This window comes from Homarus americanus, unplaced genomic scaffold (genome assembly GCF_018991925.1).
Source record: "Homarus americanus isolate GMGI-L3 unplaced genomic scaffold, GMGI_Hamer_2.0 scaffold56009, whole genome shotgun sequence".
Taxonomy (NCBI): domain Eukaryota; kingdom Metazoa; phylum Arthropoda; class Malacostraca; order Decapoda; family Nephropidae; genus Homarus; species Homarus americanus.
In genome coordinates, this window is record NW_024739542.1 from 665,335 (window position 1) to 737,423 (window position 72,089).

At 38.3% G+C, this 72,089-nt stretch overlaps 3 protein-coding genes across 3 annotated transcripts in view; 2 read left to right on the forward strand and 1 right to left on the reverse strand.

Annotated features, from left to right (window-relative positions):
- The first annotated feature begins 11,090 nt into the window (after positions 1-11,090).
- Positions 11,091-38,680, forward strand: LOC121874838 (kin of IRRE-like protein 1). Its single transcript, XM_042379122.1, has 8 exons — positions 11,091-12,426; positions 22,828-22,955; positions 25,972-26,049; positions 30,386-30,518; positions 33,268-33,333; positions 35,188-35,360; positions 35,810-35,939; positions 37,013-38,680. Exons 1-8 carry the CDS (start codon positions 12,369-12,371, stop codon positions 37,306-37,308), a joined length of 1,062 nt encoding a protein of 353 aa, XP_042235056.1. The 5' UTR covers positions 11,091-12,368; the 3' UTR covers positions 37,309-38,680.
- A 10,202-nt stretch (positions 38,681-48,882) lies between these two features.
- LOC121874839 (heme-binding protein 2-like) lies at positions 48,883-55,791 on the reverse strand. The gene is made up of 7 exons (XM_042379123.1): positions 55,730-55,791; positions 53,801-53,860; positions 52,885-52,956; positions 51,527-51,659; positions 50,061-50,235; positions 49,362-49,478; positions 48,883-49,235 (listed from the first exon to the last, which is right to left on the reverse strand). The coding sequence occupies exons 2-7, from the start codon at positions 53,858-53,860 to the stop codon at positions 49,166-49,168; spliced, it is 627 nt and encodes a 208-aa protein (XP_042235057.1). The 5' UTR covers positions 55,730-55,791; the 3' UTR covers positions 48,883-49,165.
- Positions 55,792-69,099: 13,308 nt separating this feature from the next.
- Positions 69,100-72,089, forward strand: part of LOC121874840 (glutamate receptor ionotropic, kainate 3-like) — a 9,400-nt gene continuing 6,410 nt past the window's right edge. The window contains exons 1-4 of the mRNA XM_042379124.1: positions 69,100-69,414; positions 70,870-70,920; positions 71,190-71,278; positions 72,052-72,089. The exon at positions 72,052-72,089 is cut by the window's right edge and continues 53 nt beyond it. Of these exons, the coding sequence (XP_042235058.1) occupies positions 70,882-70,920; positions 71,190-71,278; positions 72,052-72,089 (166 nt within the window). The 5' untranslated portion in view covers positions 69,100-69,414; positions 70,870-70,881. The remainder of the gene's footprint in view (positions 69,415-70,869; positions 70,921-71,189; positions 71,279-72,051) is intronic.

Below are 72,089 nucleotides of genomic sequence, written 5' to 3' on the forward strand. Positions count from 1 at the left end.
ACTTTCTTCTAACTGGGGTGAGAGGGGGAGAGGGTGTGGGGGGAAGGGGTTCAAGGTAGAGAAGGTAAAGGAAAAAATTAAGGAACATTGATAGGTGTGTATGTTGATGTTTGAGATTTGTAAGTGACTGGTCGAGTATATTTTTTTCTGTGTCTTATCTACAGTGCAATTCCTATAAATATCTCTCTAATATATTATGGCAGTGTGTACAGTAGGCTACACCCGATAGTATAAGCACACACACACACACGCTGCTAAACTATGTGTAAGCTCTTGATATGGTGTTCCGAGTATAAGCTTTCCCTGATATAGCCTACAACAGTTCGATATACTAATAGTCTGATAATAATTCAGGTTTGAAGATGTACAAACTTTTTATTTCACAAGTCTTACTTTTTTTTATCAATGACAGGTCGTGTACTGATATATAAAGTAAACTGTACAAGTGAGAGAGGAAAGTGGGACACAGTCGTATATTACTGCACACAAGTTAACTGTATTTTTACCTTTTTTTTTTACTTTAGTTCTCAGGCAATTCTCCCCTCCGCTTTGCTCGGTACAACTATCCTCAAAAAACAAAGAAATACACACGCACACGTATATCGAGTCACTTTTGCAGTGTTTACCTTTAACTATATATCTAACCTGTTCACTTTACAAACACGTTAATAATGACTTGGCACTTGTGTTTCTGTGATCTGTCTGTTGTATTACCTGTGTCAGATGCTTATGTCTCTAACAGTGTATTAATAAACCACGCAGGAAGTGATCAAACATAATTACCAAATATATTCCTTAAACACATAACATTGTATTTCATTTTAGGTTGGTGATATAATTTAAAGTATAAATAAGTAGTTAACAGGTCACTATCGTTATGCTGAATTATTAGATATATGTTTATAGAGAATAAATCCATCCTAGTTGTAAAAAGTCATAATTACGCTTATTTTTATTGTTATTATCAGAGCGGGACTAAATATTATTAAGTTCTACAATTATTATCAGTCAAGCTATTATCCTGACGTTGATATGTACCTTATTATTGTTATTATTAATGATACACGTAGTTTATTAAGTGAACATAAATGAAAAGGATTGACAATAAGACTAAAACTAAAGACTAAGGCTAAAGGGAACGCTGACCCAAAAAAAAGGTTCAGACTGAGTGATTTACAATGTTATGGAAGAGTCTGGTCTGGTCACTATCGGTTTATTTAGTCAATTTAGTTTTATTTACTAGGACCCTTTCTTTTTGGTTTCTTCTATTCTTCCAATTTTCTTTCATCTTAGAGTTATCATTTCAACTCTTTTATATTTCTTTCGTCTCCGCCTTTTTCTCATTAACCCTTCTTTCATCTTTATCTTTCTTCTTAAGTTTCTATCTTCCCTTCTTCTTTCATCATGTTTCTTCTTTCTTCTTTCCTTCATTTTCTTCTTACGGTTACTTCTCCTCTTTACCTTCACTCTTTGTCTTCATTCGGTTGATGTTTTAGTCTCGCCTTTCTTCATTGTCTTGTGATTCAATATATATATATATATATATATATATATATATATATATATATATATATATATATATATATATATATATATATATATATATATATATATATATATATATATATATATATATATATATATATATGTCCCGATTTCGTATTATTAAATTGATTTCTTAAACTTTTGGTTTATACTGTATGGTTTAAGGATGATACGGCAGTGGATGATTGATGAAGAGAGAGCGATGTCAATACGGATGATATGTGCTGTCAGGTAATAGTGCATGTGCGTTTTAATGTAATATAAGTCTTGTTATTGGGCAGCTAGAGGATTCAACTTAATCCTGATCCCCAACTCTTCCGAAGTAAAGAGAGTTGTTATTTGACCTCTATGATGGGAGAATAGTGCTGATGGGGTCCCTGTCATGGGGCTGGATGTAGAGGAGCTAAATGGCTACAATCTCCCTTGGGAAACTCAAGGTCTGCAGATGATTTAATCACAGTGTATGAAATAACTAGCAGTCGGTGACTCCAAAGGATTTCTCAAAAAAACGAGAGAAAAAAGATGTCTATTGGATTAACCTAACTAGTAACTCACTCTATTAGGTCTCTTGTCAGGGAGGAGGAGAGACCACTCCAAACTTTAGCTCGCCTTTCCTCTCAATAGAGGCTCCAGCGTGCCAATATCCTTGGGGTTCAATTTGAGTTAATGGAATTTAGAAAACACTAAGGTGCTGCGAATGCCCAAGGGTTCTGCAAAAGGTAAGGAGGGAGGGAGGAAAAGTAGTAAAAGATCAGGAGACGAAATTCTTATCTAAAATCAGGTTGCTTTCTTTTGATGTCTGTTCGGATTGGCAGTTGGCGCCGAATATGTGTTTACAGTATACTCACCTAAGAAGGTTCGTATCTTGATTCTGAATGTCTAATATGTTTAAGAATAATACTATACACATGAACATAGTTTAACGAGCTGTAGTAATATAATAATGAATTAGTGAATAGATTTAACGATTGAGGCAAATTTTACTTTTTAAAAAACGTCCTTTATGGCGTTATTAATTTACTTAAAAAGTTTCGTATTAAATTAATGTGTCTTTAAAGAACGTAAACACGTATAAAGATAATAACTAAAAGCGCAACACTGACCATCCGTGACTAATGATGTGCATTTGATTGCTGTATTTAAAATTCCACATCACTGAAAATGTAATAGTCTGTGGTTTACATTATAGCCATTTAAAAGCGGAGGCCGAAATGTGCAGACAGGCCTCAGCACAGCCATTGTTTTATGTTCATTTTTTGAATAATTTACGTAGATCATAGCAGTGTTTGTTGTTTGTCAGCCATGGGGCAACTCATGAAGGGTGCATATGCATTCAGCTAGCGTAAACAATAGCTCTATTTTGCTAATTGGCCGCATTGGGAATAGTATTATATATAAAGGAGGTGTACACACACACTGATTCACCAATGACTCTCCTGTCCCTTAGACTAATGTTTTGATTTTGGTTAATATCATGTTGACGATATCTGTGGCAACTGTTGTTATAGAAGCAGCGTATTGACATATTAAGAAGCTAATAGAATAAAGTGCACCCAATCTAATGATATGCTTAGGCAGGTTGACTTCACCCTACACTATCAAAGGTTGACTTCACCCTACACTATCAAAGGTTGACTTCACCCTACACTATCAAAGGTTGACTTCACCCTACACTATCAAAGGTTGACTTCACCCTACACTATCAAAGGTTGACTTCACCCTACACTATCAAATGTTGACTTTACCCTAGACTATCAAAGGTTGACTTCACCCTACACTATCAAAGGTTGACTTCACCCTACACTATCAAAGAATAACTAGCTCATATTCATTTGAAAGTGGAAATATATTTGTATTGTTTATGTCCAGTCCGAGTGTCACAGATGGATAAATGTAAACCTAATATAATAATATTTGCCCCGTGAGGTTTAGTATATACGGTTTCTTATCTACCGGAAAATAGCTCACTGTTATGACGAAATATAATTTTAAAAAATTTCGGTGATTAAAAAAAAAGAATCATTACAAACCAGTTATTAAAATTGAACAACGCGACTAGAAAGTTACAAAGAAGAAAATTATGTGGTTTTGTATCGTAAAAATATTTTGTTTTGACAAATTCATGCATCAACGAATTTATTAATTTATTTGGTTCTGAATTGTTTGTGAACTAGAGGAGGTACACATGACACGGTCCTCTGAAGGGCAACATACTGTACCTAACAAGTGATGTACAATTATGCCGTGTTGGCCTCGTAGATGATACTGTAGACAATAATGATAATGTACCGGTTATATCTTAGTTGTGTTATACGGTGATGAATGACGTACAATCGCTCAAACAAGTATCTGAAAAGTGGGGTCCGATGAATGTCAAAACAAACAATGCAACCCCTAGGGGCGCCGGTGGGTAGAGATGTACCGCTCTTGCCTCGCAAGCGAGATGTCACGGGTTCGATTCCCGGGCTGGTGGAAAGTTACTCGGACACACTTCCCAGCCTCCCTTGGTCCCTGTTCACCAAAGAGCAAAGTAGGTACCTGCTGTAAATCGAAAGTTGCGAATTCGTATTCAGGGACAAGTTGTTGGAGCTTCCAATAACTTGCTTTGACATAAACCATTGACCCTTCAGGCTTCTACGCCATTGACTCTTCAGGCTTCTACGCCCTTAACTCATGAGACATAAAGGCAAGCATGAACTTAGCATGCTTCCCTGTTGGGCACTGTAAACGCTTCTGTGCTTCGTCTTACACAGGGATGTAGGGGAGTGCCCAATAAAAAAAAATACAACCCCTGCTGTCTGGGCTCTGTTGCCTCGGTAGGGTTGGTAAGCGTGAATAGGCGTAGGTGCCACAACTGCTTATAACCAGTGTAATGGCCCCTGTTTCATCAACAGAAAGTTTATATAAATGGGTTAATTACATACTGATTTATATACATAATCATCCCCTGTAACTTTCCACTAGCTATGAGGAGTCATCTTGATGGCATCTGGTTGGCACCCTTCTTTATAAGGTGTGGCCAGAGACAGCTTAGGTCAGCATTTGAAAGGGCCGGGCGATCGGGGCACTGATGCCCTGAGGCGTCACTCTCCCTCCACGCCTCACATAGAAAGGACGTCTTTAAGCAGGTCTATTTACATAGCCTCCGTCCTTCTCTTAACACTCATAGTTACAGTGATAAGTTACGGATGATTTACACTTTGGAATTGTCTTAGTTGTTCCTGAATAAATGGATAACAGACAACTAGGGTTTTGCTACTAATACCCAATAAAATATAAACATTCCAGCCTAGTTAACTTCGACAGAACCTTACAGTTGAACCCAAACTATGTTAGCATATACTATATAGTGATCGAACAGCGTGTAGTAATGTTATAGTATGTAATATAACAGACACCCAGGATCATGAAACAAAACAGGCTATATTTCAATAATATCGTGTTTGCAACAATGCCACTGATTATTAAATGTGATAACCTTTACAACCTGAATCCAGTATGTCTCAGTATCGGAAAATACGCCCTTATCATTATGAATGTTTTGAGGTGTCTCAGGTAAGGTGTCCGGTGCTTCGCTAGGCGTATAGAACTTCTTCAGAGTTGATTTCGAGACTAATATGTCATGTTCGATCATGTCATGTTCGATCATGTCATTCATCATGGAGACGACACAGAGTTGGAGGCATCCATGCCTCGACGCTTGAATAGCAGGAGGTGGTTACACCATATATTAATTCAGTAAACGTGAGATGCCATTATTGTTTACCTTACCTAATTATATAACCTACCCTGATATCTAATACATGTACAGTATGCATACCAAATGCTACGCATGGATACAGTCAACATATGCATTTAGTTGTTGTTGTTGTTACTGTTGCGCAGAGGAACATCTAAGCATTTCCACGCACATATTATTTACTGTATGTGTGTAACATGGATAATGTCTTTTTATACTGTCATTCCCTGTTAATATAACCATATTAATTATATTCATATGAAACACGTTAATGACAAACGGCAGGAACCGTCTTATGTATTACATGGCAACCATTGTGGCAGGCAGGGCTACCACCTTTACGCCTGGTCTTCTATCATTTCCCCAAAACATACGTCCGATGTGTCATATTGTCATGAACAATATTTTTCATATACTTTTTTGAGCGACTGGACATCTAAATAATAGCAGTTTCTTATAGTTAGGTGTGGGAAGGCTGGGACGTACACTAACTGGGAGTGTTAAGAGAGAAGGTGAGATACATCATCAACCTTGAGTATCACCAGCACACGTCGGAGATGGAAGGTCGTGTTTGAAGTCGTTGGGTTCATCAGTTCACTTGTGATTATCTCGTTTTTTGTGTTGTGTGGGGACGAAGGTGAGGCTGATGTAAAATATATTTTGATTTATCTGTACATTACGCTTCAGTAGTTGATTGAACCCTATTGATGAAGAAGGAATTTTTTTCATGTAGGAACCAGGATAAACGATTTTAAATCCAGACACTGAAGAGAGGATTTACTTCTCCTTCACTAAAATACTTTGGAGTGAAATATGCTAAAAAAGAATTTACTGATGAATGTAAGAAGATTCATTAACAACTGATTAATTCTATATATAATTGATTTTTATGTTAAGAACTGCCAAAGCGGCGCGCTGCAAAGAGAAAAATTAGTGATGGTAAAATAAACTCGACAAATCTCATTGATCGACTGAAGACTGTATCTCTCCTTCCAAAATATGATTTTCTGAATTTCTTGACATATCCTTCAGGCAACCAACCCTTTCTCCCCATCTCTCAAGAGAAAACTGCTTAAAGAAATATATTTCCTGGGATAATACTTCAGGGTGATTCGTGAAAGAGGCTTAGTCGTAATGCTGAATAGATTGCACTCCAGGGAGAGTGCTTTACTGATAAGGGGAGGCGACTAAAAGAGCTGATGGGAGAGATGAATAAAGACATGGTGATGAGTGTGGTCCTCAGATAATTAACTCCAACAGTGAGCGGTGTGGGACCCAAGTGGCTTCAACATATATGAAGGATAGAAAGTCCCCCCAAAATGTCCAACGGCAATTTGTGAGTGAAGTGGGGGAGGGAAGAGAGGTGAGGAGGTGGGGGGGGGGGGGGGGGGGGCAGATGGAATCACCATCACTCACATGTGTACTCATGTTGAAAGGAAGGGAGGGCATGTGATCTGAGGTGTTCCAAGATCAAGCAATTAGGGAGATATCTCAGTTGTGTGCGTGTGCATGCGCGTGCGTGCGTGTGTGTGTGTGTGTGTGTGTGTGTGTGTGTGCGTGTTAAAACTGGAACTTGAAGTAACTCCCTCTACATTCTTAGCAAATATAAGATTTTATTAAGATACGAAAGTAACACACAAGATTGCACGTTACAATCGAGTTGTCGGAACATCAGTGGTAATGAGATAATGAACAACTTGAGCTTAATAATACGAGGAAAAAATTATTTGGTGAATGTGTCGCTATTATTAGAACGAGAACATCAGAACATAAGGAAAACAACGATAAGTATATGACCTGACCTCATGACCTTATTCTTATCAGTCAAAAGGTTTATTACCACAGAGACATGACAAGCTTAGGGTAGTTCTCAATTTACGCGATGGTAATGGAAAAAATACTGTTACTGTGAGAAGTTCGTCTACTATCCTCAAGTCTATCCGCATTTATTTACTGCTGGAGGGGTCAGTGGATGTCCCCAACCTTGGATGCTAAGACTAAGTAAACAAGAACACCATGTGGCTGGCTCTGTACTCCACCACCTTCACTTCCCCCAATCAAAAACAGGTGTTTATTCACAGCTAGGAACCTAACTTAACCTAACTCAAGGTTACCTGACAACACATCATAAACTAACTTTATCTTGGTAAACCTAACCTAATTTAACGTAGGGAAACCTAAACTTATATGACTTGACCTAACCTAACCTAACTTGACCTAATTTAACTATCATAACTTCCCATATTTATCTAATCCAACTATCCAGTTTAGCGTCGTAATTATCTGAATATGATCGTAACATACCGAACGATTTTGGTCACATTACTCTAGGTGATGTTTTAATGCTGCAATTATGTTATGTTGTCATGGAATAATAATCAGAAGTGAAAACGGAGAAGGAAAATGTAAATAAAGTCACAGTAAGAGTGATAATGATAGATCACTGCGGAATGAAATGATAAAGAACATGGTACAAACTATACCGCGAGTATCACAGGTATGAGAGATGTGTCGAGCAGACCCATCTGTTGTAGAAGATCGTCCTGTGGTCATTTTACTCGGGAGTCTGGCTCTCCTGTTGCTGCACCCTTAGTGGCACGCCTGATGACTCACTATGCGCCGACACAGCAGGTGCCCCACGTTAGTCGAATGTTTACAACTGGGTTTTCCAAATTTCCAGACACAGAATTTCGAAATACGGAACGTCATTAGCCCTATTTCAAGGCGGATATTGTCTGTATCAACCAAATGAATGTCATTTGCATTTTGAAGTGAATTTCGGAATTCCAAGGAAAATTTATTTTTTTCTTGTGTGTGATACTACCATCATCTATATAACGATCAAGCAATATGCGTTCAGTTTTTAACGAAGAATTCAGAATGTTAAAAGAAAATATAAGGATCCTTAGAAAAATCTATATATGCAGTAATTGTTTTATCTGCCAGGTATGTTCTTCCCACAGTACAGTCTCTCTCCCCGAGATAAAAGAGTCATTAAAATCAAAGGGGTCCGTCTCCACCACTAATACCCACTCAGAGGGATGGAGGCTTACCGCTGATGAGGGCAACACTCCAGTACTCCTCTTGTATAAATATCAGTCCTCTCTACTTTCATTATCTCCCACCGTCAGGATGCACACTGCCTCATCATGAAACACACTTCGTCATTCGATCACTGAACGATCTTCATCTTGTTGGAAGTTCAGTTTAACACATATGAGGTAGACATTCAGGTATTGAATATCTCAATCGGACTGGCGCGTTTATTGCCCAATTCACTTTCTGCACGACTCTCTCTCGCTGTGAACCTCCAACCATTCTGTTTCATTATCCATTCGGTTGTAATTCAATATTTTGTGTGTTGTCAAGAAAAAAGTTCCTTTTTTTTCTTTAAGGCAACCCGATATTATGCATATCAGGGTGTGTAGCCCCACACAGCACCCCTACACAGCACCTCACACACCCCTACACAGCACCCCACACAGCACCCCTACACAGCACCCTACACAGTACCCCACAAAGCACCCCACACAGCACCCCCACATAACACCCCCACACAGCACCCCACACAGTATCCCACACACCACCCCACACAGCACCCTACACAGCACCCCTACACAGGACCCCGCACAGCACCCCACACAGCACCTCACACACCCCTACACAGCAACCCACAAAGCACCCACACAGCACCCCTACAGCATCCCTACGGCATCCCTACACGGCACCCCACACAGCATCCATAACACCCCTACACAGTACCCCACACAGTACCCACACACCACCCACACCACCCCACATAACACCCCTACAGAGCACCCCCCACACAGCACCCCACACAGCACCCCACTACCCCACACACAGCACCCTACACAGCACCCACACGGCACCCACACAGCACCCCACATCTAGTTATTAAATGTCTTATTTGTGTCACTTATGTTACTTGTATATTATTTGTAATTCGAAACCCATTCCCCAAATATGTAACTGTATATTTTCAGCCTTCTGGCTGCCAAGCTCTTTCAATAAACCGTTAATTATTATTATTATTATTACATAACACCCCACACAGCACCCTACACGGCACCCCACACAGTACCCTACACAGCACTCACACACCACACACACAGCACCCCACATAGCACTTCTCACACCTCATACAGCACCCCCACATAGCACCCCACAACACCCCACACAGCACCCCCACACACCCCACACAGCACCCCACACACTATCCCACACACCACCCCACCACCCCACACAGCACCACACACACACCCCACACAACACCCCACACAGTATCCCACACAGCACCCCCACACAGCACCCACACACACCCCACACAGCACCCCACACAGTATCCCACACAGCACCCCACATACACACACCTCACACACAGCACCCCACACAGCTACACAGCACCCCCACACAGCACCCCACACAGTATCCCACACACCACCCCACACAGCACCCTACACAGCACAATTGGAAGAGAAAGAGCGAGAGATCGATCCCTCGACAACAACTACCATGGATCGGTTTTCAAGGAAGCTAGAGATTAGAAAACAAAGTGGGGGAGAGAAACCATAAGAGGGAAGTTTAGACAGCAAAGACTTGTGCCATACCATGTCAAATGCTTTGGAGATGTCGGGGGCCACGACGAAAGTTTCCCCATAATCCCTAAGAAAGGATGACCAAAGATGGGTGCAGTAGGAGAGCAGATCACCAGCAGATCTCGCCCGACAAAAGAGAATGGCGTTCAAGGTGACGGAGAAATGAGAATTTAAGATAATTTCGAAAATTTTGGAGAGGGATGAAGTTAGGGCAATGGGCGACAGTTAATGGTCACCCTTCTTCGAGAAGGGTTGAACCAAGGCATGCTAACAAGAAGAAGGATAAGTTTGGGTTTTAAGGCAGAGGCGAAAAAGGCGAGCAAGCACAGGGGCCAGAGCTTCAGTACACTCCATCAGAACACGAGGGGGTATTCCGTCCGGTCCATGCACCTTACTCACATCCAACCTGGATAACACACCGGCAACCCTGCGAGTGGAGATTATAGGAAAGTGCATAGGTTCAGTAGGAGGAGCAGGGGTAGGAGGGATAGAGTGGGAATCGTCTAAGGTGGAATTAGAGGAGAAAAAGGTGCCAAAGAGATTGGCTTTGTCAGGGGGAGAGTTGGCTATAGAGTTATCAGGTCGGAAATGAGGAGGAGAAGAAGGGATGCAGAAGTTATTATAGATGCTTTTAGTTAAGGACCAGAAGGATTTACTAGAGGAAGAATTCGTCAGGACAGCGGTCTTTCTTTTTATAGAATTCCGCTTGGGCCTACGAAGAATAGCCTTACAACGATTCCTAGAAGTGATGAAAGAGGAGTGGGTAATAGGAGAAGGAGATAGTTTCATAGCTTGATATGCCCTATCTCTCTCCCTGCATGCAAGAGAGCAGGAGCGATCAAACCATCATTGTAAAGTGAAATTTTTGGTAGAAGATGGGATAAATGCCCTCATACCGCCCTGTATAACCCTAGCAAAGCTGTCAGCACATACCGAGGCGTCCCGAGTGGAAAAGCAACATTCATCCCAAGGAAAGTCGGTGAAGAATTCTCGCAAGGATTGCCAGCTTGCCCTCCGATAGTGCCATAGTTGACGTTTGGAGGTGGGTGGGGGAGGTGGTCGTGCCCAGTTTGATTTAATAGAAATAAGATTGTGATCAGAAGATCCTAAGGGGGCAGAAAATGAGTATGAATAGTGTGAGGGGTTAGAGGTAAAACAAAGATCAAGAATATTAACAAGTTGATCGAGTCGATCAGGAACACGTGTAGGGTTCATCTATTTCTCATGTTAACTTTCGTGTTAAACTGAACGATGCTGTATTTTGAACGATCTTTGTCACATGCAACTGCACATCTATCAATACTTTAGCTTAAGTTACTCTTTGATGTTTACGAAAAGTCATGAAAAATAGTCAGAAATGATATGCTTAAAATTTTTTTACAAAACGACACATTCATCCTTCACCTTCTAAGTTATAATGTTTTTGTTTTTTCATCACCCGAATATTTAAGTCCTGACGTTTTGTACCTTGATACTGTGTACAGTCTCTCATCTTGTCAAAACATGAAGACCTGAGGCAAGATTTCCCTTGTGATAGCTGACGTTCCATCCCGTCGCACTCTTTTCACATATATTTTCCTTTATAACAACTTTCCTAGATCTTAACTCAATTATTATTATTTTTCGGTGAGAATTACATTTTAAAGCATGTTAATATATATAATATATAGCTATATATTTTTTTCTTGGTGGTACGAATATTGTTGCACTAGAGGACAGTCAAAGATATTAACTGTACGTGAAACTAGACATTAAAATAAAACTAAAAATGTGAATAGATTTTAGTGGAATTCTTCGAAATTGGAGAGCCAGGACGGTGTTTGGAATACCTGTGTATCTTCCGCTTCTGAGGAAGAAGAATCAACAATTCCTCAGGGAAAGGGCTAGAAGACGACTGTATCCTCGACATATTTCTACAACACAGGATTTGTATTCGTCACTGGCAAGAAAAACAACAAAGAAAAACTAAAAAGTTTTTCATCTGCGCCAGAAGACAAAAATAAAAGAATAAGTTAAAGATTTTCTTCCTTGCCATCAAAGGGGAAACGTAGAAGGCGGGAAGGAGGCTTCAACAGGAGGAAAAAGAATTCCACAGCAGAGGAGCATCAGCGACAACAGTAACTGTATCAACAACAGCAGCAGCAGCAACAAGAGCAACACAGCAACAACAGCATTAGTAGGTATTGCAGCAGCAGCAATAACAAGAGCAGCAGCAGAGGCAGTAGCAGCGTCAATACTCAGTATCATTAACAACAATAGTATCAGTAATTACTACATCAACACCAGTAACAACACCAGCAACAGCAGCAACAACAACAACAAAACCAGAAGCAGCAACAACAACCACCCCAGCAGTGTCAACAACAGTGACTGCAAAAACACCATCAATAATAACTGTAATATCGTCAACAGCAACAGAAGCAGAAGCAACAAGCGGAACATAAGCGGCCTCAGCTAGGAGCAGCAGGATGACCCCCGCCAGCAGCTACTACTGCCTCACCTGCTGGGTCTTCTGGTCCTACTTCGGTAAGTATATTTCCTTGTCTGTTTACAAAATTATAGGATTTTCTTTAATCTCTATGACATACGTACAGCTTCAGGTATACTTGTGCTAAAATTTTATTCACATCTTTTGACGTTGAACTTCAGGTTTGGTACAAAGTCACTGACTCGAACACGTAGATAAGGCATATGAATAAATGAAGTCAAACGCAGTCATGATAAAAGTATCGAAGAAGGAGAGTAATAGATAACACTTTAATTTACATGGGAAAAGAACGCTTCAAGATCAAGTAGAAAACGATAATTTGTGGGGGTTACAGAGATCCCCATCACGCCATGAAAGAGGATAAAAAGATAAATCTTGAAAGATATGTTTGAAAAGTTTTCTGGTAAGATCTAAAATGGGTTCTAAATTAGACTTGAGGAGTTAGGAGACGGAAACGATAAGGGACAATTATTTAGGTATTGGAAAGTCATTAACATGTTGAAAAAAAAATGACTCGTATAAAATAAATATTTTGGTAAAGGAACTATCCTAAGATTTATACCTCAGAGGAATAAAGAAATGCATGTATAAGTTGAGTAGAAGTCTTATAGGTGGATGGTAGAGAATGATAGGTGTTCAAGGTTGGGCTCCTAACAATGTTTAGGTTCACTGATGGAGTTTAATAAAAATATCTAACGTGAAAGCATCTGACGCTGGTCGAACAACTGCAATCTGTCTATTCTGTGTGGATTTTTTCTAAGTTCGTTGAGCAAAATTCATCGATAAATGTATTGAAAACATTGTAACCCTAGAATTGTAAAATGAATCCACTTTCTCTTCATTTAGAATTCTTCTGTTAAAAAAAAGATTTAAACTAATATTTTTTGTCACAAAGGAAAAATTAATAATGGAACGAGTATTTTTTTTCTTAAAATTTTCACTCTTTCTTTCTTACCCGATAGCTTTATCCAATAAATTGGTACGAAGAAGACGCCAAGATCATATTAATTATCCCTTCCACTACGTTCAAGTACAAAGAGCCGCTCTGAAATGTTTTTATAATCTCAATCTTATTTATTGTATAGAGTGGCTGGTAGCTACAGTATCTCCTCCACCACTTTCACCATCTTCGGCACATTCCTCTTTTCTTATCCTTCTTAGTTACTCTGAATTGATTGATTGATTGTGGTAATTACTTCCCTGGTGACACAACCATCTCCCTCATCAATAATCCTTCCTTCTTCTTGACTATTTCTACTTAATGATAAGAGGATATTGTTTGGCATATTTACTTAAATTATCCTAATCTATACCTACCAATTCTTCCTCAGGGGAAACATGATACTGTTCTTCACAGTGATACAATAACCTTCAAAGCTAAGTCGTAAAATTGTGTCCCCCTAAATGTACACGTTCTCCTTCTGCCAGGTTAATATTTCATAAGAGCTGTGTGTGTGTGTGTGTGTGTGTGTGTACCTCACCTGTCCTCAACCTTTACGTAAATCTCTAATGAGACTGACTGTTCCTCCCCTTGTTCAGTCTGTACCTTTGCAGACTAACGTCACACACACACACACACACACACACACACACACACACACACACACACACACACACACACACACACACACACACACACACAAACATACAGAATGATGCAATTTGTGGCAAAAGAAACATTTGTTATTTTATATAATGTTGATATACAGTCATTAATCTTTCACCTCTCCTTCCCTCATTTTTTGCTCATACTCTTATAAAAAAATACTAATATTACCCACAGGTTTATGCTGTTAATAGTAACTTCATCTATGCCCCAAGATAGAGTTTATTTACTGTTTGTGATTTTTTTTTACAAAGAATGAATAAAAATTCTTTGGAACGTCACACTCATCTAACTCTGAGAAAACCAACTTATGTCATGCCACTCACATAAATTTGTTCTCTCACCAAGCTCAATCTCGTTCGAAATCTACCTCACGTGTCTTAGTCATTCTCACAAAAGCCTTAAAGAGGATATCTTGGCTTCACCCGCATCTTCAGTACCAGTAATAGGACAAATTTTGGTGTTCAATACGATTCTGGGGGTCATATTCTACTAGCATTTCGGGAGTAAGATTTCATGTATTATGGCTAAGGATAAACAGATATTTCTATTTTCTGCCTATAATGTGTTCTATAATAAAATATATATATACCTTAATAGATTTACAAATGTTAATTATAGCGCGCGCGTGTGTGTGTTTATTTCTTTGGGATATTGCCAACATTAACTTCTTATTTCTTGCTCTTGTATGGGATGGGAGTAGAGTGAAATACCAGGCTGAAGGATGAAATAAGTACAATATGTTTGCCCGGATGCCTCATAGATATTAAACTTCTCAGTAAGTGCACACACACACACACACACACACACACACACACACATACACACACACACACCCTGTTGGCTATTAAGTTGTATTTCCAGTACATGAATTCAATCTCATACCATTATTAGGCTTCAATAACAGCCGATGTCTTCTGTCTGTTCCTTTGGCAATATATTCTATCTTTTCAACTCTTTTTTTCTCTATTTCATCCCAGTTCGCTGACACACACATTTTCATCTTCTTGGTCCTCCTGCTATTCCTGCTTCTTCCATCGTTTATTTCTCTATCGATATCGCTTTATATATCTTCTTTCCTTCGTATCTTATACATCTAGTGCTAACACATAATTCCTATTCCTAAAGAAAATGCTATAATATCAATTTTGTATTCAGTGTTAGAACCCAACAGCCTGCCTTTCCTTGTTGAGCATAACCCTCACGCCTGGCCCGCCTACCAACCACACTATACTCTCGCTGTTCCAATTCTTCACCCCTTGCATGTATCATCAAATCAACCCAGAGATTCTTTTCATCTGCAGAATATCAAAGAAGTCACCTCATGTATTTCTAGTCGTCTGTTGATGTTTTACTCCCAATAATTCCATCTTTAAATGTTACTCCAGGCATTGTTTTCATTTAGCCCTACACGCCTGACCACGCCTATATACATGTTATCCTAATTCCATTTATTAACCCTAAATTCTTCTATTCGATTATCGTTTTTTTTTTCATCTCCTTGCCCTCTCCTCGCCTTGATGCAGGGAAGCTGGACACATTCTAATCTAATGCTTGATTCTTAACATTCAAAACACCCCCACACACACCCACACACACACACACACACACTAAAAACCCATCTCCAATGATGTGCTTCTCATCTCAATACCATGTACACATTTCCCACCTTTTCCCTTCACTCTTCACCCAGCCTTTTCCACTTTCCTTTCACACGCGTCACATTTTGTCCCTATAGCCCAATGTCCTCCCCTTCCATCCATCATTTTCCCTCTCGTGTGTCCTACATGCTGTTTCTTTTTGAGTCACGTCGCTTCCATCACTTTCATTCCCTTGTCTTTCTTTCCCCTTCTCTTGTCTTTTAACCTCTTCTTCTTCTTCTTGTGTTCCAATGACTTACACTTTCTCTACACAAGTCTTCTCTATTATTGTTGGTTTAGTTTTTTATTGTGATTGTTATCGTTTTATTATTGTTGTCTCATTTACTTCGTTATAATTATCTCTCACTTCATTCACTCTCGCTGTTCTTTTTACTCGTTTATGTCTCATCCTTAACTTACTCTTGTATCTCACCTGATTCACTCATCTCGTGTTTCAACTCATTCACTTAAACGTCTCTCACTTCAATCACTCAAAAGTCTCTCACTTCATTCACTCAAAAGTCTCTCACTTCACTCACTGAAACGTCTCTTACCTCACTCAATTAAACGTCTCTCACCTCATTCACTCAAATGTCTCTAACTTCACTCACTCAACCGTCTCTTACCTCACTCACTTCTCTCACTTCACTCACTTCTCTCTTCCCTCGTTAACTATCCTCACTTGCGTCTTAGTCTCTCCCCTCACTCACATCTCTGTATTAACTCGTAGTTTTCTTCTTCCTACACATTAAGGTTCCTATTGTTTTCTCCCTCTTTCTCTCTTTATCTCTCTTTACGTATATTTAGATTAGACCGAGGGATGGGTGTGATGAAAGGAGGGAAGGGAGGGAGGGAAGAGGAAAAAAGAGATGAGGAAAGTGGAAAGAAGAGATAGAAAGGAAGAGTAAAGATGTAGAAAGAAGAAAGGAAGAGGAGAGAGGGAAAGGAAGAAGCGAAAGAGGAGAAGTGGGATAGAGGTGTTAATAAGTTATAAAGACCACTGTATAAATAGTTCACTGTGACGTAACACCTGTAAACAAACACGAGACGCAGTGCAATGTCGGATCTTCCAGTGTGTGTGTGTGTGTGTGTGTGTGTGTGTGTGTGTGTGTGTGTGTGTGTGTGTGTGTGTGTGTGTGAAATGTATAACTTTTCTCACTCACAAGCGTCAATAAAATCGATCTTATTAACATTTCAATCTGTCTCTATCCACCTTTAAATGTATTCCCTCATCCGAAACACAATACATCAATTATACAGAGAAAGAAAATTAAAACTGAGAGAGGAAGTAGAAATACAAAACAATATCAAGGCGTTATTGTGAAATCGGAATATTCAATGAGGGTGGAGAGGTTCCCAGGAGCACTGTATGGATAGTGCTTTGTGTTACTCCATCAAGTTACTTAGAGCTGCCCATTATTAACGAGAAGTTAAGAATCCTTAATCTTGTGATTGGGGTGAAGAGGATTAATCTCATGTTTTTACCTGTAACGAGAACCCTCTTCCTCCATTGTTCTTCTTCACTGCTGAGGGCGATGTGAATTACCTTTGTCTCACTCACTGAGCTCTTTTAAACACACACACACACACACACACACTACTACTACTACTACTACTACTTTGCTGTCACTCGGAATCGAGTATGACGATCATCCAACTATGATACAATGATATGAGTTATAAGGGAAGTCACCTAGGTTAGTGAGTTATGAGTTGACTAAAGAGGCCGATACGGGACCCGCAGCGTCGTCTACATTCGTTGCACATGTGGAGGGCTCCATCTACTGTAGCAGCGTCTTTCTGACGTTAGCACTTGTCTACCTCCGTTTGCAGTCGGGCTAACTCGAAAGTATTGACACCTTCTCGTGTGGTGCTCCTCCAAGAGTTACGATGTGGATAATGGTAGCCTCAATGCTCCTACAGTTGGTGTTAGCAAGAATACTGGCATTTGTTCTCGTATCTTCCCAGCGAACTCGGAGGATGGAACGTAGACTACGTTATTGAAACTTTTCAATGTGACCCATGTCCCATAAGAAAATAAGGAGTCTGCAATAGGCCGGTTGGCCTGTGCATGGCAGCTCCTGTCGAGAGTTACTACCACTCTCTATCATCCATGAATCTATCTAGCCTCCTTTTGAAACTTTCCAGAGTTCCAGCACTTACTACAAAGTTGCTAAGTTTGTTCCACTCGTCCACCATCCTATTTGTGAACCAGTCCCTTCCTATCTCCCTCCTAAGCCTGAACTTATCCAACTTAAATCCGTTGCTCCAAGTCCTATCCTGCTCGGATATTATAAGAACTTTATATATATCCCCATGTTTGGATCACCTGAAGATTAGACACCCCAGATTATTTTACATGAAGCTCAGGCAATTAAACGCTAACCTAATCCCCATGTGGATGAGTGGAATAAGTTACCAAATATCATCATTAACTTATGTTCTTAATATGCCGGATAGCTTCACACGTGCAACTTTGTAGACAATTTCAGCGCCCTACAGCTGAAGACACGATTTAGGGGTCTGCCCAAGGCTTGAGATGCACATATGATCCGATGCTGAATCTCTTCATCGATGTCTGCGGTGGTGGATACGTGAGAAACTTATGCACCATCCTCGACACCGGCTCCTATTACCACCTGAGATCCCTCGTCCGAGAATTGCTGCTCGACACCATAACCGCATCCAGCCCACAGGGGCACGTACTGGTCGCTATAAGAACAGCCCAGTCCCATTGTAAAATTATCAATAATTTGTAATCAACCAGCGCATTCTCTCCCAGTCAATCTTACCTTTTTGCACTGTCACAATGTTGAAATGCCCTGTAGTATGATCTTCTCCCCACCAAGTCATTATATATCGAATTCATATCACTTATGCTATTTGTATATTATTTTTCAATCAAGAGACCCATTCCCCAATTATGCAACTGTATATTTTCAGTCTTCCAGCTGCCATGCTCTTTCAATAAACCGTTAATTATTATTATTATTATTACACACACACACACACACACACACACACACACACACACACACACACCGATAGATATAAGAATAGCACCATCCCATCTATTGTTAAAATAATAAACAACTCCTGATTTATGTACTGTACAGCCCTGTAAATGGATTCAACACATATTATATCATTATATCTAAATCAAATGTAAGTCTGTATATTTTCAGCCACCGGCTGCAACTCTATTAATAAACCGTTTATTAATATTATTATTATTATTATTATTATTATTATTATTATTATTATACACACACACTACTGAGTATTTGCTGTCAAAAGTAACTGCACACACGTATTCTAGTTTCATTCGCTGTTGAGCATTCATTTCTACTGGTGTAAGAGAAGTGTTCTCCTATGTTACTCGCCTTCCACAATAAGGCCATAGACCTGCTTTACGCCTCTCTCTTCACACAAGCCATGTTCCGCTGATTCACACACACTTATACTCTCTCTCCTCTATACAGCATATGGAGAGAAAGAGAGAGAGAGAGAGAGAGAGAGAGAGAGAGAGAGAGAGAGAGAGAGAGAGAGAGAGAGAGAGAGAGGCTTGTCTTAGTCGTCAGTACATCAAATAAATTAACAACTATTGCATAAGCAAAGGAAAAGATATAGAAACCTACACAAAAACGTGAGAAAAGAAAATGTGAAATAAAAAATAAAAACTACATTATGAAGCTGCCTTATAAAGCTGAGGGCGAATTGGATCTCACTTCTCAACACAGTAGATTAAAAGGTCTTGGAAACATAATACTGAGTTAATTATAACGCACACCTCTCCTTTACCATATCCTTCACGGCTCCTGAACACTATATCCATCTTTCATTAAGTTCTCCTCCTATTTGCTGTCACAGGAGCCACGAGGGAAGGAATGTTGCCGGGAGGGGGCAGCGTGTCTCTCTCATTTTCTAAATTCTTTGACAATATTCACTTTAAAGCAACATTTCTTCTCAGGAGAGACCTCGCTGATGTTTCACTAACTTCATTTTTTACATCTTTTAATAGTGTTTTATTTTCTCATTTTTTAGATAGTAACTCTTGAGTACGATGCCAAGCACCTGAGTACAGTGGATTAACCCACGAGAAAGAAAAACCTTGAGTACAATGACATATCCTCCTTGATTATGTTTTTTTTTTTAATTTACAGATTTTAACCCGTTTGAATAGAAAGTCCTATTGTCTCTAGTCAATAAATACTACTACTGTTCTATGAACAGTATAACTAATGCAATTATATATCTGTATATTACGTGACCACTGCTCTTAATATATTTTATATCCCACCACTACCGCATGATATACATGTATTGCAGGCAGTAAGAGAGCGACGGTTGGAGTAAACAAACTGCGAACGAAAACATTGAAATTTAGAAACGCAAAGACATATTTAATGAAGGTGACAGGGGTCACCCTCACCAAATGAAAAGTCACGTTCATGTTTGTTTTTGTATTTGAAGAATAAACATTATGAAACAATTGGCAGAAAAACAAGTATCTGCGCCTGTGTCTCGTCCGTCTGGATATTACACAATTATCATTGACATTATTGAAAATTACTGAGGCGCATACTTTGTAATATTTTCAAAAGTGATAAAACTATGAAACCATTTCAGGGAACTTTGTTGATGTTATTGTCAACATATGCAAATCAACAGCCGTGAAATTCAAAATTTTTGTCAATATTTATTTGTTTAATTAATAACATGCAATATATCACAAATGATAATTCGTACATGTTTTTTTTCTGAAGGTCATTTGAAGGTTGTAATAAATTGGCGATAAATTGTTCTGCTGCTTATCAATATTTTATGAGCTACATACAGAATACACACACACCCACCACCACTATGTTAAGGCAAAAATTACGTAAGGCTCGGGTAATTAAGCTTGATTTGTAGAGTTCCCTCACGATATAACAAATACTTTGCATTTGAACAGCTTTGATTAGTTCTCTTTATAATATATAATTGAAACCATTAAGGCAGTGTTATCTTTTGTATGCATAGTTTTGGTTTCTACTTAAGCTTGATGTTATAATTATGAACACATTTTGTATGTTTTTTATACCTTTTTATACATAGCCAAGTAGCTTAATCGGGTATGAGGCAGGACTGAAGATGGTAGGGTAGAGTTACGGGGGAATAACATGGCATAACATCAAGGACTTAGCGGATATCATAAAGTCATTCTGGTGCAAGTTCGAGGCGCCTTTCATCTACGACGGATCAACAGCCTCTTTCATACCTCAATTCAGACAAAAAATTCTGGTTTGAAACTTACTTTAGTTATTTATTCATGTTCGTCTTTTTTCTTCTCGGTTCATAATCTTTGTACAGCTTTATTCATTTCTGCATTATTACTGATTTATTTTAATTGAACGTCATTTATCCTTGTTTTCTCATCTTCTTTTCTATCAGACTTTTTTTTTTTTTAAGATTCGACAAATTTGATGAGGCTCCCAGCTGTAGAAGCACCAAGGAGGAAACATTCTAACCATTCCGTAAAATATCCCAAGCAGAATGAACACGAGTTAACATTTTCAAACAGAGAGGATTTTATTCTTGTCAATAGGAAATTTGTTGAAAATTCTTATGAAGTATTTTGTGTTGAGTTTTAGTTTTCCTTGACGGTGTCTCACATATTATATTCTCCTGAAACGAAAACAAAAAAGTAAAACAAATGTTTTGTGAGGAACCCAACTAACTATCACATTTTTGACTTAATAAGTAAAATTAAACAATAACCGTGTTATATTTTATATCCGCCTTTACAAACAAATTCATATCTGAGCTTTAGACAAAATTACTGTAGAAACTTTAATTCATGCATGATGTTATAATGTACCATTAAACGCATCTCTCTGAGCAGTATGTAGACTGAAACCATTGAAGTTTTCTACTACCACCTCTCCGTACAGTCACGTCTCAACTTTAGATAACATTTATTTTATTTTTTTCACTTCAGTATAATGTTAGCTATTGTTAAAATGGATCTGTTGGATAAAAGACAAAGATGATTCATTAATATAGATCTTTACCTCGTGTGTTTCAGACCTTCTTGGGCTCTCGGGTAAAGTTTGCTAGCATTTTTTCTTTTGAGGTAAAGGTTATAGGTTATGTTAGGCTAGGTAGGGTAGGATTGGGTAGGTTAAGGTAGGGTAGGGTAGGGTAGGGTAGGGTAGGGTAGGGTAGGGTAGGGTAGGGTAGGAATATCAAGTTATGTGTATATTTAGGTAACAACTTGAGTTGGTTGAACGCGTACCACTGTTAGTTTTAATCTGATGTCAGTGATGTGTATCTCACCGGGACACTGCTGGCGATATAACTAAATACAACGGTCAGATGAGGAACGAGTTTTTCCCAGTTTAGGTTCTGCATATTTTATTTGTTTATATTGTGTATCCTACGAGGCACCACAACACAATTTGTTTGTGTTTGTGTTTTGGCTTTGTGCACTCATCTCTCCGTTCAACAATCTGTCGCGCTGATTGACTTACTACACACACGGACTTCCACTAAGGTCATACATACAGTAAGCAGGAGGAGTACTGAGGAGGCAAAAGATACATTTTATTTTGACCTTGACTTCTGAATGACACCTGTGCTCCCCTCAATACACCTTTGGTCAATTTATACTGCATTTCATGTTTATTTCCCCCCTCATGAAAATTAGTAAGCTAAATTATTTTTAAGGTACTAAAATACATTAGATGTTACAGTGACGAAGTTTTATACAGTTCTGTAAAGTTTTTATATTCGTCTCACTTCCACTTCATATCTGCGTTATAACACAATATACATATGACAAATCAAGTCAAACAGTAATGCTAATACGCAAAAGAAAGTAGCTGAAAACAGAACATTACCTGCCTCCTCCTCCCCTATAAAACGAAACAAAAAAAAACACGACTCTCCGCCATCTATAAAATCACTTTATGGGAAATTTGCAAATGCTATACACCATTTCCGATAATGTGTGTAACCCCGTACTCCAATTTAGCCTTTAGACATAAATTAACTAACACGCTTGTGCAGCCTTTATTGATCCCTGATCGTGACTCTCCCGTCGTTAAGCCAAGTTTGATGGATTGATTAAGAAAAGCTATTTAACATTTCATATGAATGTTAGAATTTGTGTAGTAATATATGGTGACTCGTGTTACCTTCCTCCCCGTCAGGTGTGTGTGTAGAGGGCGGGTGGAGCAGTGATGGCCCACAGTTCGGGGTCGCCCAGGATCGTGTTACAGTGGTACAGGGCCACACGGCCAAGCTGCCCTGTATTGTCCACAACCTTCATGACAGATCCGTGAGTAACACCGTGTGTGCATGTGTGTGTGTGTGTGTCAAAATATTATCGCATATTATACGTCATGTCATCAATATTGTTACCAATCCTTTCTCAGTTGATTTTGTCATTTCCACAGGTTAAACCATTCATTATTTTTTTTTACTTAAAATTGGTTTCATTATCATTTTATTCTTACTCTTATTATTATTATTATTATTATTATTATTATTATTATTAAATTTTTCATCTAAATAAGCGTAACCTCATAAAATTATCACCATGTTTATTACATTTGGACATACAGGATATGTGTAAGTTGGTGTCGTTAATGAACTTGCAATTTCTCTGGTGAGCAAACTTACTGGACTCAGAGGTCTTTGAATTTCTTAATGACTCATGGACCCTTTGATGATATGTCCAGACTGGTTGAATTACCAACACAACCCATTATTATACGTAAACCTAACCTATCAAGTAAATCTTATAGCTGCTTTCATTATGACTATTTACTACTTTTTACAGGGTGTTAGTTTAAAACCCTTGAACCTTATATAGTTTTGACTAAAGATGAAGGGAGGAGCTGTGTTGGCTGATGCTTCTTGAAGACCTTATGGATATCCTCCCCCTAACCTAACCTAACCTTTACCGTAAGGATTCCCTGGACCATAGTACGATATTTTCTTCAGCAACTATCAAAGGACTTATTTATGTTGTTTTTTTCTTGTATGGTCGAGTCTACCCTTTAAAAAAATATATACTTGAAAGACATTATTGTGACAATATTTTAAACACATTTCGGCTTTTCTTTCATTTATTATTATACTTTGGGTCTTTACATTAAAGAATCAAAATAGAGCTTATATTATTTATATATTTCATACAATTACAAAACAGCAGCAATTAACATTTTGAACTCAGAGTAAATCCTTATCTCAATTTATTCTTCAGTATTTCGCGCAATATGACGTCGTAATTCGTAACTGGTATTTTCTTACAATTTAAATACAAAACAAACACCACTGGAATTAATGGACGAGTATTTTGTTGAGCAACAGAGTACGGATCATCACAACGAACTGTGATCAAAGCTCCCCGCCTTCTTTCTGTCCCTCATATTAGATGTTACTTCCAAGGTGGAATTCTCAAAGGCAGAACTATCATTTTGACGAACTAATTAAAGGTAATTTGTTTTTAATTTATAGCTACTCTGTCATGAATTTCACATCTCTATTCCATATATACCAAACCATTAGGCTTCTATAACCAGAAGACACGAAGATTAAGAGCACACAAATGTTGGTACATGATCACGAGAAAATGGGTAAGTGGTTGCGATATGAGAGTGTGTTCACACATTCAGTTTCGCAAACGAGTTTTCCCAAACAGACGCAAACAATTCTCTCGGGAGGACACTGAGCCTCTTTATGGTTCCACAGAACGACATTACACCGCCCATTATCTCATGCATAACATCTCGCGTATCATATTACCATCTATCCTTCGCCTCATTTATCTTCTACACTGCCTTCGATATATGAGGACATGTTCCTACTCTGCTCAGGTGTTGTTGGTAAACAATACATTTAACGTTGCTACGTCGCCTCTCCGAGTATTGTGGCGTAAGGTAAAGGTACACTGTAGCTGGCTCATCAGCACCACCAAGTTCCCGGGAGACTTTCGCAGGAGCTCCCACTTTCGCAGGAGCTCCCTCACATGTTTTAGCACGAGAACTACAGCCTGTAATTTCCAGCGATACCACAATGGATTCAGCCACGTCGTGTGGTGCATTGTTGAAATTGGATAGACAATTGTACGCGATGGCTCAATGCAGGCGAGGCAATGCATCGGGAATTACTGGCAGAGCTGCTGGGAGATGATGGCGGGCGGCGGTGGATCTGCTGAACATAATACAGACGTAAGATGCTCACAGGCATAAAGCCCTAATATGTATGCATTACCTGGTTGACTACCAACAGTATGGTCGTGCTGGTATGTATTATCATACAAAGATTCTCTTGAGTTCTTTCATCGTAAACGTTCCGCTTTTACTGTATTTTTCTTACTCCTAATTCTTGATCAAAGTTATATATATATATATATATATATATATATATATATATATATATATATATATATATATATATATATATATATATATATATATATATATATATATATATATATACCAGTGTACTCTATTTTCACTAATAAGTCTATAATACTGTATCTTCACTCCTGTAGACTACATATTGTCCCTAACTCTCTTTTGCGTGTTTTTCCAGCCTCGTTCCTCTCCGTCTCTCACACACACTCACTGCCTCCTTCGGTATAATTCATCCATCCATCATCTTATTTATCCTGAACGCCACAAGCAAAATACACACTGCCATTTCCAGCTGTGCTGATGAATGGTGGTTCTAGATATCGTTTTGATTTTAAAAGGTTTTTTAATATGTTGTTGACGAGGAAAATAAAAATTAATATTGCGCCATATATATTCAGTACATTGATCATATGTAACTTGTTTAACTTTTTCATCAATTATGAATTTACTTTTTTATTTGTGTTCATGATCAGGGAAGCATATCACTATCACTTTGGTTATTCTGGTAAGTTGTTTGATGTGACAGGTGCTGTGGGTTAGTAAGTCAGACGCTGTGTTTGTGTGACTCAGACACTGTGTTTGTGTGGTTCAGACGCTGTGTTTGTGACGCATCTTAACTGTATATGCATTCAGACGGCCTTTAATTAAGTCTGATGATTTAACTAATATCCTGGTGCTGGAAGAAAATTTTGGCCTTGGCGACTTTTCTTATTATACATTACTTGTTCATTAAATTTCTCTTTATTCAATATATTTATTTTATTTCTTGTGTTCATGAAATCCTTCCATAATTGTTTAAATCTCATACCGAGTGATTTTATTCGAATATTTTCCCGTAATCATGATAATAATATTGAACACTACTATGATTGTTATTCCTAGACAGAATTATTTGGTGATGATCTTCTGTGTCGTCTGTTTCACTCTCAGGTGACGTGGCTGAGGCGGCGAGACTTACACATTCTGACAGCGGGTCACCACACCTACTCCGCCGACGAGAGGTTCCAGGTACGTCTTCCCTCTCCTTCCCCCTCGCCCCCTCCTACGCTCTGGTCGTCGCTAGCACTCGGCTAATTTAATGCACCCGGTCAGTCCTCCATAACTTCTACCACCCATCCCCCCTCCTACCTCACCCCAACCTTCTCCTTCTCCCCCCCTACACACACACACACACTCACACACACCCGATCTGTCAATAAACTCTCACACGTACAGGGCACCACAGGTGTTCAATTGATTAAAGATCCCAGGTTCTCCCATCCCTTTCCCATACACAAAGTCACCACAGCTACTCAGTCGATTAAACTTTATTGGTCGATCATCTACCACTTCTTTATCTCCCGTCACCTCCCCACACACCCGGGTCTCCCCACATCCCCCACACCTAGGTCTCCCCTCACCCCCCCCCAACCAGGTAAAAAATCGGTTATGTCGACCAGAATTTCCAGGTATATCGCCCTCCCTATCCCCCTGACAATTATCAATAAACTTCAAGGACATCACCTCCCGTGTCTCTCCCCTTTCCTTGTTACAATATTACCGTCAGGTAGGTCTCCACTGCCTCTGTCCTCCCTGGCTGCTGCTCGCTTCTCCAGTCTTACATTTTATCGTCTTCATAAGTTCGGCTTATCGTCGTGAGTTCCTTGACGTTCTTACATGACAAATAATATGTATCATTCACGAGGAAAAAACAACATTGAAATTGGTTACGCTACATTATCTGACTGTTTTTTAATCTATAATTAATTTTCGGTCTTGGAAAATATTGTTGAATGTTTTCCACGGATTCTACTTTAGAATAGCAGAATGTGACCATATAAACGAATTCGTGTGTGAGGTAATATTCACGACAGAATATGACCTAAACCTTGGTAGTGGCCGGCAATCTCACCAAAACAATCATCACTGATATGAAAATAAAAATACTGAAAAGAAAACTTAAAATAAATTAATTACAACACGGTAAACACCTGCCGTTCCAGAGAGGTGACAAGCCTTGGGGGAATGCTAGATATTTAATACCTACCAACCAAGATACTCAGCCGGGAAATGGATTCATAAGTGAGCGGGATAACGCGAGTAAGAGACGCCTGGCTGGAATGGCCGGCGTCAAGGTTTGTGTTGCAAGGATGGCTGCTCCCTGCTGCCTTGTGTTGCAAGGATGGCTGCCCCCTGCTGCCTTGTGTTGCAAGGATGGCTGTCCCCTGCTGCCTTGTGTTGTAAGGATGGTTACCCCCTGCTGCCTTGTGTTACAAGGGTGGCTGCCCCTGCTGCCTGTGTTGCGAGGATGGCTGCCACCCTGCTGCCTTGTGTTGCAAGGATGGCTGCCCCCTGCTGCCTTCTGTTGTGAAGATGGCTACCCCCTGCTGCTTTGTGTGGGAAGGGTGGCTGCCTCCTGCTGCCTTGTGTCGCAAGGGTGACTGCCCCCTACTGCAAGGTCTAAAATGGGATACTGCCTCCTAGAGCTGGGCGCTGAAAATAGTGTCTTTCTGATGTTACAAGTCGAGTCCCACCAGCAGCTGTGTCACTCGTGCCTTAGATGAAAGCAATGAAGCTGATGGTGATGGGAATGATGGTAATGATGCTTACTGTGAAAGCCTTGTTATGACGACAGTAGTGTTGACCGTTACTGTCAAAGTATTAGGAATATTATTAACACTAGAGGCAACGCACCTTAATGGTCTTTATCATGAAAAATAAATGCAATGTGGCTTTTAGTTGCCTTTAATGATTATTACTTATGTAGAATCCGCCACTGTGCTTCCATTAATATTGATAATAATCTGGTCACACGGATACTCTTACTAATGGAAACACAGCTCCAACCTGTACTGGAATACTCATGCAGTGCTGAGGCAAACGTTGACATGGGCGGGTCTTTACCGTAAACATCGCCACTGGTTTTAACATCATACACATAAACACTTGGCTATAAGTGTCGTGATTCCATTTTTACCATTGATGCAGTTACACATGTATGTATGTATGTATGTATGTATGTATGTATGTATGTATGTATGTATGTATGTATGTATGTATGTATAAATTTAAAAAAAAATCTAGATATCTTGAACCAATTTACACATGTATCTTAGACTGTAATCAGCAAAAAATTATGATGACTGATACGGGGGTGTGAAAAAAGTTACCGACCTCGCGCGAAAACATGATTACAGCGCCTTGAAAACATGTGATATGGCAAGGGTGGCAAAACGTAGCAACTTGCACGGGGAGAACATGCATCACGATGATAAACTGTCGGTAGTCACACACACACACACACACACACACACACACACACCTCCAACTTCATATAAAAAAAAATTATTTTTTACTTTCTTGTCCTCAGGGGTGGTAAGAAACAAAAAAAATAGTTGTTCAGACACGTGATAACCTTGAAGGAGCCAGCAACTCTTCGTCTCTGCTGTAAACGATATCTCATTCATCTTAATGTGTTCTCGTGATGTTAACTGCAACAGCCATGCCTTTTACGTGTCTGTTTTTTGTCTTCAAAACTTTATTCTTAGTAAGCTGTTCACTAATTCTGGTGTCTCCCTCCCTCACTAAGTAAACAACAAAACAGTTCTCGTTGGAATAGTTATCTCGATGAAACAGTCAATAACATGGCGGCGGATGTGACACGTACCTTAATGAACTTTTTTCCACATATGTATTAAGCTTTTTGTTATTTGAATTGTATTTAGGTTAGGTTAGGTTAGGTTAGGTTAGGTTAGAGTCATTGTACCGTACGTAGTGATGTCATCTATCACCTTTACTAGAGACAATGTCGAGGAAGAGGAAGCAGTGTATGAAGAAAAATTCATTGACAGAAGATACATCACCTTGATCAATAAACATGCCTTTGAACGGAGACAGAATGACAGACAATACGAATTTATTTTCAATTCAAACCCTAGCAGGTATTCAAATATTTTATCTATATAATTTCACAACATTCATAACCTCATATCTTTATTTCAAGTTTTCAAATAAATGTTGCGATGTACATACTAAACGTACAACAACTCACTGCAAATTAACTTAGCCTGTTGGCCACTTGAACACTCCCTTTCATGAGTCTTCTATTGAACACAAGTACTACAGCGATAACTCAGCGTGATGTATGTTATTTACTCTCGGTTCACGATTCGTTTTACATTACAATAGTGTTTGAGTATATTAGCATATAAATAACCTATTGCTGCCATAAAATAACAACTAACAGACTTTCTCTTCACTCTGGAAACCCAGGAAATGATCACTCAAGTATAACACAAGAGATATTATATAGCATTAATTGTGCAACTGTTTAAGAGTTTCTGTGACTCGCCAGTCGAGGAAGTTACCCTAATACTGTGCGTGAGAGAACTTCTATATTTCGTTCCTGATTAGACTGCAATATTGTCCTGACCCTCGAAAACATTTCTTATTATCCTAATGGAAATTTTTATTATTCGGATCAATTAAACAAAAATGATCAATTACCACAACTTTATCTCACACAATATGAATACGTACATATACCACACTGAATCCATTGAGGACCTTTCAATCAGTCCTCTGCGATTCTAAGACATTCAGAAAGTTATTTATACCACTCATCTAATAGACAGCGCTGTTGTTGCTTTACACACACAGTTACACGATGAGTAATGTAGGAGTCAGCTTGTTCTTGCAAATTAAAACAAGAGCCTGTGGATGGGGGCCCCTCCTGACACACGCGTTAATCAGTGGGAAGTGTAATGTGTAAATTATCTCACAACTGGTGCTCCTCCGTGGCCACTCTGTCACAAACTTCCTTACTTCAGAGATGGAAATACAGGCTGTATAACCTTTCGTTTGTGAATGTAAAGTTAAAATTATTTTGTATTTATTACAAAAAGAACTAATACTAATAAATAAAAGAATAAATAAGAGAAGGAATATAGAATTTAATACACTTCAGAAGTTCTCATATCACCCACTGGGATAATATTTAACTGGGGATCAGGGAGCTGCTTGTGTACTGTACACAAAGAGTTAGTCATCATATGAAGCTTCACGAACATCAGACCAAATACCCTGGAAGGCATAGCGGATGCACAGTCCTTAAACATGTCTTAATCATTAAACTAAACATAGATCAGGTCAAGTACCTTAGAGGAGTTGGTAGATACACAGACCCAGAAAATTGTCTCTTCTCTGATATTACCAATTTATTAACCTCGGTTCAAGTGCCCCGAAGGAGATGATAGATTCACATTAATAATTTATAACCAAGCCAAGAACTACACTGGATATGATGGAGGATAAACTGAGCTTAAAATCGTTGTATTGATAATGCCGAGTGTGTGTGTTTTGGCAGGTAGTGCACGCTGAAGGTAGTGACGAGTGGACGCTGGTTCTGCGCTACGTGCAGCTGAGGGACGCCGGCGTGTACGAGTGTCAGGTCAACACCGTCCACAAACTGTCTCGCCCCGTCACCCTCACCGTCCTGGGTAAGTCAATTTCACATTCTTCAGTAACAACGAAACCTATATTTACACATTTCAATTTTGTTTTGGTGATTTATGATAGTGTGTCTCATCAACCACCATCATGTTAGGAATGATAATCGTACTCTTTTTATTCTTTGGTATAATACACTTCCTCTCTTAGTAATAACATCAATAACAGTATAGTAGATTGGATGATAGTCTTAGAGGTGATAGTAATAAGTGTTGCTATAATAGTACTAGTTGTAGTATTCGTAAGAGTAGTTCTAGTATAATAATAATAATAATAATAATAATAATAATAATAATATACCATTCGATTTGTGACAACATAATTAAACTCACAAACAGAAATGAATAGATACAATGAGTCTAACTTAAGCTGAATACGAAAATGTAATCCTTTGTTATTTTTTTCTATAGTGCCTTGGGAAATTAACCATATAACCAAATTGCTCTAAACATTACCACACGTGCAAATGATATAAGGTAGAACTTAACACTATCATAACTCCGACCTTAGTGTTGTGCATAGAAGACATTGTTAGAGCCTCCACCCTGTGATAAATAAACCACATGTCCACAGCTGATGCATTTCCTTCCTACATCTTCATTATTGTCTGGAGAGAAGCACATGTATCTGTGTGTTAGAATTAGCGTAATGAAAATATATATGAGGCTTTATGACCATCCAGTAACGACTATGGATTTTATTGTGGCTCAACTTTTACGTAGGTTATCATTATTGTATTCTTAATTAATTGTAAAGGTTTAAATACGACTGACTATTTGTGGACTAAACTGACAGATTATGAAGTGTTTTGGGTCCATATTAGTGAGTTGTAGCCTCATCAGCTTAAAACACACATACAGGGTATATATATAAAGTGAAAAGATATCATGTTATGAGGAAGAATTGGCGAATAAAATTTTCCACACAAAATATAATTATAAAACATTCCTATAATCTGCTTTTATATTTAATAGAATTCAACGAGTATAATACTTCGAATGCGCAGCGAAAATCCATACAGTGAAAACAAATAAAGATTAAAAGAATCAAATAGTATACAATTTTATGAAATATAATTTTTATTAAAGCGTATAGCGAACTGGAAAATATAACGTATAAATCGATGGAAATTGTAACGCATATTAATGCATCGCTTTCAAATAACTAAACATTTCTTTTGAAGTGTAAATTAACATTTCTACTGAATAGTTTCACATGAACACAAATTGTTTATTGAGCGTAAAATTTTTGATAAATAATTAAGCAACAACACAATCATCACATACATTGCCTGGCGCTTCCATTATCTGAATCTTGTCCACAAAAAGTTTCACAGAGAAAGTTTGATATTAGAGATCTTGGGGATAATTAATTTTTTTATTATTATTTTTTGGTTGATGCCATTCTCATGATTCACTCTACTTAAGCGGTATAAATAATAATAATAATAATAATAATAATAATAATAATAATAATAATCATCTTATTGTTATTGTTTCAGTGAATATTAATTTTCATTACACTAAAAATTCGACAATACCATTATGTGTAATGGCTGTGTGAGCTTTCATAATTACCGTAATACTATGTGGCTTACTTGGCATTTAACAGAAATTAGACTTATTACATTTGTGAAACACTCCCATGTAGGTTGATACGCTGGGATTCCTGAAACTATTGCTCTTTGAGACAATTGTGTTGGGTGAGTGAGTGGAATGTGTGGCTGGGCGGAACCACTTTACCAATGTTACTCTCTACACAATCATCACCAGCCTCCTGATACATACGGGACGCAGCTGCATAAATGACTAAGGAAATGTTCACAGGAATAAAGCCAAAATATATGTTGATATGACTGGAAAAACATTCTATTTTGCATGAAGTAAGTATGTAAAGGAAGGTATCAACATATAAGATTTATCAGCCCCTTCTTAAAACAAAAGAAAAAAATAAATTGACCCAATTACCCAATGTGCCTTTGAAGACTTCGTAAAAGTCTAGAAGTTGATCAGGATGGCGTGTATAGTGAGATGTGGAAGGTCTGTGTTCATTTATATGGTATTAAAACTCCCAGAATGGCCCCTAAGGAACCTCACAATAGTAACCAGATTAAGGATGCTAGATAAGCCTTTCACAGAGTTACCACATCTCACTATACGTGCCAGCTACTGTACCAGGCATAAGTGCAGGCGACTGTACGCCACAATAACACATTCTGTGTATTGGGCCGTCCAGTTGCGTGAATAAGTTTCCTTACAACACATTCCAATATTACGCCAACTAAACTGACAATATTCCTTCCAGTCTCTAGCTATACTAACAAATGTGGTAGATTACCAAAGTAGAGAACAAGTAGCAATTTCACCAACCGTATCACAGTGGAAAATAATTCTGAGAGGAAATTGTTCTGACTTAGTGAAAAGATCTGTGAATAAAGGATAGTGGTTTTAGAAAGTTATTTGCGGAATAGATAAACTATAACTATAAGAAATGTAAGAATTTCCCACTTTCAAAATCAGAGTCCTTGGTGATGGGGTACAAGCATGAAATACATTACATGGTGAACAAGCGAATATTTGCATTACTCTCTTCATACTTTACACATGTTTGATAATAACAACATAGCAATTAGGATTATTTTTACATCTTCTCCCACCTCCAGTACATCTAAGTGTATTTCATATATTAGAAGGTTGTGCAAGCTGTGCCCTTGTTAACTGATCTCCTCTGTGTTAACAGATCCCCGGCTGCGTGGCACCAAGTCTAAAGTGTTTGTGGCCAACAACACTGCCTCCACCAAGGACGGTTCGTCACCAGAATTTCGATTTTGTATTTCCTTCTCATCTTGAGGGATGTCTCTGAATATATTTCGACTAAGAGCTTTTATTTTTTTATTTTTTTTATTTATTTTTTAACTCTTGTTCGTGTGTATACTTGTGTAAGTCCGTCTGTCGGAGTAATGAGTAATTACTTAATGCCCTCTAGTCATCGAATTTACCTGTTTTGAAATTGTCTTGAATTACCTTTCACTTAATTTATGAATATTCTGTCATTTTTATATTATGCTTATCTCTGTTTATGTCGAGTTTCTCCTTGCGAGAGTCTAGTACTTACCTCCGTGTGAGTGTGTTTAGCGCTTATCTCCGTGTGAGTGTATGCCTAGTGCTTATCTCCATGTGAGTGTATGCCTTGCACTTATCTCCATGTGAGTGTGTCTAGTGCTTATCTCCGTGTGAGTGTATGCCTAGCACTTATCTCGGTGTGAGTGTACGCCTAGTGCTTATCTCCATGTGAGTGTATGCCTTGCACTTATCTCCATGTGAGTGTGTCTAGTGCTTATCTCCGTGTGAGTGTATGCCTAGCACTTATCTCCGTGTGAGTGTATGCCTAGCACTTATCTCCGTGTGAGTGTATGCCTAGCACTTATCTCGGTGTGAGTGTACGCCTAGTGCTTATCTCCATGTGAGTGTATGCCTTGCACTTATCTCCATGTGAGTGTGTCTAGTGCTTATCTCCATGTGAGTGTATGCCTAGTGCTTATCTCCATGTGAGTGTATGCCTTGCACTTATCTCCATGTGAGTGTGTCTAGTGCTTATCTCCATGTGAGTGTATGCCTAGTGCTTATCTCCATGTGAGTGTGAGTGCTTATGCCTAGTGCTTATCTCCATGTGAGTGTATGCCTTGCACTTATCTCCATGTGAGTGTGTCTAGTGCTTATCTCCATGTGAGTGTATGCCTAGTGCTTATCTCCATGTGAGTGTATGCCTTGCACTTATCTCCATGTGAGTGTGTCTAGTGCTTATCTCCATGTGAGTGTATGCCTAGTGCTTATCTCCATGTGAGTGTATGCCTTGCACTTATCTCCATGTGAGTGTGTCTAGTGCTTATCTCCATGTGAGTGTATGCCTAGTGCTTATCTCCATGTGAGTGTATGCCTTGCACTTATCTCCATGTGAGTGTGTCTAGTGCTTATCTCCATGTGAGTGTATGCCTAGTGCTTATCTCCATGTGAGTGTATGCCTTGCACTTATCTCCATGTGAGTGTGTCTAGTGCTTATCTCCATGTGAGTGTATGCCTAGTGCTTATCTCCATGTGAGTGTATGCCTTGCACTTATCTCCGTGTGAGTGTATGCCTAGTGCTTATTTACTCAGCTTCTTTATTTTGTTCCGGACCTCTAATCAAATTTTCAAATAAACAGTGAGTGAATTTTTTCCTTCGAATTTATGGATATTTACAAAATACAGTACTCTAATGTATATTCACATATTGTATTCACGCGTATGGAAATATATATGATGAGGTCTACAGTATACTGATACGTCAACATTGATTATCTTGATCAGTTTTCATCCCTCATCTCACCTGTATACTATCTGTTTGTGATTTTTCTCATATCGGATGAATTTTCAATCAAAACATTGATCCGACCAGTCAAAATATGGCTGATAATCTTGGCTGATTAGCTGGGTCGTTTTACTCTTCCAGAATGTTTACTAATTCTAAATCATATCAGTGTTTAAATGTTTATGTTCTCTTTTCGTTACGGATCTGTGTTGTGAAATGAAGCGCGCGCACGCACGATCGCGCGCGCGCACACACACACACACACACACACACGTATTTATGTTATGTACCAAAATAGTCTCCGACTTGTAGGTCAACTACGGGTGGAGATAGAGGGGCCACGAGAGGTGTATATAGAGGAAGGGTCTTCCCTTAGCCTGACATGTGTGGTGACAGCCTCCCAGCAGCCCTCTACCTTAGTCTACTGGTACCACGACACCAGCCTCGTCGACTACAACTCCCCGAGAGGCGGAGTTCACCTCAAGGTAGGTTCTCCTATACTAGTGCAGTGGCATAAGAAGTGTCAATTTTCAATTTTTGTCGCATAACATATATGCCACAGCTATTGTTACATTAACACCAGTATTGTGGCACAACTACAGTCACACCAGTTTCAAACGATTACGATAGAATCATGTAGTTAAATTCAACTATTGAAAAAAATAGAGAAATCGGAATCTACTCGTATGTTTTTAAGCTTTGAGATGTGTGTAAATTTTTAGTCGACTTGAGGCCTAGTCGTAACATAACTACAACAACTCCATTATCTGTTATTTATGACATGCTCCTGCCAACCACCATCACCATTCGTTAGACCACTAATATTTGCTATATAACATTAACCACTAACTTAAGTCAATAAAACGATATTAAATCACTAACACAACAGTAAGTCAGCCATTATGACGTCACTAACGAGACCTGCTGTATCTAGATTGACCGAGGTCGTGGAGAGACGACAACCCGCCTGGTGGTCTCAGCTGTGGGCCCTGGCGACTCCGGCATGTACTCCTGTGTACCCGAGGGCTCCCATCCCGCCACTGTATTAGTACATGTACACCAAGGTTAGTAGTGTATACTCATCTACCGTACTAGTACACATAGGTAGTAGGCAGCTACCAAACAGGGAGGTACTACCGCCTGGGAAGATACTGGAAGCATAATGTGTTGTCTAATGGTAGACCCTGCTGCTATATGTGACCAAGTCCCAGGTTGATGATCTGACTTTCTGCCTCATTTACACACAATTGCAGGGTCTCAATTGTTTCTCTTGCCCTTGACAAACACATGCATATATAGTTTCTCACTATTTATTTATTTATTTTTCATTATTGTATTTCTTTGTTTCTTTGTTATTATTATTATTGTTGTTATCATTATTATTTAGTATTTATATTTTTGTATTCTTTATTGTAAATTTTACTTATCTGAATTATTATTATTATTATTACTATTATTATTATTATTATTATTACATTTTCGCCCCCTAGGCCCCGCTGTGGGTCAGTGACCTGTGCCCGGGTGGGCTAATCCCCGTAAAAAAAAAATCATATATATATATATATATATATATATATATATATATATATATATATATATATATATATATATATATATATATATATATATATATATTTATATGGAGGTCAGTGTATCCTGGCAACTTGAGTACACCCCCACCACCGTGTAGGAATATATACATGGAAATCGCTACATATTGTCACCATAAAGGTACGCGCGCGCACGCACGCACGCACGCACGCGCACACACACACACACACACACACACACACACACACACACACACACACACACACACACACACACACACACACACACACACACACACACACACACACACACACCCCATCATAGACACACAAACTGATATTGCATTGAAAATCTTAAGAGTCCTGGATCCAGAGACATTCTTTAGCAAGTCATATCCTACATATATGTTTTATATTAGTGACAAAGTACATTCTCGTAATATATTCAGTAAAGTATTAACAAATATTAATGTTAATTATATAATCATAAATTAAAATTTCTAAATATGCTCATATTGTACAAATTTAAAAGAACAATACAGCATTTTATGTCGTGTAATAATGAAGCTGACCTTGTGTATTTGCAGGGGAGAACGAGGCGGCCATACAACAGGGCGGCCTCAACCAGAGCTCCTCACTTCGTCCTTCCCCTTCACCTCTCCTCTTCTCTTACCTCCTGCTCTCACTCCTTAATTTAAGCTTCAACTTACGCCCCACACACCCTTTACTATATTACCTTCTGTGTATGCTTTCAACAGCTGCCGTCCTATCAGTTATTCCAATCACGTGGGACGTCCCTATCTCGGCCGTAATGTCTTCTCCTTTTCTTTTAATTTTATCATTTCTCGCCATCTATTCCTCACAATCATCAGCTTCAGCGTGATATCAGCAATATAGCTTTGATTTCTGTGCTACATTTGTTTATTTATGTTTGACACGTTCTTGAGAGCATTTGCATCTCAGGATATCATACCGTGCTGATTCTGACTAATATTTTTAAATATTTTCTTTTGTTTTAGATAGGCGCAGATATCAGCTGTTACCTCTCATCTTAAATTTCACTTGATGTGCCTCCAACCTCCACATTCAATCTTTTATTTATTTTTTCTGTTTTTCTTTGTGTTCTGTATTCCATATTTTATTTATCTTATTTCCTTCTATCTTCCATGTCCTATTGTCCTTTCATCATCTATGATTCGTCTTTCCCGTTTCTCCGAAGAATATGTGAACGATGAATTATGCTTATTTCGATTGTACATCGGGAAATAAATATTGAATGCAATAGAAACCCCCAAAAATTGGGATTCTTGAAATAACAATATGAAAAGAATATAATCATTAATCTGAAAAGACTAACTCAAGAAAATAATAACTTCTCTAAGATGAAGTGCGTCACTTGTTCTGAGTAATACTTGTTAAATTATATAGAGTAAAAAAGAAGAAAAAAAAAGAAAGCAAAACGAGTATACATTTTACAGTGTTATCCCAAAGAGAATGATTGTTATGTACAGCGACAAAGCAATACTGAAGAGAAACTCGAACTTGTTCACATTGCTTACAGTAAAAGATTGAAAGGCTGCTTGCTTCACTAACAACACCATCATGCCACTAACAACACCGTCATGCCACTAACAACACCGTCATGCCACTAACAACACCGGCATACTACTAACAACACCGTCATGCCACTAACAATACCGTCATGCCACTAACAACACCGCCATGCCACTAACAACATCGCCATGCCACTAACAACACCGTCATGCCACTAACAACACCGCTATGCCATTAACAACGCCTCCATGCCACCAACAACATCGCCATGCCACTAACTTCTACTAGCAACACTGATACCTTAACAATATACACCACTAACTCCACACCGTTATCACCTACATGACACGTAACCACCACATTAACGTCACCTTCCACCATTAACTCCACACCGTTATCACCTACATGACACGTAACCACCACATTAACGTCACCTTCCACCATTAACTCCACACCGTTATCACCTACATGACACGTAACCACCACATTAACGTCACCTTCCACCATTAACTCCACACCGTTATCACCTACATGACACGTAACCACCACATTAACGTCACCTTCCACCATTAACTCCACACCGTTATCACCTACATGACACGTAACCACCACATTAACGTCACCTTCCACCATTAACTCCACACCGTTATCACCTACATGACACGTAACCACCACATTAACGTCACCTTCCACCACTAACTCCACACCGTTATCACCTACATGACACGTAACCACCACATTAACGTCACCTTCCACCACTAACTAAAGATAACTAAGTGAATGTCCTCGAAAAATCAGGAATTGGAAGTCACTTGAGAACTGAAAACGGTGATTATGTGAACAAAGCAACGAAAGCTAAAAAAGTAGTTCAGAACATGACCACTACTTTTAAATGATAATTATTCTATGAATTAAAGATAAATAATCTTCTTGTACTGAGATTCATTAAAGTAAATTATACATCAATCTGAATAAAATCCCTTGATAAGATTTCTGGTGACACTCGTTCTTTCAGTTGCGTTCACTGAATGAGTCATTTTATTTCGTCATAATGATGTGTGTGTGTGTGTGTGTGTGTGTGTGTGTGTGTGTGTGTGTGTGTGTGTGTGTGTGTATGTGTGTGTTCATTATGCCTATTTAATTAGTATATCTTGTCCTTATTGTAGTTTGTCGTACGCAGTTGTGTAGTTATAATCATTTCAAACAAGTGTTGTGTATACCCTTATGTAGTATTTATCTATGATTAGACTGTCTATAGATTCTGAATTATTGGACTGTCTATAGATTCTGAATGATTAATAATACAACAAAAATGTACAAAATACATTTACGATCGTCAGTCTATATTTGGTATCAGCTTTATTTCTTAGTCAAATTAATAAAACGAGAAAAAATTACAACAGAAAATCGTGTGTGTCTTTTTAATATCCTCCGCTCTTCACACCCCAACACGGAACCCCTCCCCTATTCTCTCTCCATCCTCTCACTTCCTCTTCCTCACAAGTCCTTCACCCATCCACCCCATTTACCATCTATCGAGTTCCTCTCTTCCCCATCCCGCTTTGCTTGTCTACTGTCTCACGCCATACAAATCCAATTCAAGCCCACCCACCCCACTCCTTCACAGATCTTACTACACTCATCCCACTCCTTCACCCGTCTTACTCCACTCATCACACTCCCTCACCCATCCCACTCAATATTCGCCTAGTTTGTAAGAACAGGTTGGTAGCATCACGAACTAAGGACACAAGGTATTAATGCAAGGGCTAAGGATTAATAGAGGCAACGGAGATGCTATTGCAGAAGGAAAACCTGAACAGTTATGTAAATAAACCTGAAACTTAAACAATATAATTTTAAAAGGTGAAATTGCAGAATTTGAAAATAGCCAACTAGCAAAAGGTTAGTGCAGAGAATTTTAGACTCAACGTCTAACCTAGTTACTAATTCTGACTTGTCCAGTGTAGTTTTTTCAAGGAATTTGTCAATTAAACTGTTCTTTTTTGGACTATATTGGCACCAATATCAAGCCTTGTGTTGCTATAAAGTGTTATAAAGTAATAATTCAATGTTGTCATGCTCTTCAATATAGAAATAAAAGAAGCATTATAGAGTAGTGAGCAAACACAAAGGAAATCATAAAAATATTTAAACAAACGGACACAATATGCTACGAATAAACATATTTAGCGCGAAGCTTAAACGTCACAGATGAAACTGTATGTCAGCCTGAATAATATGTGTGATGGTGACATTAGCCTTGCTGATACTCACCAATCGTCTCAAGGGGGGGAGGTAAAGCCGCCAGACCGGGCTGCCTCACTTGTATTTATCATCTCCAATATTGGAAAACTTTACCTCTCATATCTACACGGATGAAAATATTACATACTTAAGTGATACAGAGCCTGGCTGGAAGGGTATAATGCTGTACTGTCAGTGATATACGCTGAGGGGCATTCTTATAAATACCTGCACCGATTGTCAATGTTATTGGTTATGTGCCAAGACGCAATAACAAAAGAAAAATCTTAAGGATTCGAAACAAAACTTCGAGTTAAAGAGAACTAAGGAAATATTTGTCATGAAGTCTTGGCATAAAAAAGATATATTTGACTGAACATTTATATAACAACAAATACAATAAATGTCTTTGTTTACGTCTACCAAAGATACACACCAGGTGCAACAGGTGGAGAGTATCAGACAGGCACACAGATGGTTGGGACTGACTTAATGCTGCGTTGGGATGAAAATATTATAAAAATTAAACTGATGATGATGCGGTTGAGTTTCCTGTGGATGAAGGCCTTTTTCTCTTGGGTCCTAAGTCACCTAAGTCACTACCATGAATATTCGTCATCAGTGATTAGTTGGTCGATTTATTCCAAGTATATAACCAACGTACGTCAATATCATGCTGAGACACTACCTATATTATGTTAGCACCAGTTAGGAGACGAGGTAGTGTCAGTAAATATAATTTTAAGGTTAAGTTACGGATGTTAGTTTAAAAGTCAACCAGTTTGGTGAATTCCTACGTCTTTAATCAAGAGGAAGAACATTCATCGCAAGAAGCTTTTGACTCACTTGTCCTTGGGCATAAATTGCTGACTCGGAGGAAGGAGTTACTGTAAACATTTGCCAATTATACCCTATTACGAAGCAAAAATGGTGGCCAACGTAGATCAAATTAACGCTTTAAAAACTCAAATAATATACTGCAAGCCTACATAAGGCTAACCCATGATATTAATGATAAACAAAACAAAGCCACTTTAAAGGGGGACATACAGACAGGCACACTAAAAGGAACAAAAGGCTTAATCTGCCAACAGTAAGATAAGTCTCTACTGTAAGACATTTGGGGACGGGGACAGCCACGAGCAATGTCAAGATTGTAGTCTGATATTTACCAAGAAGCGTGGGAAGGTCTTAGAGATCAGCTTTATACCTAACATAATGGTCTTCCCTCAAGTTTGCTCTAAACCCTACACCAACTTTACCTCCCCATAATAAATACACAAAGAGTGGGTTGATTAGTTCCGTAATGAGGGCGAACCGGTGGTGTGAGAGCCAACCAGATGGTACTACGTAGAGTGTGATGGTGAGAATAGGTGGGGTGGTGCGGAAGACTCAGTGAAGGTTAGCAACTCTCACACTCTCTCTCTCTCTCTCTCTCTCTCTCTCTCTCTCTCTCCAGTGTGTGTTCCCCTCGTGTCAGCCGCCACACTCTGCTGCCATGACCTTATTTTTCAAGAGATCGTGTTTAACCTCAGCCCGCAGGACAGAGGAGTTAATGTTTTCTGTGTGTGTGTGTGTGTGTGTGTGTGTGTTTTATTGTGGATATATACAGAATATGTGAACAAAATATCTATCATATCAATGGATTGACAGTAAACCTTTGCCTGTGGTCTGGAGGCTGGCGAACAAAAGTTTTCTTACATTCTTATTTGTTTTCCTTTCACCATTTTGATATTCACGCTCTGACACAGATGTGCGTTTGTTTGTATGCTTCACTGTTCGCGAACCTCGGATATAATTTTTGGTATGGAGATGCTCATGTTCCCTAGGAGTGTAAGAAAGCATAACCAATTAACGTAAAGAGCTCCCTCACTCGCGGTAACAACCACCTCGTCATCTTCTTCAGCGAGGAGGGGGGTGGAGGGGGGGAGTGGGAGGAGGATGGTAGATCGTGAGTGTGTTAGGGCAGCCGCCGCCACTTTGGGATTGAGACAGCTGGCAAATGCTCAATGTTTCCGGCCGCCTGGGAATTGTGGAAAACGTAAAAACGCTTAATTGAATCACGTTATATTTTTACGAAATCTGTTAGCTTACCATTTTATAATTTGGAAGGATTTGGTTCATGAATTAATTTTTTGTCTCACAATTCTTATGCATTTACAGAGTTCACATTAACAACTTGATACAATTTTTTTTATGCTCTCGATATCTGTATTGACAATATGACAAGAGGAAGACAGAGACTAGATCAAGGTACTCATATTAATGTGTCGAGTTCATCATCCATAGTGTTTCTTCTCGTTCCTTATTATCTCCTTCTCTTTAGGTAGATTGTTAACCTTTGTGATTCCTTTTTTATTTCCTTTTTTCTGCTTTCTCTTTCAAGCAGTAACCTAACCAAACAAGGGAAGAGAGGACATAAAGATAATTATATTGATATATACAACCATCTTTAACAGGAATTCCATCTATTTATATCTACGTTTACAAGTTAAGGCGAAAGACAACTGCCATTTTCGGGTAGAATGTGATGCAACACTTCGCCAGCTTGATTCGGTGCATAAAGCATACTCAAACAATGAACAAAATGAATCTTCCCAGAAAGCTACCAGCAGCGCACATTCTGAGGGATACGCCATTACTTTTCCTGTTCTATGGACACTCATAATCACTGCGCTGACGGACTGTATCTAACAGTGATTTGATCAGGGATTCGTCCTCGGCCTAAGAGAGGATCTGGGAGGGTCAGTGTGGTATTATACCCCCAACTAACACTCTGTGAAAGTCCTATTCAAAGGCTTTATCGGCAACATCCATCGGTTCAAAACATCCAGTTGCCTGTTTCATCTCTCACTGCTTAAATTTCCTTAAATTTTCAGAAATCTTTCCGGAAATTACAATCTTGTCAGACTGATTATGTCCTATTGAGAAAAAAAAGTAGTAAAACAAAGTGATATTGATAATCTAGGTATTAGACTAGGAGGAATGAGGCACAAACAACTTATAAAAAAAAATGGAAAAAGAATCTATAGTAATCCTAAAATATTTTCTCTTGGTACCTACGAGTATCACAGGCTAGACAAGCTGTGGCAAAAGTATAAGACGAAAAAGATCCTGTAAAGCTCATTAGCAAGGAATGAAAAAAGCGCACAGTAATTCAGACGTTTAGATCAACTGAAACAAGAAACTTCACGCACAAATAGCCAAGCACTATACTGTAAATGCAACCTCAGTGGGCAACGTACAATAAAGGAAACCACAAGGGTGACTAACATTGATCGACGCTATTCTGAATGTTGGCGCTTTCCAGAATATGTACAATCGGTGTCTTTCGGAAACTGGACCACTTCTAAAGAAATATTATGCTGGACCCAGATATTTTTCCTTTATCAACTACGATCTATCTATTGTAGAATGGAAAGTAAACATCTGCTGGTGTGGTAGTTGTTGCAAGAGCCATTGTGGAAAATACAAAGATGCTAAGGTCTTTATTATTTTACTTTAACTCCTAAAAAATCCTTGCGTGAACACAACTCCTAAATCAATCATGAGGCAATCTAGAAGAGGCTGCATACCGGGCTGCCATCATTGAATATTTACTTAAAAGTTATAGAAGATAATTTAAATGGCTGACCAAATACTTTGTACATTTACCTAAATAACGGAGTGCGATTGTTCCGAGACAACTTGCTGATGGTGTGTCTGTGCGTGTGTGTTAACGTGTAAGTATAGACAACTCCAACATTCTTCCGGTTTCTGCACTGAGAATCTATTAATTCACTTTGTACCTGTTGAAGACCATAAGCTGTGAGAGGGTCAACCATTAACCCGTGACATTATAGAACAAATAAATTGATCCACCACAGCCTCTGGCCTACAAGGGTTAAATGTACGAATTGCAAATTGATCTGAGATATTAGTTTTATTTATAAGATTAGTTTTTTTTTTTAGTAATGAATATGATCGTTAGTTATAATAAAGGGTGTAGCTGATGGTAGCTCCCGATTAATGCTGCGGCAGCTTCCAATCCCTCGCTTAATAAAACTGACAAAGTGTTTTAACGAGTCATGGAGATTCACTTACATAGACCTTCACGATAACACACAAACACCCGCGTTTTTACAGCACCTTTTCTTCCTTATGTTTTATTAGTGGCAACAATTATGTAGATCATATGCGAGAAATCTACATACACAGTGTACAAATCCTCGCGGTTATGCTCAATAAGAGGACGTAGGTATTTACTGCGACAAAATTTTGCAATAACATAAAGTTACTTAAAGGTGAACGCATCGTGGTCAAACACACATACATACACTTGTGAAGAAGGTGAACTTCCTCTGAGTTGACAGTCATGTGATGGGCTCTCTACATGAGCATTGGTCACTCCTTCATGTCATTGTTTTATCATCCTTAGTCTTTTTCTAAGGCTAACATAAAACCCTATTTATTTTAGTCTTTGAAAAAAAAAATACTGTTTTGATTTATTTAATTGTTCAACTCAGGTCACTAAATTCAACAAACCAAGTGTAGTGCAGTAAGAAACATGCAGCAGGCACGGTAGCTTCCCTTCTGAACACATGTAACCCAGACTCACTTCATCCCAATCCCATATCACGTAGTTTTTAATCGACGTAAACAACAAACAGCCATGTCAAATATTATAAAAGTCATGGCGGAAACCTGTATTAACCTCCGCAATATTTACAAAACATACATTTACGCTCCGACGGCTCACTTTTGAATAATGATAAATGCTGAAATAAACATCTCATAAAAAGCTATTTGAAATATTATCACACACACTCACACACACACAATCCCGTCAAACATGACTTGTCTTTGGAGAAGCTATTGTTATATGTTATTCAGTGTGTCTGATGAATCCAAGTTTTATAATTTCCATATTTTTCATTGGAATTTCTTTTTGTTTTTATGCCACCATTTATGTTTTTATGCCACCATTCATGTTTTTATGCCACCATTCATGTTTTTATGCCACCTTTCATGTTTTTATGCCACCATTCATGTTATTATGCCCCTTTCGTGTTTTAATGCTACCTTTCATGTTTTTATGGCACTTTTCAATTTTTTATGGCACCTTTCATGTTTTTATGCCACCTCTCATGTTTTTATGCCAACCATTCATATTTGTATGCCACACTTCATGTTTTTATGCCGCCTATCATGATTTTATGCCACATTTCATGTTTTTATGCCACCACCTAGTCAATTTAATCAATCAACACTCAGCACTTGTGTCCCAATCTTCATCATGCTTGAAAAGATAAAGTAAATTCTTCTGTTTCTTCTTCTAGTTCACTCCAACAAAGGGAAGATTCGAGACAATGGTAGAGAGATAATGCCAGTCAAGGTAAGGTTAGGTTAGGTTAATGTGCAAGTTAAAGGTAATTTTCGGGTATGATAAATTACGAAGGTTATTCATTAAGGTGTGTAGGAAGTTTCTAAATGAGACTAAAACTTCATTAGAACTAGGGACCTATTCCACTAATTGATGACTTTAATTACTTAATAACGCTCGGACGAAAGTAACTGATAAGAGGTGCGAATTTGAGTAAAAATATAACCGCTTTCACTTCCTCAAAAAATCACACGAAAAAGACATATAATTTTTGGTAACTGGTAATTATAGCACTATTCCTGGAGCTGGAAGATTATTGCTGACATCTTTACAACAACAAAACAGAATTCATTAACTAAGAAACAAAATTACTATTGATTAATCCCGTAAAAAGCTTGAGAGGTTGGCAACATCAAAGCCAGACCAGGAGGTTCATCACGGTGCTGATGACGGAGTGTGACTTTCAACGAGGAGAAGGTTAATTATAGATAAGATCAAACACAAGACAGTTTGAGGAGGACGGAATGACTCCAGGATTTTTGCAACTGCGGTCAAGACGTAACATAGAATGGATCAATATTCCGTCCCACGTAAGTAACTAGATGTATGGTGAAAGAAATGTTAATATCACTCAGTGGAAGAGTTTTTTAAAAATACTGATTAACTGTATATATAAAATTATGGTATTAGTTCTATACTTCTTTGAGCTTCATTTTCGAAAGTTCCAGCATCCAATTTTTTTCCAAAATATCCTATGATATAAGGCTGAAACATGCTATGGTCCAGCTGCCAATTAATGTAAAAATGTCGCGGTTACACTTAAGAACTGTGTATAAATATTATATCTACAGCACGAAGTTACAGCTGCGTTAAGTGTGTTAAAGTGGAGGTAGTGTGTGTGTGTGTGTGTGTGGGCGGCGGTGGGTGTTTGTGTGAGTGGCTCGCGTGAGGGTGGTGGGTGACACAGCTGATTTATGGTGTGTTGGAACCTGATGGATTATGTTGAGGTGTTGTGATGGGGAGGAAAACCCATGGCTCTCCTACATCACCCCATATCTCTAGTGAGGACATGCTTACGGACGATGTATTGTATATTCCTGCTCTCCTTAACTAAACATCGAGAGTGATAATGCATTTCTGTTTATTCTTGTTTTGTGGATGAAAGCATTTTGGTATGCTTGAGACTTGTAGGTGTATTATCAGGGGGGGGGGGGTTATCGTAGGAATGATGCTGCTTACCGAGTCTTGTGTACTAATTCAGAACTTTTGAAATTGTAGACGTAACGATAATTATCAAATGTGTTGGGATAATTTGTAACTCTCAACTCGCCTCAGAGATTTAAAGCTGACATGACACTGATTTTCAAGCCCACACGATAAACGTCTTCTTTACACTCACACGCACGCAAAAATTCCAAAAAACACCACTGTGCTAACTCTGAACCTACGATGTGAACCTTGTAGGACCACTGTTAATAAAAAAGTATGAAAAATAAATAAAAAAAGAGTTACAAAGGACCCAAATAATTAAAAGCACCTTGGACAACAGAGCCAACAACCACAATGTAACCTCATAATAACACAATGTTTTTTATGCATACCGAACTTCATAAACAAACAATTCAAACACGACACAAAAAAGTGGTAGATATATGAAGCAAATCGGTTAATAGATCTGCTCATTAATTTGAACTTCTTCCCGTGACGGTCACGTTTCTCTTAAGGACACTATAACCACCAGTCTTCTCTGACAGTGTGAGCTGTAATTAATAATCACCTTTATTGGAGGGCAGTTGAATCTCATGTGAATTATTTTTAAACCCTCGTTATAAAGTTTAGGAGGTGAGGGCAGGAGTGTTAGCGATGCTGTCAGTCGGTTCCTTTTTGATAAATAAGGTTTCCACCTGACCATTTTCCATACACGCAATGTATTGGTTCCAATCTTGGTGTAAGAATGCATTATGAAAATCTCTTGCTTAGTATTATTAGGCAAGTGATAGTACAGGTGACTTAAAAGTTGCAGCCCCCGACTTGATAAATTCATGTACACTACTTTCCAATGACCCAGTGGATTAATTTCAGTTTTAAAGTAAAGGTGTTTCCTGACAGGACTCTCCCAGGGCTATTGGGTGTGTGGTATGTCACGCGTAATTTTGAAGTTATATTAATTCTGGTGTATCGTGATAAAAGCGTCCCTGCTTGATGGTTTTCTGCACTTGATGGAATCATTCTTGGTGAGAGAGTATGGTGACAGTTTCTCCCCTGGGATTGCAACAGTGGTTGACTTACAGCTTTACCTTTAGTTTGCTCAAATCGACAATAATCGTAGGTTATAATTAATATAAAGTTCAATAAACGTACTAATCACTAAGTGTTGTGCGGTTACTTCTCGACTCCTGGAATGTGTTCATCATTTTGAAAGAAATCATCGTAATATGCTCATTTATATTTACATGTTCATTGTAGAGATGTTATACACTTATTTATGTTACAGGAAATTTGTTGCAGTTGTGTAGAGCAGAGACGTGACATAACTAACCTTCCAAGATTAGACTTACACGCACGGACTATTCAGTGTGTGTAGCCTTCCTCTTAGGGTGGAATAATGTTTCTTAAGTGAAAGGCAACGATGCATCCTGTGTTCCTGAGAGACTTAAGTAGAGCTAGAATAGTGTGGCACGGACATGAAGGTAAATATTGGTAAATTCAAATTAGGTTCCATAAAGACTCTAAGACAGAGCGACATGGTTTCATATGAAGGAGATACTGACTAAGAATACTTTTAAGCATCAACGACTGCAGTGTCTCCCTAGATCAGTACTGGGAGCCTGGCGCGAAATTATGGCTACGAAATCCCACATAGAATAGAGTTTGCTGCTGCTCCTTGTGTAATGGCGGTAAATCGTCCGGTTTATATTGCAAAATTCTAAGAAAAACAATATTTACAGCATGATAAAGTTATCTATTTATGTTTAAATTAAATAATTCCTAACAATCCGATGAATTGTCCTCATTTCGTTCACCAATTACTAAAAATCAACAATTGTCTACAAGACATGAACATTTTTTTTTTAACACTTCACGGTAGAAATTTGTTATAGGATTAGATAAATGATGATTGATGGATCGATTTCGCATGATTGATTTTCAGATATTTCACAGCTATTCATTTCGGTACAAATTTTCCAAATCACCCCCCACACACACAGAAGAAAGAAGGGATTCAAGTCTAGAAAATATATAATTTTAGATAATTAAGTGTTGACTGCTTCAGGATAATCGTAAATAAAAGTGCAATGCTTATTATTTTATTTTCCAATTCTAATATAATGTATCTTCCAAAAGACTAAAATGATAAATGCCAATCAAACTCTTTTTCAATCTTTTTAATTTAGTGTAGATTCTACTCTATAGTTCATAATTTTGTGTTAATTCTGTGAAGGCAGTTGCGTGTGTGTGTGTGTGTGTGTGTGGAAGTTATTACTTATAAATGTCTGTGTATGTCTATGTTTTACGTTTACGAGATGCGGGTGCGGACTTGTGAGAGATGAGTAGAGTGGGAGGCAGAGGCGGCACTCTATTTGTTGACGACAAACCACACCTCGTTGCGTCTGTTCTTCATCTTCATTGGCGGGTCGTATACCGCCCTGCCAGGAAGGAGGAGGAAGAGGAGATTACCTTCTGCTGTACTCACATAAATATATCCATACAATAAACATGAATTCACTCTATATATCGACTAATCACCACAAGACAGGTACACGCGAACGTACCCATAAAACTGCGAGAAGTCTATCCCCTCCTCATCACCAGCCAACTTGAGGTCAGCCTGCAGTGCCAGTTTGTGTTGTTCAAACTCTGCCATTCCCAACATGTACCCGTCGAACATCCTGCCGAAGACATCTTGTTAACTGTTACGAAGCAAAGTTAGCTGTCACGGGGTATGGTTAATTGTCATGGGCTAATGTTAGCTATAGGAAGCAAGATTACAGGGTAGCTGCCAAGGGGTTAGTTATCACGAGGCAAGGTTAACTGTCAGGGGATTAATTTTATCTTTCAAAGGGCACCCTCAGCTGTCATGAAGTAACTCTGATTATCATGGAGAAACGTTAACTGTCATGAGATGGTGTTTGCTGCCATGAGAGTATTTGGTGTCATAAGGAAGCATTTCTAGTCATGAAGGAGTGTTAGCTGTCATGAGATTAACTGTCACGAGGACTACTTTCTGTTACAATGTTAGCGTCTAGGTTAGGTTATCAGGGACAGTAATACCAGTCAGTGGTAATCTTAACTATCAAAAGAAAGTTAGTGTTAGGTTAGGTTAGGTTCTCTGGAAAGACTATGAATATCTGTCGGTGGAATGAACTATACACTAATAATCGTTTTAATTAACCAAAACAGAAAAATACACGTGGGACATTTGAGCTAATCTTTCACAAAATATCCCCACCGGTGAGACTTGATGTTCGCACCTGGCAGCCAGTGTATGCATCGGGCGGTTTTCAATGTAAACGTCGTCTTGTGTGGGTTCAGGCGGGTCCTCTTGGTAGTCAGCAGGCAGATAGAAACACAATTGACAGCGCATCATAGTCTCTTCGTAGGTTTCGTGGAAGAAGGACACAGGAGACGTCATGTTCATTTCCAGATCTATTGACAGACAAGACGGTGTGTCAAGCTCTGGTCAGGTCAGGTCAGTTAAATATCTCAACAGCAATCAAGAACACCTTTAATGTAATCCATTTTAAAGACTAGGGTTGCAAAGTTTTAATAGGACCCTTATCAAATGCATCTGCTCGCTATTACAGCCTAAGTACATTATTTAGGTTATATATCCATCGTATTTCACTTGATGGCAGATCTCTTCAAGCTCAAAATATATGCTACATGGATTCATTACCTTCATTTTTTCCCTAAAGAAATGTTCATCGTGGGGAATGTGTTCAAAATTCCTCACTTATTAATGTGTCTACGGCAGTGCGTGATCAAAGGCTTCAACTTACATTGTATATACTGAAAATGTCCCTAAACGTAAGAGAAAAATAATTACCTCCTCCCTCCCTCCCTCCCTACCTCCCCTTGTGAGTTATTAAATTTCAACATTCTCTTCAGTAGCATCACTGTACATTCCTGGCACACATAACATTGTTCAGGTATTACGTGGTGTACTTCTCTCTGTTACCACCACATTCACTGTCACACCATCACAATTACTGTTACCATCACATTCACCGTTACCACCAATCACCGTTACCACCAATCACCGTTACCATCACAATCACTGTAACCATAACAATCACTGTTACTAGCAACCACTGTTACCATCATTATCACAAATAAACCATCAATCACTGTTACCATCGCAATCATTGTTACTAGCAACCACTGTTACCATCATTATCACTAATAACCCATCAATCACTGTTACCATCACAATCACTGTTACTAGCAACCACTGTTACCATCATTATCACTAATAAACCATCAATCACTGTTACCATCACAATCACTGTTACTAGCAACCACTGTTACCATCATTATCACTAATAAACCATCAATCACTGTTACCATCACAATCACTGTTACTAGCAACCACTGTTACCATCATTATCACTAATAAACCATCAATCACTGTTACCATCACAATCACTGTTATTAGCAACCACTGTTACCATCATTATCACTAATAAACCATCAATCACTGTTACCATCACAATCATTGTTACTAGCAACCACTGTTACCATCATTATCACAAATAAACCATCAATCACTGTTACCATCACAATCACTGTTACTAGCAACCACTGTTACCATCATTATCACTAATAAACCATCAATCACTGTTACCATCACAATCACTATTATCACCACACCCACTTTGGTCACGACTCCCCACATGAGCGAGACACCTCACATCACTGTCTGAAGCTGGCGACTTACTCTGGGAATTCTCGTCGGTGATGTACTGGAAGAGAGACCAAAACATCTTCATCATGTCCTTGGGTCGTGGCTGCTTCTTGATGATGTGGGTACACACCCAATTGGCTGGCGCGTATTCCCTCAGCTGGTATGTCTGACAACACCAAGAGGATGATCATTATACCAATCCGTCGCTTGGACATTACGTAACCTCTTATTGAATAGTTGTCGCGATCATTCAGTCAGTCAAAGTGCTAGCATCATGTCTGAAGGTTGGCGATCATAGTCTTCCGCTTGAAACGATTTCAGGCTGTACCAATTCTCCTAGATTTTCCGATCTCCAGGAAACAACTTTTCATTTCATTCATTCACCCCAATGGCCGCTTTTCCCTACACTCAAATTTTCTTATTAATATTTCTACTGTTATCCCTTTGTCCCTAATTAAATGGCCACAGGAGACCTCCCTACCACTCTGATCACCTCTCTGCTGGACACTCCGAGTCTGTAAATGCCAGTTCCGACTGAGGTGGGAGCGAGATGCAAAGGAATTTCTTAAAATACTCTAAAATTCCTTCAAATATTACATAGTTTTTACATTTTATATGAATTAGTGATTTTCCTTAAGCATTTTCTGTAAATTTTTCCGTCTCATTAAACCACATATTTACTCCCTCACAATCTTAGAATTTTCTCTATAACACAAACTCTCACGTAACAAACAAGCCATTCCTTTATTCACTCTTCGTAAGATCATCCAAATTAAAATGCCTGAAAAAACACCATTTTTGTCTTGCTAGATAAGGCAAATCTTATATCATCCAACCCGTCGAACAAATTTCATCCACCTTTCACTCAATGACGTATATATGTCAGGCTGTGCCACGTCACTCCTCAGAGCCGCCATCTGAGTTGTTCTGCTTTCACGGTCAAACAGGTGAAAGTTTCAACACAGGACAATTTTTTTCTTCATTTATTAAGTATCTGACATTTCGATTATCGTTGCGTCAACTCAGAGGCCACTTTTTATTTGCATGGCACAATTCGCTTTAAGGTCTTTTAAACTTTGACAGCAACATCTGCAGATAACATCACCGTAATTGCAGGAACATCATATAATATCTTCGATATTCATATGATTCCTGTAATACAAGAGTCTATTTTATCTATTCCTTCTGTCACTTCCAGACAGTCACTATCCCTTTGTTATAACTTTCTCACAGTCACTTCCCCACTGTTACTCCCCTACAAGCTGTCACATTTATACAGTTACCATCCGTCAATTGCCACGTTCCCACAGTCACTCACCCTTACTGTCACTACACCACGGGGAGAGACAAGAGCCACAGATTATAGCAGCAGGAATTAGGAGAGGACTCACCTCAGCGTCCTTGATGACAGTATAAGGAGCGGTCTCGTGGAACTTGTCTTGTAAGCCAGTGAGGAAATCACTCTGGAAAATCCATAACACGCCTTCATTAACGTGGCTTAAGTACTTAATTTCGCCTGCATCTATTTATAAGTCACCCTGATTACAAACACTCTCTCTCTCTCTCTCTCTCTCTCTCTCTCTCTCTCTCACAAAGAAAAAATGAATGTTACTCATGACGGAGGAAAACTGACTTTATGTTGGTATGGTGGAAGGAAAAGTGGGAAACACTAGAGCGCACGCACACACACACACACACACACACACACACACACACACACACACACACACACACACACACACACACACACACACACACACACACACACACAGCACACACACGTATAGCCCGTGGAAGAAGAGATTAGAGACTTTCCCAAACTTCCTGGGTGGATGAGTTTAATTTAGACAAACAGTGGTAAGAGAAGAGTGTAATAATCCAGTACGTGTCACTGCGTCTCAGCAATGTATACTTAGATAACATATTTTGTTTCTTCTGTTACATAAAGATAAAATATTATTTAATTACCTTTCTTATCGCTAGCGTCGTTCTATTCTACCTAACGTTAGATTTAATGACAAGACAAAACAAAGCAGTGGTATGAAATAGTATCATTAATGCTCCTTCATTCAAGGATTAGTTGTACTTTAATGTATTGGTACTGTTACTATAAATGCTCTCTGTAATTGTATTCATTATCCATCGCCAGCACTGTACTATTATTATTATTATTATTATTATTATTATTATTACTGATAATAATAATAATAATAATAATAATAATAATAATAATAATAATAATAATAATAATAATAATAATAATACTCTGACAACCACGTATACAATAAGCTAGATGGTACACCTCACCTTTGCAGCAGCGAGATAGATGGAGCCGGCCAGTACCAGCACGAAGGTAGAGCGACACATCTGTACACAGCCAGATAAAGGTTGATAACACCCCTATTATTAAGTCAGGTAAATAAAGTGCACATAGCCATTACCACTACTCATTACAGACAGTCATCATTATCATCACTCATTACACACAGACTCACACAGTCATCATCACCACCACCACTCACTACACACACACACACACACTCTCACACAGTCATCACTACCACCACTCACTACACACACTCACACAGTCATCACCACCACCACTCACTACACGCACTCACACAGTCATCACTACCACCACTCACTACACACACTCACACAGTCATAACCACCACTCACTACACACACTCACACAGTCATCACTACACTGCCTCACACAGTCATCACCACCACCACCCTCACTACACGCACTCACACAGTCATCACCACCACCACCACTCACTACACGCACTCACACAGTCATCACCACCACCACCACTCACTACACACTCACACAGTCATCACCACCACCACCACTCCTACACACAGTCATCACCACACTCACACAACAGTCACCACCACTCACTACACACACACACTCTCTCAGTCACCACTACCACCACTCACTACACACACTCACACAGTCATCACTACCACCCTCACTACGCGCACTCACACAGTCATCACCACCACCACCACTCACTACACACTCTCACACAGTCATCACTACCACCACTCACTACACACACTCACACAGTCATCACCACCACTCACTACACACACTCACACAGTCATCACTACCACCACTCACTACACACACTCACACAGTCACCACTACCACCACTCACTACACACAAACATCATAGCACTCACTACACACACATCATCATCGTCTCCCAATCATTACAGTTCCTGCAGGTATTCAGTGTATCGAATCATCCCACCTCTTTCATTTCCGTCAAACTTTACATTTCGTCACTGATAGAGATTACCTCATTGTCGAGCTGGAAACATAACATGGAAATTTTCGACCACCTAGATATGTAGCCTATACTGGAGCTGGCACCTATGCACGCACGAGTATATGTAAATGAGAGACGCTGACTAAAAAACTCTCTAATAAAGAATTAATATACAATAAAATTAAACCTATTATTTTACTCTATGATTACAAAATGAATTTAAGATCTTAGAACTTGTAGGACACGAGTGGTTATATATAGTTTGGCGGCTGAATGGACACAACGCTTCCTCCCGTGGCTGTTAGTCAACCTAGCTGTGGGAAGGTATATTGTACACCTAACTTTACAGCGAGGAAGTGAAGTTGGTCTAGTCTAGGCAGTACTACATTGAATCAGTTTTTTATAATATTTGAACATGTTTTAAATCAAGGCAATTCTGAAGTAAACACAAACGCAAAACTGAAAACATATTACCATATATACAGGTATACTGCATATAGCCTTATAAACTGTATATATAACAAAATAACCAAAAGACAAACATTAGTCTACACGTTTCTATGCTTTTGGTGTCATGTACTGTACCTACTTTAAGGGCTGAGAAGTACTAGACATAGTCAGATATATGTCCTGAAAATAGTCCTAATGAAATGAAAGACTTCCACGTAAAGCTGATTTCCATCCTCACTTCCCAGTCTTAAGAACATTCAGTTGTGTACATGGTAACGCATTTCTTTCTCGAAGGAAAATCTATTGACAAATAACACTTTTACTGATGTACTTCTTCCTTATAACCTTTTAATTTTTTTCTGAATGTATTATATTAGTACAATTTATCATTTACCGAATACATGTAACTCAACGCTATACAAATATACAGCGAACAATATATTAATACATTTGGGCAAAATATTTTGATTATAAACAACACATAAAAAATAATGATACACAATACCTTCGATGTTTCAGGGAAAACTGGCAGGCAACACCCGTCAGCTCCCCTTATATATCCCGGGACGTCACACTTCCTCCCCTATTATAAATGGTCCGTGTCTTGCTTACCCCTTATTGTGACATTGTGACGTGACCTTGCATCCCCCAGTTCATGCGTGATGTAATTAGTTATTCAGATTCATTACGACTTTATACAGGTATATATGTATAAGAACAGCATATAAGCAACTCATCAGTCACAATATGGTAAGACAAAGCTTGCCAGATGGTTATATATATATATATATATATGTACACACAGCCAAGATAAAAAGAAATGAAGGATGAACGAAAAGATGTTATCACTTAAATAATGTCAAGAGAGAACCTACACTGTATCTATATTAATTCTACACTACAGCTTGCACCAATGTTAACCAGTTTTTTTTATTTATCTTAAAAAACTAGCACAGATCCTGTTTGACTAATACGAGTGACTCTCTATAAGGATCATAATTGTTTACCACAAAACTGGAACGAAGAACCAGATTCAATGTTAATTTTTTTTAGTGTGGTGAACAGCATATAACCTTTGGATAAACACGTGTATCTCACAGTGGCTTTTTATGTAATTTATTACTGCAATGCAGTTCTATAGCAGCCGATAACTTTCAAATGGTCTTGAAATATATTATCAAACCACGATAAGCTCTTAGTTGACCATGAGGATCGGGACCAGCAATGTGTGGTGCGTGCTTGTTTCCTCTGTGTGTGTGTGTGTGTGTGTGTGTATCCGGTGTGGCGAGGCGCTACAGTACTACCACCACCGCCTCAGCTATTACTACCATTGTAAACCTGACAATCAGCTCTGTTGTGTCAACCCTATACTTTACTGTCCTCTTCGTCCGTGTCTTTATCTATCTTGTATTTATCTTTTTGTCCACTAATCACCGGTAAGCAGCGTCGCTCTACTATGAATAAGAGTCACGTGTTTTAAGGTCTGGAATCACAAGATCTATGCGAGATCATTTTCTTCCCTCTATAGTGTTAAGAAAATTACTCTTGTTAAGGTAAAGTCTTGGTATAATAGTTTCGCCATATCAGTCCTTTAGTTAAATACATTCTTACATATTTAGTTACGAGGAAAACTTATCGTATGAACCTTTAAGAATTTCTCACCAGGATCATCAACTATTCAAACGACATCTTTAACCAGATCAGCTCTCACTGCATTATTCCGGGAAGTGTAACGATTAATACTTGGTTTGGTGTAATGTGAATAGATCGATGGTGTTAATCAGATATCAGATTGTAAGAACAGGTTAGAATAATAATCTTTCAGTTCATTAAGGTCAATTTAGTGTTTTAGTTGAGACAAGACACTGAAACTAACTATTGTAAAAACTTAAGGAGAGAAGCGTTTGCATAAATTATTTTCTGATTATATTTCTTGACAATAATGCAATTTCCATATTTCATTCTGTAATTTCCAAATCGCTTCTTACTGTAACGCCAATCGAGTCAGTAAATTCTGAATAAATATCTGACATGTAGTGATATATATACCAGCGTTTTCTAACAACTTGATGTGTCCGATGGAATTTTGCGAACGTCGATTCCCAAAGGATAAAGTGAGGGGGAGATGTGGGTGAGGGAGGGTGGTGGCTGCTGATGGTGGCTGAAAATAATCAAGTTTGATTGACATCGGCTTAAAACATAGTACAATACGTGGTAACACTTGAGCGATGTCATGTTCTCTGGAACGAGCATGCAACGAACATATTCAGACACATACATTAAACCTGATGAAAGTTACAGATTAAACCAGTCAATACGTACTGAATTATTACAAGTATGAATGTGACCCAAATGGAGCAGTTATAGTTCAGGTGATTATCACACACACACACACACACAAAAATCTTCCTTGTCATGTTGTCATAATAACAATGAATCATTTTGAAAAGTGAAGAATTATTAAGCTGATATAACATACTCTGAGAGCAGGTGAGATGAAGGTAACTTAAAATAATTGCCTCTAAAACATTTAATGTCTTCTAATACAATTTCTTGGAAGTTACTCAAACATTCCATATCATTATATATACATAATAGAAACTATATAAGTAAATGGGGATGAGCAAAGTGTTTCCTACAGCAGAGTGAAATATTTACCACAGTGATTAATATTATGGTTTAAAATTAGTATTCTCAGCTAGTCATTAAACAATATGTTCCAGCCTTGATAAAATAAGATGGTCGTGTTCTTCCTAGCAGTAACGATCTATTGTGTAACTACGAATAACTTGTATGTAAAAGAAATATAACTGAGAAGGACTCGCTTAGAACAAAAGTCAAGGCGACACTGATCAGAAAACAGACTCTCTACAGTGGGATGTGTCCTTCTGAGGGTGTAGACTCTACACCCTCAGAAGGACACATCCCTTGGTATATAGGTCCAAGCGCATTGTGAGTTTGTTAGATACCAAGTGTAACCAACTTTTTTTTTTTTTTTTTACGGGGATTAGCCCACCCGGGCACAGGTCACTGACCCACACCAGGGTCCGGGGGGCGAAAATGTAATAATAATAATAATTCATAGTAAATAAAATTTATTATAAAAATAAAAATAAAATATTAATGGTAATAATAATAACAACAACACTGTGATAATAATAAATACAAAGAAATGCATGAATGAAAAAATCAGTGAGAAACGCTATATGTATGTTGTTTTGTCACGTAATAGAAACAATTGAGACCCTACAATTGTGTGTAAATGAGGCAGAAAGTCAGATCAGCAACCTGGGACTTGGTCACAATTTTCGTGATGCCATATGGCAGCAGGGTCTACCATTAGACAACACATTATGCTGCCAATATCTTCCCAGGCGGTAGTACCTCCCTGTTCGGTAGCTGCCTACTATCTACATTATTCCTGCATACGTACACACACTTACATAAGCACAATACTTCCAACAAACACAAATGAGACAAAGGTATACGTATATCCTGTGTGGCCTGGTGCGTCATGGGATTATATTGTTTAACATTCACATATACAGGCTCCACACTAGGTCAGTTTGTCGAGTGTTTCCAACGCTCTGTAATTCAGCGTGGTGAGGGAGGATGTTGTGATATTTTTAATACTCAAATGTGAAATGAATTGCGGCTGTATAATAAGACTTGAGGCATTTACAATGTAAGTTATCACAGTACAGTATAAGAGGAACAGTACAGTATAGCAACAACATTACAGGATAACAGCAACGCCATATGAAAGGAGTTAGTATAAAAAGAAAAAAGAAAGTCGCCCAACTTTAACATAATAGAAAAAAAACAGACCAACTCGTGTTGATACGGTAGTAAAAAAAAATGTTACACGATTTCGCATTAATAATCAATATTACAAAAAAGACAAATTGGTAGTGACACACACACACACACACGTTTATTATTATTATTATTATTATTATTATTATTATTATTATTATTACAAGAGCAAAACAAAATTATTGGAAGAGTGAAGAAATTGGGCTATATGTATTTTTTTCATAGATTTTACATAGTAGTAAACGGGTGGCAGCTTCATCTCATAGGCTCGTGATACGAGTACAGTCAGTCTTTTATTTACACCTCGTGAAAAAAAATAATAAGGTCATCAGTGTGCAGCCAATCATCTGGCCTCCAGCTTAGTACACGCCGATTTTTCACTAATATAACAACAACTCATTTTTTTTACTGTCTCATTATTCTTTCCTGAAATGTCACGAAAATGATGATTTTTCAACATGCAGTCAAAATTATAAATGAAAATGTTGCAACCTTCTGTTTATTCTCATCAACTAAGTCCACTTTTATTTGAGCTCTGTAATGATTCCTCATAAATCTTAAAGTTTCAGTACATAAAGCTATGCTAAAGTTGTTTATATATAAGCACTTGTGCATGATATATTTTGTATCAACTATCATTTAGTATTGATTAATCTCTGATAATAAATAATTTAATAAATTATCATTGATAATAGAGAGAATCAATAACTCTTGTTTCCTAATAAAGGTTGTCTTATCGGCTGTTTCAGAATAGTTATCATATGGGGAGTTTTATTTAAGAAACATAATATATTAAATGAATTGTAATAAGTCTAAGAGCTTCTAAATTCTTGCATAATATTTGATTTGTTTGAAAATAAATCTTTCATATTACAGAGGGAAAAATTTACAGCAACACATAAATCCAGAACTTAACGACATTAACACACAAAGCTCCCCCAAAAGAGAACTGATAGGTTAAAAATCCTGGCCAGTGGTAAAGGAAGTCCAATCAATTATGTTAGTGTCAGTGTTGGAGGAATATGAGTACGGCATAACTAACTAGGTCAGTCGAAGGTGACCTTTGGGCTGACGTCAAACCCAGGATATCTCTGCATAGGAGAGTGAGTGAGCTGGACACTGCTGGGAGAACACGTCAGAGAGGTATGTAGGGCTGCAACCATTATTGTCATGATGGTATTCGCTTCAGTAAGTTACTATACTAGATGGTATAATTTTTATATATACTTACATTAATTTCTTTGAACATTGTCAGCATATTGGTTTAGTTATGAAGTACCAAGTGTTGTTCCTAACGCCTGAGAATTGTATATACAAGGAAAAGGATACGAAATCTGTTTACAATAATTAACTTCCCGCATATTTCATAATCAAGAATTAAGAAATAAAATCAATCTTTGAAATATATTGTAGGGTATGTTGGCATAAACTCACACAGGCAAGTATAAACACATGTGTGAGATGCATAAATGTATGAGATATCTTCCCACCTTAACAACAACAAAGAAAAATATCTCTTAATTATCAATTGTTAGGTCAAGAATAAGATCGACCTCAGCGTACGAGCTTAAAGACGAGCTTCACCCTTGATGAAGTACAGTAACAACAACTTTTCTAGCATTGTTTTATTTATACACTAAGTCTTTATCAACATAGTACTCACTCTCTTCTGTTACACAGCGGAGGGCTGCTGCTGCTGCACATATCCTAACCATTTCTCACGTCTTCCCGCCGTATTTATAAATCTCTGATAGTCATCACAAGGTGTTTGTGCGCCGCCTCCATCCTATTGCGAAAGAATTCAGGCAGCAGATTGAGATCACTATCGCCTTTGTCAGACATTTTTATTCAAGCATACACGGAAGCTACAGCTTCCGTGCACACCGGCAATTGCAAATAATTTTTTCTTTATAGAAATACTGGTATTAATATCGTGTCGAGAGTTTTACTACTGTGTGGAAACCTCGTTACCTCAACCCACTTCAGTCACTTCATGGTATAAATGTTTGTAAATATTCCACAAAAAAAATAAGAACTGAACTTTACTAAGACCAGTATACTTAAACCCAACAGATCGTTCTTTGTAAAAGTTCCTTTTATATCGTCGCTTCTCAGCCGTAGTTAGGATATGCACTTTGTCTAATTGACTTCCTTGAGACTTGGAGGGAGATAATGCAGTGAAAACCTAAAATTAAAGTTTGTTCATGCGTGGGGCGGCCCCGGAACGCACCTGCAGCACGGCACGCACCTACCTGGCCCACTAATTGCTCCTCTGATTACTCTTCCTCTAGATTACATTGCCTGCCGACTCCACCTCGTATTGTATCTGGCTCGTTCCTCGTACAATACATCTGTATCTATCCTTGTACTATATCTGGCTCACATCCCGTACTATTTGGTTCGACACTTGCATAATTCCTGGCTGACACTTCGTACTATATATCCGGTTCTCCCCTCTATACTAAACCCAGCCTTAACTCCGCTCACTATATCAGGTTGTGACTGAATCTCTCCCTGAGCTAAATTCGGCTCTGTGTGTGACTCTCTCTATAATATTCAGCTCAAATTAAAGCTCTTTCCTCGACATGAAACCGTTTGTTTTTCTCAAATACAAGAAACAAGTATACGTAGTCGGTCCATTTACAAATTTCCGCTTAAAGTACATAAAGTTTCTACAGTTTTAGAAACAAGATAATATTCCATATATGACTGTCACAAATTATTCGAGTAAATATATATATTTGTGTTTCTGGTTTGGCAACAGAGAAGCATAACGCTAATTTGTAAGTAAATACGGATCACAAAAGGCTTGTTAGACTATGTAAACAATCCACATTGTTTCAAACTGCAATCACGACTACGATGTGGTGCATTCAGACAAAATAAAGGACCTGTCTTTTGTATTTTCAAGGAGTCATACTGAAAAATATACCCCTTAATTTTACTCAATGGTCTTTGGAGTGGTGTACAAAATAATAATACTATTCCCTGTAACAGTAAGAAGGTGAAGGTGGTGGTGGTGGTGATGATAATGATGATGATGGATCCCGCAGCAGCAGTGACGGGGCCATTGTCGAGTGACCTCCCTTCCAACTCTTGATTTATATAGAAGTTACAGGACTTTAAGACGGACGTTGCAACTTTACTATCCACAAGGGCTGGTAACACTTTAATTGCGTTAAAAATTCCGAAGCATTTTCTTTGATGCCTCGGATAATATTTTCGTGAGGAGATTAACACGTAGACAAATTACGAATTTCGTTAGTGTAAGTGCACAGCTGTCAACAAAACAATTGACATCGATTTTCATATACCAGTGTTGTTTGTCCACAAAATAAAAATGCTGTGAGTGGTTTCAGCTAACATTTTCGAAAGTCCTTACGTTAAAGTATTCCCTCTAAGTGGTGATGTTAGAACGTACTCTCCTGTTTACCTACCCACCTACACTGGCTGACTGTAGCAACTACTGTAATTCGAAATATCACTGCTATCACCCTCCCCACTAGGGCTTAGGAGGAACCTTGCAGTGGAATTGATCAGTCTGGTTAGCTACTAAATTACCTTTACTCCATTATCAAAGAAATACATTACATTGTGACTCCAAATGGGTTTCAACACCATTCTAGTCATCTTGTGCGAAGTGTTCAACCCAAGAAGCTAGATTAATAGAGTAGTAGTGGTAATGTTTTATGAGAATGTAACAAGATAATTTATTATGTTATTTCAATTCATCAACTGATCTTAAAGCAGAGTAACACGCAGTGGCTTTCTCACACATCGTATTTGACTCACATGGCCACTGTTTGTCTGTCTATATATTGATAGACTTAGGGACATACTGTAGTAGAGGTGTTGGTGACATGAGGTTGGACATAATCAACTTGGTATGACTATTGGTAAACGGGAGCCACTGTGATTGTAGTTATTATTACTGCTATTGGTGTTTTGGCCGCTACTTCTGTTAGTGCTGACAGTGTTGTTATTTCGAGTGCTTCTTCTCTTTGTTTTCTGCTGATACTGCAGCTACTGGTGTACTGCGCACATCATTGTCATCCTTAATACCTCTTTAATTCATATTACGCTACATAACATTCAAATCCACCGCGCTTGTAGAGTCTTAGAAAACGGGAAACGTTGGTAAAAGATAACTCACCTACTGCATGTTTTATACGAATTGTACCAAGGTACGGTCATATAATATTAAGTGTATGTACTCATAGCATTAAGGAGAACTCAAGGTATCTATAGGATGATTGGGAAGGTCCAATTGATACAGACTAGTGTACTATAAGGGATAAGTGTAGATCGTGTTTGAAGGTCATACTATTTACGTCTGTGAACGATTAGTGAACATAGCTACAGCAGGTATCAGATGAAAATATAAGAGAACAATGATCTGGAAAAAGGATAAATGTATCAGACCTATGTGAAGTGTTGGAAGTGATCCGGAAACTATACTTCAAAGAAAATATCTTGTATGCCTCGGTGTGAGCTTAATACACCTCGTTATCTCATGTGACAAATAACCACGAACAATGCAATGATCAGAGAATCTTATGAATGTGCTCAACGATTGCAACGTGTGAGAGGAGGATCCCTAAATACAGATTGAAGTGAAGGAATGACTGAGGTAAGGAGGTCATGGGTTGTTATGAAGAATGAAGATGATAATAGTAATTATATAATGTAAGACGTGTATTGATGTGAAGTGTAATGAACATGATAGTTGTTCTTCTGATGAAGACTAACTCCTTTTTTATTGTGACGGGATGCAATATGTTTTATAAGGAATAAATTAGTTGAGTCATGCTTGATGTTTCACCCTTCTTCCCACTCCCGATTTGGTCAATGAAATACCCAACCTAATGCCTAGCTTACTCTGCCCACTACCTAATGAACTACATACTGTCCAGGGGGAAGTGGTGGCAGCGACCTTAAAATTAAGAGTTCAGTTATCCCCTTAGAATTAGTGACCCCAGAATCGGGCAGTATACTGGTGCTGCTGGCACTGATTCTGTTGGTACTGCTGTACTACTATTATTGATGCTGCTAGTGCGGGTGTAATGACCACGGTCATACATATTAGTTAACGTAAAATCAGACGATTCATATTACGCTCAATAGCCCACAAAACATGTAGCTATGCCTTCTTTATTGAGTCTCCCGTCTGTGGCATCCGTTTTCTTATCGCTTCAGGAAGTCTGAGTCCTCCGTTTTCTCTCAATCTTAAGGCCCGTCCACACGATCGAGCAGTGCCCGGCGGGCACGTGCTAAATGCCCGTTATCGGGCATAAAACCGTGTTGGCAATCCTTTACAAGGTTGTTTCGTAGTAGATGTTCCATTGCGGCATCTCTGATAATACTCTCAAGTACTTTACATATTATGCTGGTCAGGCTCACTGGTCTATAGTTGTTCGTGGAGTGACGATCGCCAAATATAAGTCTAGGTGGTGGCAGGCTACCGTTGTAAGTATAATAAGTGTTATAGTATGAATGACATGGTTTTCCCAGACTGATCCATGGTATAGAATATAACTAAAGCATGATAATAAATTGAGAGAAAGAAAAGATGTAAAATTCAGAAAATACAATAATATATATAGAATATATAGAAAAGAATATTACCTTCGAAAATATAAGCAAAGAAATATAAGATAGATACTTATAGACAGAAAGACTAAGAAAATAAGATTAATAGAAAATGCAGATATGAAGCAAGTACATAAGTATTGAAGAATAAATAGAATAAAAATGAACTGGAAAACGAGCCCCTTACACTGTTGATAGTATTATTGGTATTTATTTGCTTCTTTTAGTGGTGCTACCGATACCATATTTTGCGTTTCTATGACCTATAGTGTTACTGGTTCTATCTATACTGAGGTGCTTCCACCATTCGCTAGTTTCTGGACGAGTTTGTAGTGTCCCCTGAAGATATCCGTAGTGGTAGAAAATGAAACTTTCCCTCGTGAACGAGAGAAAACGAAAGCAAGGGAATGTTAGGGACAGCCATCACATTAATGGCAACACATATTTGTCTACAGTTATAGTATAGTTAAGTATAATACGTTGCGTTTACCAAGAACTCCGTGGCATTTAACGTCCAAATGACATCATAAGCTGGAATGCATGAAGTAAATGAGAGAAATATTCACACGTAGAAAATTTTCAGGCAGTTATTCTTCGAGTGAATCTTCATGTATACCATTTTACTTAAACTAGAACTAAAATGTTTTCAATAAGCAAGTTGAATTATATTTTAGTTAGTAAGATTGGTGTTAAAAACTTCAATATTCCCATAGTGGTCATTTCATGCTTACTTATTACTTAAAGACCTTTGTTGTTGAAACATAATGACAATATTATAACAACAACAGTGAGGTCCATAGCAACGTTCGCCATCTTAATAATAAACAGACTGTTAGCAAGAGTTCGTGATCGTGTTAATATTTGAATCTATAACATCTGTACACAGACGAGTGGCCATTAAGTATCTATTATCCCATTCTAATGGTGTTCATTCTCCCGTTGGAAGATGTGAGCAAAGGAACAAATCTAATAATCATAAAAGTGAAATTGTACAACCTATTTTAGATAGCCTCGACGGTGTGTGACTAACAGGAGTGAGCTGGTAGTTTCCCTGTGAGCTTCCCCTGCTCACGGCCTACCCCACCGCCGTCGGCCATCACCACTGGTGTAGCGCCTACCGGGCCTGTCCTGGTGTGTCCTGCTGCACCCGAGCGAAGTCCTGCCTCATCTTCACGACACGTGGTGCCTCAACCTGTCTACCCACCGGAAGCCGCGCCTGCTCCTGTGTCTCTGCTGTCTCCACCAGGGCTACCTATTGGACCTGAGGACATCACCCTCGGCTACCCGTACTCCACCGGCATGCCGACGCACACGCCCTCACAATCACACTAAAAGGTATTTCCCTCAATATTGTCATGTGCCTCCCTTCAACCCTACTGTACCATTCCCACCACACCACATCACCTCCACCCCCACTGCACTTCGCCGCGCCTAGTACATTGGCAATCCTGAGCCTGGCCACACTATTTGTAAGCCTTGTGGTCAACCCGACTCTGTTTTTAAGTTTAAAAAAATAAAATAAAAAAGAGGGTGTATAAACTGTACTAACCTTGAATACACGCTCCTTGGTGTTAATTTATTACCGAGGTAAAAATTTTGCTGCTGCACACCCACACCTCTCCCAGCCTCCCACACACTTCACCTCATCCATCTAACTCACCCAGCCTTCCGAGATAATGATGCTTCGAAGCGGGTCTCGGATGGGGTCAGGTCCCTTTGTTGAAAATATTTGGTGACTTATTATAAATTTTAAGCTTCTCCAACATAAACTGATACACGTGTTATATATTGGTTGGTTGGGCATGAGCCACGACCGTCAGTACAGCTTATGGGAGGTTGCATGGATCCCCCGACGATATACTACGTAAGCTTCAGTGGCTGTGAACATATCATTGGATTTCCTATTGGTCAATTTATCTCTAACTTCTCTCGTGAATAACAAAGGGCTCCTTTGCTTTGATGCGTTCGCTCAAACCTCAGCTGCCTATTAGCAAATACAGGTTGAAAACAGCCCAAAGCCGAGCCACCGCGCTGCACTGTGGAACAATGGTTAGATACTAAAAGGCATTTGCGTGTATTCTAAAGACGTAGTTACAGCCACCGTCAAGAAAGCTCTACCTCATTTTCAGAGAAATCTGTTAGATATTTGATAAAGGTTTACTACTGGAAGAAAGCAAGGAGACAAAGAGCAAGTATTACCTTAAATATTTGAATAAGAACCACGAAACCTTTCTTCTTGGATATAAATGGAAACTTTGTGAGTCTAGATCATCACAGAACAACTATAAATGTACTCGACAGCTCTATAGACCTATGTTTCTACTCATACGCATTTGACCTTTTGATCCTAAACATTCCTCCTCTGCCTTCATGCATTACTCTATCACATCTAGAAATATCCATCTTTATGCCTTTTCTTAACCGATCCTACACTTGAACACCGGAGACGAAAACGTTATAACAAATACTCCCTCCTTTACACAGTTTTCCCCAACACTTAACATTCGTCTCCTTAATTGTTGTTCTCGGTGTCTCCTCTTCATTTCAATCTTTGTTTGATCAACCTCTCTTTGGTAAAAAAAAATTAAGCTACAATATAATCACTTCTCTTCATTTCTATTCAATTCTATTTATTTTCTATTATTTTTTTCTAATTACTAAGCAATATGTTTTGGTATGCGCGTGTGTTAGTTTATAGTTTATCGTATTTACACTACCTCCTTATCTTAGAAAACATTATTTATTGACACGGTATATAAACATTTCACAATTATGTCGATATATTTGCAAAATCAGCTCTCTCTAATATTTCCTTATATATTACAGCCTTCCTGGTCAAATTTATGGCTCGTGTTCGTCAAGTAAATTTTCTCGGGAACTTCTCAACACCTCACTTTATCGGATGTAGCGTTTGTATGTTTCTTCTAGTGTCTTTTGGTTCTCTATGTGGAGCTAACTGTCAAGTGTATTATTATTATTATTATTATTAGTAGTAGTAGTAGTATTTATTATTATTAGTCCTTTACGGATCAACTTGTAATTATCGTGAGAGATATCATGTTACAGCAGGCGCGGCTGTCAGTGAGTTTTATTGTAAGTCTCGACCAGTTAATAATAATAGAGAAGAGATAAGGTTGCGGCAGCGCCCACAGTTATATCAGGTGAGTTATTGGACATATTTTTTATGACATTTGTGTATTGTTCGTGTTGGAGTATATAGGTCAGAGGACTTTTATATTAGGAAAACCAAGTAAATTCAGTGAAGCTTCACACAGGACTATTTGCTGATAGCTAGTGCTTCATTTATTTTCACTTTTTAAACGCACCAGCACAACACTATTAGGTTGACCTCCCAGTTCATTATTACCTTAAAGGGAAACATTCCCATTTCATAGGAGGTACAGTACCAGTCACAAGTTTATTATATATATATATATATATATATATATATATATATATATATATATATATATATATATATATATATATATATATATATATATATATATATATATATATATATATATATATATATATATATGTTTTATCGTTTTCCCACTAGTTGGATTAGTCCCGTGTGTGTACAAGTTCAGGCTACAATACCTAGGGATTATAATATTCAATGGTGAATAACACCAGTGTATGAACTAAGCGGCAGCGGGTCTGTTCGTCCATTAAATCCGGATCGAGATTCAGGGCATCAAAAAGAGAATTCCAGGTTTTATTGCTGGGCACCTGATCTGAAACAGGAATTAAAGGTATTGGACAGGCAGCCACATACCACAGTGGATATTTCCGTGTACAAAATGCTGCTGGTCAGTTTCAGTAGACACTAAATATCAAAGGTTAGCTAAGGTTATAGTTGAGGTCACGGTATTATAGCGAGAAAAAGTGGCGCGGTTTTTTCTTGTAATTATCATTGGTTCAGAGAAAACTTTATTACAGCAACAGCGTTGAAAACATATGACTGATTATATTTCAAAACACATTTCAAGAGTGTGGTCATCAGTTTATATTAACAGGGTGTTGATGTAAGAACAAAAAGCAATTGTAAAGAAATGGTTCACCAACTTCGCCACCCATCAAACAAACCTAGAGAGAGAAAGAGAGAGATATAACATCAAAACAAATATTTTTCTTATTTATGACTGTATTACTCTTGCACTGTATTACATTAATATTTGTCGATTTTTTTCAACAATATCTTGACGTATTGTAAGTAATTCTCTTTAATATTTGTCATGCACAACGCAACTGATCTATGGATATGAGTTATATTCATGGCATCAAATTATGACTCCCCCAAAAAATATAACTGGGTTGCTTTACTGGATATGTATGTATGAAGCAGCACATTGTTGAAAGATCGTCCTTAAAGAGAAAATTTTACATGTATCGCCGACCAAGGATCTATAAAGCCATCAAAGGTATTTTCTATAGATCGTTTCACAGAATTCTATGATAATTTTGATAATGTCAACTGCTGCTCACCGCGATCGTATCATTACTTTCCTAAACACAATTACAATTTATAAAAAACGGAATATCACACCACCATCAGTGCGCGATGAGTTTTTTGTGTAGAAGTTATTAAAGCAATTACTGAGAGAATTTATTAACCTTTATATCCCACTTTCGATCCCGTAAATTTCTGTAATTAGTGGGGTTGAGAGAAGCGGTGAGGGAGACGACCATTGCTCCAGTTACCACCAGCGTGTGTTGCCTCACTCATCTACCTCCCACCTCCTGCCTGGCCATCTTCACCTCTTGTTTTTCAACGCTTGTGTAAGTTCATGTTTGATCAGTGTTTTGTGCTAATAATCTTGATTGTTGTAACGTGAGGAGAAATTATGTTCTTAAGGTAGTATATTAGCATGCAATGAAAACTTTATTAAGCTGATGCCACTTTAACGTGAAGAAATAAATATGTTAGGATATCTTTTTTTTTTCAAAACACGATATATATATAAATTATAATTATACATTCATTGTTTGCTTCATGATAAGACTTCAGTATTCTTAGATCCATCACCAGTGACATGTAATCAATTCGTTAATGACCAATAGTTACAGTGACCGACGTTGTTAAAGTGACCAAAAAGATAACACTGCAATTAGATTTTTCATTAGGAAGCTTTTAAGGTTGGCGCTAGTTGCTGTCTCCCCAGTATGTAACAATTAATTAATATAAACATACTTCGGGATAAATAAATATTGAGGTATGAAGAGCGTCGATTTGCTACGCAATCTAAATAGCTGTGAGACAATAATAATAATAATAATAATAATAATAATAATAATGAAAGCGAAGGAAGTGTAATACTTATTGAATGTATATGAAAACTATGGGCCTACATGAGATACGTATATGAATTTATGCACATAATCTTAATAATTTACTGGATATTGATGAATTAATTAATTTTCTAAATTACGAAACAAAACAAAAAAGCGAATATATATATATATATATATATATATATATATATATATATATATATATATATATATATATATATATATATATATATATATATATATATATATATATATTTCATGTAGATCCACAATGAAAACGTGGATAAGATAAATCTTGATAAAATCACACGGGAAAAGGGTAACAACGGAGCACCTTAGCTTTCGTCTTTATTAAGACGAAAGCTAAGGTGCTCCGTTGTTTCCCTTTTCCCGTGTGATTTTATCAAGATATATATATATATATATATATACACTAAATAATTTTCCTCTATAATATTGGGTAAAATAGAGTACCAGAACAGGAAAAAAAATCGGGTATCATTAGTAACCAATCCTTGTGTTTCAGTCGTCCGCTTTTGTTCCCTCACCGTTTGATGGCTCCAAAACAGTGGGCTACAATGTTGCAACTTGGATAAGTCTTGGATAATCGTGTATTGTATCCTGAGTGACTCCAAGCCGTTCCTGGTAACAGTAAACATACCAATACAACGTGATGATTTTTACAGTTCAAACTTTTTTTTTTCTGAAACCTTACAGAGCACAATTCGCTATTATTATGTAACTGGAATGTGTCTGTGTGTGTTATCTTATGTATTTCCAAATTTTTGAAGATAGAGAGGTGACAGTTAGGGATGGTCGTGCAGTATTTCATCTCCCTCACACCTTTCTCTTCCCCCATTCACCTTGACGTACAAACGCTGTCTTCCTCATAAAGTTGCATTAATCTATGACTGAAATACTAAAGTTTTCTGTCTATTCCAGGCGTGTGAGAAGATGGATGCAGAACGTTGCCTAAGAGTAGGTTACGGCCATGTAAGTAAGAAACTAAAATCGCTCTTACACGAACTGGGCAAAACGACTACCCAGATTATGAAAGGGGGAATTTCACAAATGGGGCGTAACATATTCAGAGAGAGCGAGAGGGAGAAGTGGTTGGTGGGGGAGAAAGGGGTTATGTAATTTCTAGCAAGAATGTAATAAACATTCGTAGCCAAAGATAAATATTTGGGCCTATTTTTTTCCTCTACATCAACTGTCATATACAACCCATCTCTAGTAATAGGTGTTGTGGTCTTTAACAGTGGCCGCCCTTCTCCATGTACACTGGTGACGGACTAGCAGGGATTATGGGCACCGTCCTTGATGTCCTTGCCTACAAGCTCAATTTCTGGTAAGTTGATTGCTTTTACATTTGGATTGTTTCAACAAGCATATATCTTCCACATTTTGTCAGCAGCACGAGGGGTGACGCTATAAGCTTTACCCCTGACGATTTAAGAGTCATATTTCTCACCTCCATAAAATTGACATTAACAGTATCATGTCCAGCTATGACAAATCATTCTACCTCACTCAAGCTCCTCATTATAGTATATTTTATTTGTTAGTCTTAGTGAAAAAAAAAGTATTCAGATTAGTATTCGTTGTAGTTGTCATTGTAAAATGTGGATCTTTATGGATACTCGGACTGAGGGTTAGGTTAGGTTAGGTTGTAATAGTAGAGGATAGAAGAAATTTTTTTTTGAGTAAGAGGCTGTCAACATGTTCTCAAGTATTTTGCAAAAGCAGCGAATTGTTTGGCACTTGAAGCTGTCTGTTGGGGAAGCGAAATTACTTAGTGAGATTGGAAAATATTTTTGTCTATATACAGTATTATGTAGTACGTGCCTGACTGCTTACTTGTGGATGAGTGTCACTGTGTGCTGTAAATATAATTGTGGATGTTGTATGAGCACACGTGTGTATAGATGTACTAAATATATACGTTCGCTTTCGTAATTATATGTATATTCCTATGACAATGTATACATAGACCACTTCACTTTAATTTAATCGCTTATAAATACAGTTTCCTTTTATTGAGACTGAAACGATATAATAAATTACCTAACTATATTCGTAAATAGCTCACTAGGAAACTAACAAACGCAAAACTGTTTACAGCTACGAGTTGGTACCTATTGGGCCAGGCGGATGGGGCA

Bases quoted from the DNA above. Each gene is read 5' to 3' on its own strand.
- LOC121874838 (XM_042379122.1), top strand. From the start codon at position 12,369: ATGACCCCCGCCAGCAGCTACTACTGCCTCACCTGCTGGGTCTTCTGG. The intron at 30,519-33,267 runs GTAAGTCAATTT...CTGTGTTAACAG, and splicing joins CGTCACCCTCACCGTCCTGG to ATCCCCGGCTGCGTGGCACC. The intron at 33,334-35,187 runs GTTCGTCACCAG...TCCGACTTGTAG, and splicing joins CACTGCCTCCACCAAGGACG to GTCAACTACGGGTGGAGATA.
- LOC121874839 (XM_042379123.1), bottom strand. From the start codon at position 53,860: ATGTGTCGCTCTACCTTCGTGCTGGTACTGGCCGGCTCCATCTATCTC. The intron at 50,236-51,526 runs GTAAGTCGCCAG...GTCTGTCAATAG, and splicing joins CACCGACGAGAATTCCCAGA to ATCTGGAAATGAACATGACG. The intron at 49,236-49,361 runs GTACGTTCGCGT...CCTTCCTGGCAG, and splicing joins GACTTCTCGCAGTTTTATGG to GGCGGTATACGACCCGCCAA.